Genomic DNA, 59,287 nt, shown 5'->3' with positions numbered 1-59,287 from the left:
TTTGAGTTCACATGTAAGAAGAGAAAGTACAGGTATTTGAGTTCAACATGTAAGAAGTAGAAAGTACAGGTTTGAGTTCAACATGTAAAAGTAGAAAGTACAGGTATTTGATTCAACATGTAAGAAGTAGAAAGTACAGGTATTTGGGTTCAACATGTGAGAAGTGAAAGTAAGGTATTTGAGTTCAACATGTGAGAAGAGAAAGTACAGGTATTTGAGTTCAACATGTGAGAAGTAGAGAAAGTACAGGCATTTGAGTACAACATGTGAGAAGTAGAAAGTTCAGGTATTGAGTCAACATGTAAGAAGTAGAAATCACACACACACATCGTCAAACACTGAGGTCACACACACAGTCAAACACTGAGGACACACACACACAGTCAAACACTGAGGACACACACACACCGTTAGGCCCAAAGACAAAGCACTGAGGACACACACACACCGTTAGGCCCAAAGACAAAGCACTGAGGACACACACACCCGTTAGGCCCAAAGACAAAGCCACTGAGGACACACACACACCGTTAGGCCCCAAGACAAAGCACTGAGGACCCCACACACACCGTTTAGGCCCAAAGACAAAGCACTGAGGGACACACACACACCGTTAGGCCCAAAGACCACAGCACTGAGACCCACACACACACCGTTAAGCCCAAGACAAAGCACTGAGGACACACACACACCACGTAGGCCCAAAGACAAAGCACTGAGGACACCACACACACGTTAGGCCCAAAGACAAAGCACTGAGGGACACACACACACACGTTAGCCCAAAGACAAAGCACTGAGGACACACACACCGTTAGGCCCAAAGACAAAGCACTGAGGACACACACACACCGTTAGGCCCAAAGACAAAGCACTGAGGACACACACACACCGTTAGGCCCAAAGACAAAGCACTGAGGACACACACACACCGTTAGGCCCAAAGACAAAGCACTGAGGACACACACACACCGTTAAGCCCAAAGACAAAGCACTGAGGACACACACACACCGTTAGGCCCAAAGACAAAGCACTGAGGCACACACACACCGTTAGGCCCAAAGACAAAGCACTGAGGACACACACACCGTTAGGCCCAAAGACAAAGCACTGAGGACACACACACACCGTTAGGCCCAAAGACAAAGCACTGAGGACACACACACCGTTAGGCCCAAAGACAAAGCACTGAGGACACACACACACCGTTAGGCCCAAAGACAAAGCACTGAGGACACAGGAACAGAAAGGGAACTCACGTCGTCGTTCCTGAGGAAAGCCGGGCGCTGGAAGCACTTCAGCAGCAGATCCATCATCTGCTTGTTGTCTTCTGACGTGTAGTCCAGACCCAGGAGAACCTCCCGGAGACTCCACACTCTCTGGATCTCTGTGCCCTGAACACACAAGCATTTCAGATTCAAACTAGAACGCTCCCCCTTTCCCACAGCTTCAGCCTGGATCTAAACGAGTGTAGTGTCTTCCACAAAGCCTTTTAATAATGTCTAATGTAGTCGATAAGCTCTACGACCGACTGTGTGATCTTACAGTGACGTGTTCCCATGCTTTAATGTTCAAAAAGGTGCCGTAATACTGACCGGTTTCTTCAGGTCGAAGCTCTTCGTCAGAGCGATGATCATAGCGCTGCGACCGAACGTTTCCTTCTCCTTCAGATCTTTCTTCCACCAGGCGTCACACAGTCTGAGGATCTGGAGCTGCAGCGGAGCCTCGGAGACCGGCTGCAGCTCCAACAGATCTGAGAGAAACACACAGTAATATGAACTGCTGTGAACATCCTGGATGTCCTCCTCCAACATGAGAGTCACATGATGACAGAGGTATCAACTGTAGCTGTGAACATGACAGGATGTGTGATTACCTAGAAGAGCATCAGGACTGTTTGAGGCAGATGATAGCTATGTGATTAACATGAGGATTCAGCCTCTATGGAGAGAGACATCAAGCATGCTCATTTCTGACGTGGAGCTAATCTGAAGTAAACATTGAATACTGCTTTCTATTCCTCCATCTTGTGACTGTGTAACTCCCTCTCTTGATATCAGCATGTGAAGGACACTGTTCAGGAACTAGTCTCTGTATGTGATGACTACTTCCATTCTGGAGAGGATCACAGACACATGGATCCTGAGATGAAGCTCAAGCCGGGGACCAGGGAGAGTTAACATTTAAGTTTTCAGAAAAAGTGAGATTTTTGCAAAAAAAATGCAACATTTTGTAAAAAAGTCAAAACATTTGTAAAATAGTCAGAATTTAGAAATTAGTCAGATTTTTTAGGAAAAAGTCAGAATCTTTAGAATTTTGATATTTTGAGGAAAAAGTGAGAATTTTGAGGAAAACTGAATTTTAAGATTTTGAGATTTTTTTTGTTGAAAAAAGTCAGGATTTCCAGAAAAAAGCCAACAAATGCTCTGTATGTGATGACTGTAAAGGAAACTTCTGTGTAGCATGCAGTGGAGTCACCGACTCAGGAAGGAGACACGGGAAGAGTCGGAGCTTTGATGTCAAACCACTGTGATTTATTTGGAGTTGGTACCAGAGTATTCACATCACAAGTCCAAGAGTCAGAGGTTCTGACTCCACGGTAGAGTTGCCACGTCAATTCTGGAGAGCCTCTCTCTTGCCAGCCCATCTAACTGGTTTCGCAGAGAGTAAACAACATATTTGAGGAGATAGCCTAAACAGTGTGGGAACACTGAGCTACTTGCGTCGGACACTTATGACCTCGAAGATTTCACCTTGGAGTCCACAAATACAGAGAAGGAAGTGTCCCAGTGTACCCACAACACAGACCATCTGTGACCCAGTATGGACCGGTCACAGAATGGGAACAATAACATTATTGGCTAAGCAGCCTGTGTCCTTAAAGAAGGTAAACAGACATCGAGGTTTGTCCTGTATGTTACAAATTGGCGTCTATGATAATTATTTCCATAACAATGACTACTTCCATTGTTGAGAGGATAGTGAGTACATGGACCCTGAGGTTGAAGCTCAAGACTTCGAACATAAACCACAAAACAACAATCCACCTGAAGACAGGAGAGGATTAGAGAGGACTCTTACCATGCAGCCTGTGGATGATTTCCAGAAGAGAACTGTAGGTTTCTCCGTCCTGCAGGACCTTTAGGGACTCAGCAGCCACCAGAGTCACACCGTCCACTACAGACCTCACGTGACTCTGCAAGAACAGGGGAGAAAACTGGATGTTAACCAAGTTTCTAGGAACCAAAACGCTGCGAGAACAGAACTACAGTGAACTCACAGGGTCTGCAGCTGCCTCCACCTCCATGGCCTCCTCTCTCCTTTCCTCACTCCCTTCCTCTCTCCTTTCCTCCTGCAGGACGTCCTGGAGGAGAGAGGACAGTTTCCCCCACAGCGTCTGCCTCTGGTCTCTGTTCATCTCCTGCAGAACTTCCTCCACATCGAAGGGCTCCGTCTTGTTCCTCTGCTCAGAAAAACAGAATCAATAGAATTACTTTAATTATCTCCGAGGGAAAGTGGCTTTTATGACAGTTATTCAATTGTATTAAATATAATAGCGACACTCAGATGAACGAGACACTAAACACTAGATCTGTGACTAGAATAGGGCTTTTTATTCCTAGTAGTAGATAGCTTAAAACAATACATTTGATCCACTTTTGAAAAACTATGTATTGAGTAAAATACACATTGAAATAGCTGCTAGATTGTATGTGCTTTATTTACTTATTTGGGTTCTTTTGATCACTTAACTAACTAAAGCTAACTTCGGGCTCTATATATGTGATGTTAACGTATAATATACATTAGACAATGAAAAAACAACAATATTTACAGAAACTCTTCACAACTTGCATTTAGTTTCCAGTTTAGATGCAGTGATGCAGTCCTGCAGGTTATACGTTAGCCAAACAGTAAAAACCTTTTACTGAGTATTTCTGTCATTTGAGGCTTTAGTTAATTGTGCTATTTTCTAAATAGTTAGCATGATATGTGGATTTTACCATATCAGCATGTCATGTCTATTTATAGTAACTGTGAGTGTTAAAATAAATGCAGTGGATTAAAAAGTACGACATTCACATCTGAAATGTAGTGGAGTAGAAGTACTAAGTAGCATTAAATGTAATTAATCAAGTACAGTTCAGTACTTGAGTAAATAAACTTACTATTATACAAGTATGACATTAACATCCGGGACCTTTCTGATGTAGTTGATATGGAGGTTATATGAAGTTACTCACATGAAGCTGAATAAAGCGGAGGAAATCGTCCACATTCTCCGTACAGCAGGACTTTAGAAAAGCCTCTCGCTTCGACATGTTTGTGGTTCTCCAAAAGACGTGAAACAACACCAATATTCCTGCAATAAACACACAGAAGAGCAGCTAAATGCTAACGAAACTAGCATCACAACACCAGCGACAGAATCAAAACAAACGGCTCAGTTAGAATTCAGCGTTAAAATACTTATTTTCACACGGCTTTATAAGACTCTAATCGTTGCTACTTATGTTAAAGTGTATTGCGATTATTAAAAAGTATGACATACGATCCAAAAGCGTCTACAATTACCTTTGTATTAATAATTCTGTGATCCGACAGCCGCTGAACGACAGCCTGCCATAAGAGCCCGCGCAAATTCGGATAAAACGCGTCATGACTTTTACGTAAACGTTGACGCTGTGACGCTGACGTAAATTGTAGTTCTACGTCTTCTTCTGTAGTTCTTGTTCTTTTGATGGTTTTTAGAGGCGTTGCATGGCCGCCTCCTCCTGGATAAATAATTAACTACCTTTTCCAACAAAAACTATTATAACTAAGGGTAAATACTAATGAAGGGAAATTCATTAAACATAATTAAGCTAAACTATTTTACAACTATTATCCTGAACGAGTATACTAGGCTGCAGTCGAATAGTCCAAAAAACAGCCCCTAGTCAATTCCTTGACCTCTGTGTGAAACGTCACGGGGTTAAGGAATAGTGGGTAGGAGAATTGTATTTATGATGCGCCAGAAACGGACTACTATAAGCGCATCATTAATAAGCGCTGTTATTGTGTTGTTTTATGCTTTATGGACGTGTGCAACAGCGAAACATATGTTGTTCATTAAGGTTGAAATTAAAACAAATAAGTAAAGTGAAAGAAAATCACATTGATAATTGTTGCTCACACTCAGGGACGATCCTAGTCGGTGGGGGCCCTATAGGCAAACATTCACTGGGGGCCCCTCGAACCAGCTTTTCATCACCACGCACAGCCGACAGCACCCACGGTTTAGGTGTGGAGGACGCTGATGTCCACCCCCCCCCACCCCCACCCCCACATCAGCGTCCTCCACACCTAAATGATTGTTTCCTTTTATAGTAAGTATATGAATGGCTTTCTTACATCATTCATTGTTTTTAATATGCAATCATTCCCCATAAATACATGTTAGTAATGCACGTTATTGTGTCTCTTGCGGTGCAGGTTGCTGGATTGTTGCTACTCCTGCTGCAGCAGCATGTTCCAGTTTGAAGCAACTCCTTAAGCTCCATCTTTTTCATTTATGTTCACCCCCTGTTGTGTTGTATTTTGCTCATGTTTATTTGTACACACGACACCTATTGCACGCCTGTCCGTCCTGGGAGAGAGACCCCTGCTCTGCTGCTCTCCCTGAGGTTTCTTCCCCCCGTTAAAAGTTTTATTTTTTTGGAGAGTTGTTCCTCATTGGCTGCAAGGGTCTAAGGACAGAGGGTGTCGTACACTGTACACATTATAAAGCCCCCTGAGGCAAGGTTTCGGTTCTTAAATAAACATTTGGCTGATATATTTCACTGGAGTGGGTCTGTCATTTTGCATTCAGCGTTTGTCATTACACAACACTCATTATTTGGCATTTACAGCAGACATATTGTAAGAATTGAGAAGCCTCTAATGTGTCCTGTTTTTATGACAGAGCAAGGATGCACATGGAGGCACTGACCGACTCATTATTCCAATTAACATGTGACAGGAATTCATTCTGTAATAGCAAACGTCTCATTACCAACAAGCCAATGTGGAAGTTATTAGCTCACAATGCTAACATGCTAAAGCTACTGTCCCACAACTCTATGCCCCCCCCCCCTCAGAGCTACAGGTCTCAGGTTGAGGGACCCTCCTTTCCCAACTTCAGCAAGGAAGACCCCATGACTATGGTTGGAGTCGGGAGGCCTGTTAATTTATTCCGGCAATAACTCAGACCTACTAATTGACCTACCAGAAGCTATTGATTCTAAGTTTCCTGCTCGACTCAGATCCACCAACGTCAGCAAGGTCTCACCTCTATTAACTCCTGAAGAACCAGGTTCAATTAACTGCTGTTTCAGTTCAGAAGACTCTCTAAATCTGTGTAAGCGATCCCGAAGGATTTTGGTATCAGTAATGCGGGTGTGGTCCTGCCTAAGTGTGTAGGGTGCAATCTTACCTTTAAGCAGGAGAGGACAGCGCAGATTTATTTAAAGTTCTCCCAATCCAAAAAGGTGGGATGATTTTATTTGAAGAAAATGGTCCACACTTAAACAGGTTTTTACCTTCTCTCGTTACAATATGACAATCATACAAAACATATCATGCTGTGGTACTTTTCTAATATAAAACCTCAATTCAGTTTCACATTTCTTACACTAAATTCTAACTTCAGCTGCCCTCTTCAGTTGAAACATTAAAAGTGTAATCTGACAGAATCCAGAGGACCTCCTCATGAATGGTCGGTGCTAAAAACACATTCAAGCTTTCATTCAACAATTCACCAATCAATCTGAGAGATCTTACCAAGTTGAGAGAACCTTCCAAGGAGAAGCCCCACTCTGGAGCTTTCTCCTTTAAGAAGGGCCTAAAAACCTTTCTTTTAAAAAAAATCCTTTTATTAAACTTGTGTTTCTTTAAAAAATAAAAGTATATGATGCCCCTTGTAGCACTTTGAGATGACTTTTAGCAATGAAAGGTGCTTTACCAATCAAATGCATTATTCTTATTATGATCATTAGGTTGGACACTCCCTATGCAGGAGCCATCGGATGCCCCCCAGAGTCTCTTCACCCCAACTGGACCCCCCGATGCCGAACTCAGTCGTCAGGTGGACAAACTCTGGCATATAGGTGTCCTCTTTCAGGAAGAGCAAAGCATCACCAGATCCAAGAGCCCCTCCAGTCCAGTGGACCCCCTTCCAGTAGCTCATTGGCCGGGTCCTGCGTCCCACTCTCAGTATGCAGATATCCGGATGACCTCATCGTTCAGAGTGAGATGTTGGGGCAGGTAAAGGCGGGGCTCCAAGCTGACCTGAAGGAGAGTGAGTTGGGGTATCTGGGGTCGATGGAGTCTCCTCTTTGGTGCCGGGGTGGGTGGGAGGTGGTGGGAGGCAGCAGCAGGTGTATGAGCAACACATCTTTAAGAAAAGCTTTAAGTACAATGGATTGTTGTTGTTCATTTCATATTGAGGAGAGCTAACAGGAAGTCTCTCATCAGCTGCAGTCTTCTTCTGTATTTTCCAAAATGCCTCCACGCTCCTCTGGACGTCTCGAACTCGCCCCGTGATGAATAAACTGAGAACAAATCAAACCTGAGCTGCAGACTTGTCTGGAACACCAGAAACACACTGAGCAATAACTACATTTTAATTAAGTGGTAAAACCTCAGTAAATAAGCTTCACTTGGTACGACCTCTCACCTTTCTGTGTGTCTTCACTTCCTGTCACCTGAGAGGAGAAGGAGAGAGAGAGAGAGAGAGGATGATGATGATGAAACAAAGAGAAACAGCCAGAATGATGAAGAGTGTTGTTTTCCTCTGAGCTCATGCTCCATGAAAGAGTTTAGTATCTGGATGAATGGAGGACATGGTTTCAGTACTCACAGGTCTTCTGGATCGTGGCTCTGATCGGCTCTCCACATCTGATCCTGTAGAGATGAACACAACCCAACAGCTTGAGATCCAGTTTAAATAAGTGTTGGTTCTTTGAGTCAGCTTCAGAGTCCTGATCTCATGCTCTACATCCCATCATATCCTCTCTGCAAACACTACGACTGCCTGCCACAGCTCTCAGCTGACAGGAAGTAACCAGTCATTGGTGGAGAACAGGGGGGTCCAAACTCTTTCCCCCGAGGGCCTCATACAGAAAGAGATATGAAGGTCTGGGCCGCTCTCTAGAGGTATGTTGCCTCATGAGTTCAGTTATAAGTCAGAAACCTCAGATGAAGGTAAAGGATGCTTGTTACTTGAAGATGCTTTCAGAAACAAACGGCTCTCAGCTCTCCAGAGGGTTCACTTTATTCTGTCAGCAGCTCATTCCTTAAAGCAGGAGCTTCACATTGATTATAATCACAGGAAACATGAAGGCTCTATTTCACGCTTGTTATAAAAATAAGTTATTGGGCTTTTTTCTTATCAAGTTAGATTTGTTAGAACATGTTCTCAGCTTTAATTGAGTGAATTTATTTTAAAGGTGGGATTATGAACACATGAATACTACTGTGTAATATACAACCCAGTCTCACGGCATTTCGTGTTCACCAACACGATTTGTAATCTATTGATTCGTGTTCACCAACACGATTTGCCCCTTTTTTTCGTGTTGCACAGCACGATTTTAAAAGCAATGTATTTCTACTGCCTGCAGCACGTCTTTTTCTCCGGTCGGCTCGTGGGAGACCGGAAGCTGTGTGGTTCATAAAAACATGTTCTTACTCAATATCAAGCCACAGTTATTGCTTTTATTTGAAATCGTATAATTTTGGACTTTTGTTCCCGTCTGTGAGGAAAATAAATGGCTCAGAGCCTCAGGATACTGAAATCTGTATTTTTTAAATCTTTGTTTCCTTCTAATTTGTTATTATTTTCAAAATAACACACTGTTATTTACTCACCAATAACACACAATTATCTTTGCTTTTATTTATTGGTTTAATTCCATAATCTCGGGCTTTTTTGGCGTCCGCCAGGAACTGAATTTCAAAATAAAAATAACCGGAAACAGACATAGGCATTTCGAGCGATTACCCAAGATCCTCAGCTACGCTGATTGGATGTTTTAGCCGCAATGCATGCTGGGATTTGGTGTTTATATGATATGAAATCCGGAAAACATTTTAAAAGAATAAAAGAATACTTAATTCCGAGCGCTCTTGCTTTTCTCTTTGAAAGTCATCACATAACGGCATTGTAATACACGGTTCGGCTGCATTACATATTACAGATCTGCCGTAGTTCTTTATTGATAGACCCCTGATCAGAAGACCTTTGGAAAAACTGAGAAAATGCCGCCGAAACTGAATACTTGACGTGGATCATAAATATATTCAACAATTAAACAACATCTTCAATTTCTCTTCACACAATACGTCTCCTTGCAGTATCAACACTAATTCGGCTGACTTTTATATTTGATCTAATTCACAGATAGGTTATATTTACACCATAACGGTGCACAGCTGATATAAAAGGACTGTAGTTTTTAAAGATATTACTGATTTTCTTTGAATGTAAGAATGTAAATACTGAGTCTGAAATAGTATAGCAATATGCTGTACAATTATGTGAAAGCATGCATAAAACTACACATCTTCAGTGTGTACATTTATAATACAAAGTTATTATGGCTGTGTGTACCTTGTGTTTACCTCCTAGTGGTTAAAGCACGTTATTGAATTATTTTTATATTTGATTAAAAAAATATTAAGAGTACATACATAGGGGGAAAGTATAAATATAGAATGTAAAAAATCAAGAAGATACTATAAAGTGATCTCTACAATAAAACAGTTTAGTGCAGAATGTACAAAGATATTAATAGGAGGAGGTGCAAAACAGAAAAACGAATGAACCTTTATTTAAACATTAAATAACAGATTAAGGTCTTCTTTTAAATAAGAAAAAAGCTTTGGGGGTATCTATCTACAGATAAATATTAAGCCTGACAAAGTACTTAACGTCTAATATATTGCTTTCCTGCAATGTTAACTATGTTGAAGCACTTATTTTAACTGATATTATACATATGAATTATACTCGTATGTAGATAGAATAAGAAATGTGCAGAATATGACAGTTTGATGGTGGAGGTACACACATAGTGATAGATGTCTTGTTGAGGAACCTGTGACCCAAGTGTTTCATTCATTGCATAACTACACCGTAGTTGTGTATATGATATGTCAATAACCCTTTGAAAATCTTGAAAGGGATGTGCAAAATAGCCATAATATACAGTCGTTAATTATTAGTAGAGAATAACGAGTAATGAATATACTTTATTACTCGTTTCCATTCATGTCAATTGCAGATACATGTTTAGTCTTCTCAAGCACCAACTATCAAATATCTCTCCTGATTGTTGGCACTTGACAATCACCTTCCCTGAATTTTACTCAGGTGTAACTAAAGTCTGATTTAAGGGTTGTTTATATTTCACATCATTAATCAGAATCTGCAAAGTAACTCAAATAAATGCAGTGGAGTAAAAATACCAGGTTAACCTCTGAATTGTAGTGGAGTAGAATTACAAAGTAACAATGAGCTGTCATGTGGGTATTAATGCTGCGCATTATGGACACAAGCGATTTTCACCCATTTATTAATGATATGTTTTACATTTGATAACACCAATGTGTTTAATACTGGCAGCTTCTAATTGTGGGGAAAACGAAAACGTTCAGTAGAGACGTCCCATAGAACATTTTGCAAAACACAATAGTGTAGTGTATAGTTCTGGGGGGGCGTTCGATTCCAGTTTTGGATAGTCTGGCGTGGTTTCGTTCCATTTCACACAGCTGTTTGACGCTCTGCGTAACCTTACGGGACTGTAGTCCTAAACGATAGCTGGGGATTATGGGTAGTGTAGTGTCTTCGGCCATCCTAAACTCAGAAATGTTGACAATCGCAATGATGCTCGAAATGTCCCTTATAGGCCTACGTCTGTTTCCGGTTATTTTTATTTTGAAATTCAGTTCCTGACGGACGCCAAAAAAGCCAGGGATTATGGAATTAAACCAATAAATAAAAGCAAGGATAATTGTGTTATTGGTGAGTAAATAACAGTGTGTTATTTTGAAAAGAATAACGAATTAGAAGGAAAAAAAGATTTAAAAAATACAGATTTCAGTATCCTGAGGCTCTGAGCCATTTATTTTCCTCACAGACGGCAACAAAAGTCCGAAATTATACGATTTCAAATAAAAGCAATAACTGTGGCTTGATATTGAGTAAGAACATGTTTTTATGAACCACACAGCTTCCGGTCTCCCACGACCCGACCGGAGAAAAAGGCGTGCTGCAGGCAGTAGAAATACATTGCTTTTAAAATCGTGCTGTGCAACACGAAAAAAAGGGGCAAATCGTGTTGGTGAACACGAATCAATAGATTAAAAATCGTGTTGGTGAACACGAAATGCCGTGAGACTGGGTTGTAATATATGTGTACATATATATTTAAGAAGTACAATATAAGACAAGTTTCATTTGTGGGTCATATTTCATTAGCCTTTCAGAATGAGCTGAGGGCCGCATTTGGCCCCCGGGCCACAGTTTGGACACCCCTGGTCTAGAGACTAAAAACATCCCATAAGAACAGACCCCCTTTCTCACTCGTCTGTAAAACCCCGTCTGTCTGTTAGAGAGCTGATACTAAAGTGTGGCTTTGCAGGTTCAGCTGTTCTTCTGCAGCTGATGGAAGAATGGAAGAGCCTGCAGTCAGTGGGAAACATCACTGATCTGTTTCCCCAGAGAGAGAAACACCTCCCTGAGTTTCATACCATACTGCTGAACCAGCAGAGACCCCTCACTGACCTGAGGGTCTCCAGTCTGCAGTCTGGACTCTCCAGAAGATCTCTCAGCAGCTTCACATCTGAATCCTTCAGATCGTTGTTACTCAGGTCCAGATCTCTCAGATGGAGGTTGGACTTCAGAGCTGAGGCCAGAGCAGAACAGCTGATCTCTGACAAACTGCAGCCCCACAGACTGAATACAGAAAACATGATGAGGATAAAATCAGTTTATAAATCAGATGTTTCTCAACATTTAAATGAATGGGAACAAAAACATGTCTTCTTCAGAAAGTGAACTTTGTTAAAGTCAAACTAATATCACTTCAGATGAACTTTATTCAGACGCTATCGTTTACTAAATATTAAAAACATAGATTTACTTTTTACAAATAACATCTATTACAGTTCCTTCAAGAGTCAGACGACATTTCAGTCTGCAGTTCTTACTTTAGTAGCTACAAATGAAAGTATGAATAAAACAGCATTTTCAACTGAATGGATGTTAGTTAATGACGTAGAAGAATCAGGATGAAGATCTGATGAAACCTGAGATCTCCAGCAGGAACAGAGAGTCAGTGAACTGACCTGAGGGTCTGCAGTCTGCAGTCTGGACCCTCCAGAAGATCTCTCAGCAGCTCCACTCCTGAATCCTTCAGAGCGTTGTGACTCAGGTCCAGATCTCTCAGATGGAGGTTGGACTTCAGAGCTGAGGCCAGAGCAGAACAGCTGATCTCTGACAACCTGCAGCTCCTCAGTCTGAATAAAGAAAACATGATGTAAGTTTAGAAAACAAAGTTCCTGTTTGAAATAACTCCAGGTTTAATAATCTGCTCAGAGTCAAACAGGGTTTCAAAGGTCTCCTATCAGGCTATCTTTAGCAGATATTCTGGGTCTCAGATTTATAACAATATATAAAAACATCTCTATGAAGTGTTTTGCTCCAAATACCAAACAGATCATGCATTTCAGAAATCCCTCACATCCCTCTGTTCCAGCTGTTAGAGAAGAGCAGGTTCGGGTCCTTAGCTTAAAGAGAGGAGGGGGAGCTAATGCCTGATCAGAATTACCCGGCAGACTCAGCTAAACGCTGCCGTGATTAAACGCCATCATGTTCCAAACCACATCAAGGATCCTCTCTGAAACAGGATGGAGCTCAAACTCTTTCTCTCTCTCAGGTTTACCACAAGGTGACTTCCTTTTGACTTCCTGCTTCTTCACACACACTCTCTCCAGCACAGGTTAGCTCTGAGTGTTAGCATGCTAATGTAAACACAGACCAGATTACTTCCAGAACACGTCTCATTGTTTCTGACAGCAACGTTTCTGATTGGCCCGTGGGGGAAAAGCCCGCCCACATTTTAGTAATGTGGTCATGACGCAGCAAATCTGGATCAGCTCCGTTGTTCCCCGTTTTTAGAGATGAGGGTACGGAGGAGAAGAGAGAGGGGTTTGTTCCTGATACTTTGAGAGTCTCCTGACTCACCGGGGGGACACGGGGACACACAGAGGACACACCGGGGACACACGGGGGACAGAGGACACACGGGGGACACACGGGGGACACCGGGGACACACCGGGGGGACACCGGGGGGACACCGGCGGGGACACACCGTGGACACACCGGCGGGGACACCGGGGATACACGGTGATGTAGAGAGGACATCAGAAAGTGCATTCTTCATGATAGGTCCTCTTTAATGTCAGAGCTGATGCAGAAACAATCCACTGATGATCTGGAACTCTAACTTTGATCAGATGTTCATCAACTCCTTCCTCTCCCTCACAGATCCTCAGCACTGACAGCATCTCCACTGACTCCTGGAGCTCAGGGTGAGTCTGTGGAAGCTCAGACTCTCTCCCTCACACATTCACCTTCTCTCTGTTACTCTGATCAATATGCAGTCATTAGCAAAGAGGAACAAATAGTTTAAATGTATTTGTTCAAATTCAGAAAATCATAAACACAAGCAGATGAAGTTCAGTCAGTGAACTGACCTGAGAGCCTCCAGTCTGCAGTTTGGACTCTTCAGTCCAGAACTCAGACGCTCCACTCCTGGATCCTTCAGAGCGTAGTTCTGACTCAGGTCCAGATCTCTCAGGTGGGAGGAGTCAGACTTCAGAGCTGAGGCCACGACTTCACATTCAGCCTCTGAGAGTCCACAGCCAGCAAGTCTATAATAACACATATATTACAACATGTGTTAAAAAGAGGAAACATATTGACCTCAAGCATTTGATGAAAACATATTTGACATGTTCTGATTGAGATTTGCTGTTTGTCCATTTTATAAATAATAATATATAATAACAGTGTAATGTGTTGTCAGTGTGATCTGATCACATGTCTGTCACTGACTGTTACCTAAGAAACAGAAGTTAAATAAATCACTTGATGATATTAGAGAAGTAGATATTTAAATGTTAATTCATATCTGGATGTGAATGATGGATGTTTTGTCTTCTCTGAGCATCTGGAAATGAACTGCGCACACAAACACAATTAACCAATAAAGTTTCAATATTTCAAACTGAATACCATCAGATGTTCTCACTGTATGAGCATTAAGACATAACTCTGATATAGATCTGATTTTAAACTCTAACACATTGTGATAACATCGTGTGTGTTTAAAGGTGGGGTAGGAAGGTCTGAGAAACCGGCTCGAGATACACTTGTTGTTATATTCCATGGAATGCTCTTAACATCCGATAGCAATGAATATCTGAAGTGCTTTGAAGCCGTGGCGCTGTAGAAAAGCACGACCAATCATCTGAGCCGGCTAAAGTAACTGGATGGCCTACCTGCCTGTCAGCCTCCCATCGGGGCACAAACTGATCTCGTGCCCTCATTGGTCATGTGCGCGTTCGTGTGTGTTGGAGGAGGGGCTCTGTGAGGAAGTGGCAGATTTTCTCCGGTCGTGTATTTTCAAATTCTAGCGCACTCGAGCTGCTTTCTCCAAACTTACCTACCCCACCTTTAATGATAAAGAAACTACTAGAAAGTGATAATAACTGATAACTGTAAGTCCTGCTGTGAGGTGTGATCAATCGCCTCTCAGTATTTAAACAGCAGAAATGTTATCGTGTTTATTTGAATAATTAAACTCCTGATTCACTTTAGTTTATAAAGTGAATCACATCTGGACTCACTTGGCCTTCCTGCAGTTCCTCACAGCTGGAATCAGTCTCTGTTTCCCCTCCTTTGATGTTTTGTACTGACTCAGGTCCAACTCATCCAGAACCTCCTCTGACATCTGCAGCATGTAGGCCAGAGCAGAGCAGTGGATCACAGAGAGTTCCTTTGATCTGTTCCCTGACTTCAGGAACTCTGTGATCTCCTGATGTACTGAGAGGTCCTTCATCTCTGTCAGACAGTGGAAGATGTTGATGCTCCTGTCAGGAGAGATTTTTGTTCTCTTCTCCTTCAGGTTGCTGATGGCTCTCTGGATGGTTTCTGGACGGTTGTCTGTGCGACCCAGCAGGCCTCCTAACAGTCTCTGGTTGGACTCCAGAGAGAGGCCGTGGAGGAAGCGGACAAACAGGTCCAGGTGGCCATTTCTACTTCTGAGGGATTTCTCCATGGCTCCTTTTAGGAAGACATCCAGGGATGGGTACTCCTGATCTCTGCTGTTACTGTTCTTATAGGGCCAGTCTCTCTTCAGGAAGTCCTTCAGTACCGCTGTGTCTCTGTTGGTGTAACAGTGGAACAAGTAGACTGCAGCCAGGAACTCCTGAATGCTCAGATGAACAAAGCAGTAGACTGTTTTCTGGAAGATCACACTCTCTCTTTTGAAGATCTCTGTGCAAACTCCTGAGTGCACCAAGGCCTCGGTGACACCAAGACCACAGCGCTGCAGGTCTTCTTGGTAGAACATGATGTGTCCTTTCTCCAGATGTTCAAACGCCAGCCTCCCCAGCTTCAGGAGAAGCTCCCTGTCAGCCTCCGTCAGCTGCTGTGGACTCGTCTCATGTCCCTCTTCATACTTCTGCTTCTTCCTCTTGGTCTGGACCAGCAGGAAGTGAGAGTACATGTCAGTGAGGGTCTGGGGCAGCTCTCCTCTCTGGTCTGTAGTCAACATGTGGTCCAGAACTGCAGCAGTGATCCAGCAGAAGACTGGGATCACACACATGATGTGGAGGCTCCTGGAGCTCTTGATGTGAGAGATGATTCTGCTGGACAGGTCTTCATCACTCGATCTCCTCCTGAAGTACTCCTCCTTCTGGGCGTCAGTGAAGCCTCGTACTTCTGTTACCCTGTCCACACACTCAGGAGGGATCTGATTGGCCGCTGCAGGTCTGGAAGTTATCCAGACGAGAGCCGAGGGAAGCAGCTTCCCCCTGATGAGGTTTGTCAGCAGCACGTTGACTGAGGACTGCTGTGAGACATCAGACACAACCTCATTGTTTCTGAAGTCCAGAGAAAGTCTGCTTTCATCCAGGCCGTCAAAGATGAGCAGCACTTTGCAGACAGCCAGCTGCTCTGCTGTGACCTTCTGTAAGGTTGGATGGAAAACATGGAGCAGCCTGAGAAGACTGTACTGCTCTCCTTTGATCAGGTTCAGCTCCCTGAAGGAGAGCGGGATCACCAGACTGACATCTTGGTTCCCCAAACCCTCGGCCCAGTCCAGAGTGAACTTCTGCACTGAGAAGCTTTTTCCTACTCCAGCGACTCCGTTGGTCAGGACCGCTCTGATGAGAGTCTGCTGGTCAGGTAAGGCTTTAAAGATGTCCTGGCACTTGATTGGAGTGTCATGGAGGGGCTTCTTCTTGGAAGCTGTCTCCAGCTGCCTCACCTCATGTTGGGTATTAACCTCTTCACTCAGGCCTTGTGTGATGTAGAGCTCAGTGAAGATGCTGTTGAGGAGGGTTTCACTTTGATCAGTTCCTTCAGCCACACGTTCACATCTCCTCCTCAGACTGAGCCGATGTTCATCTAGAACCTCCTGCAGACCACGTTCTGCTGGAAGAGAAGCAAACAGGAGAGAATCAGGAACATGCTTTTGAGAATCTAACAATAAAACTAATTTAATAAAAAGTTTAAATGTTTTATAAACATTTTAATGTCTTTGCTCTTCAACAGAATAGCTAATAAAAAAACAAATGAACCAGGAAGAGGAATAAGACGCTGCATGAGTTCGGCCTCTTACCTCGTACAGAGCTGGTCTGACTGGCTGTCTGCAGGCCAGCTCTGGTTCTGGGTCTTTCTCCACACTGGGGACAGGAGGGGTCTCCTGATGGAGGTCTCTGCTCCCAGTATGAGGCGATGCACTGTTTGCAGAACCAGTGTCCACAGCTGGTAGAGACTGGATCCTTCAGGACGTCCTGACACAGAGCACAGCTGGACAGCGTCTCCTCCACAGGAACACCACTCTTCCTCTTCCCTCTGTGGAGAGGACACATCCTTTACAGCACTTTACTTTAGGGGAGCTGATTCTCATAGTTTAGAGCAGTGGTTCTCAACTGGTCAGACCTCGGGACCCACTTTTTACTTGGTCAATACATTGCGACCCAACATTTTTGAAGCACTCAAATCTATTCAACAAAAAAACGTGCTGTAATATATACGCTTTTCAGCATACAATATTAATTCAAGTGAAGTACAGTGCATATATCCCTGATATCTCTTAACAGAACTAAAGTATGCTTTTAAAAAAGGTTTAATGAGATGATGGAATCAAAGCTGAACTATATAAAAAGGCCCACATGCTGGAAACCCAACCCCAGCAAGGGGTCTGGGGGGATTCTCCCCCAGGAGATTTTTTGAAATACTAACATATAAACTACCCATTCTGGTACTCTCTGAGAAGAAAATAAATAAATCTATTACTACCCGACATATTAATAATATTTGATGCCATTGTTTGTGTTTCACTTTGTTCTGACATCTTGATGCTCCTCACAGAGAGAAGAGCAAAGAGGAGAGAGTCTGTGACTGACTTTGTGGGTAAGGGTAGATAGCCCCCATTGTTCTGTGACCTGTCAGTCATCAAACCGGGGGTCATATTTCATTATCTGTTCATTTCTATCTGAAGTTGTACCCATGGATGTATAAAAAAGAGTTCTACCGCAAAGTTATTCTCCGTGGGGACTTCCGGCAACACTCTTGATTCTGATTGGCCAGAAGACTCGAAAAAACATCAGCAAAGATGTTTTATTGAGAAGATGACCACTACGTGACAGAAGCTTTCAAAACCGTTCATGGTCTCCGGTACTTCCAGTCCAACGCCGACTGCATGCACATCGTTAGAAAATCGGGCCTTCAAAATAAAAGTTTGACTTTTCCCCCCCTCCCTTTTCTTCACTCAGACTTTTGGGTCTCGACCCATCAGTTGAGAACCACTGCTTTAAAGCACTTTACATTAGTGGAGCTGATTCTCACCAAAGGTACAACAAGGGGACAAATTCTAGTTTGATATTTTAAAAAAGGTCAATATAACATACCCTTGTGATCAGGTAGATAGCTTACAATTCACATGATCATAAAACCAGAGAGCCTCCTGTCTGGATTCATGACCCAGAGGAGCACATGTTCCCTGCATCTACACTCAGCTGTATTCACCTGGTGCTTTATAAACCCAACATAGAATCTGCTGTGAATCAATAGCAGTAAACATCTGGAAAGGATGCCTAAATAACAACAGAATGATACTGAAGTGTGAAAAGTCTGAGATAATGCTTTGTCAGGTCTGTCTCCAACACAATGAGATTAAGCCTCTTAAGCCCTGAGCCTGTTTTTCAGGTTTCAGGCTCGAAAATGCCACCAACACAACAAAGACTATATCTTCACTTCTAAAAGGGGTAAATTAATAATCTTTTCTCTCAAAGCAAGGTTACATCTGTGAGTTGGATGTAGAAGTGTCAGAATCAATATAGATGTTTTTATTTTAAAGTAAATTCAGATGGAACATAGTAAAAACATGTAAATTCTAATGTCCGCCTAAAAAAAACAACATTACTTATAGTGAAAACCACTCTTGAATGATGGGTTAGTAGACTAAAAGCTTTAGGAATCCAAACTATAACATATAATAAGTACCCTGTATCAAGATTGATGCAAAATAAGTGAAATTTGACCTTTTTAGAGAGGTTTAGAAAAATAAAGTCCAGGCGGACTCACCTCTGGGTAATTTGGGAAGTTCCATTTGAACTTTTTCACTGTAAAAATCATTTTATTACTTTGAATTATCACTATAGGTATTCATTCCATCCAAATACAACTGTTGTGAAAAAAATTAAAATAAAAAACATACTCTGTTATCCTCTTAGGCCCTACGGACCCGAAATCGCGTCATTTGCAGGAAACAACGTCTAAGGAACCTTAATATTTAATAAACTATGAATATTTTATATCCATATAACGGGAAAAAACTCATTTAACTGATCTTTTTCATAAAAAAAAAAAAAGAAGAAACACACACATTGCTAACAGTGAGCCTCTGAATTAGCCCCGAGCGAAAAATGCTAACCAATTACTGCACCGAAAATCACTCCTAGCTCCCTTATTACTTATCCTAGCTGCACATCCAACACATCGTTTATGATCGTAAAGACACAGAATCTAACGGTGCCCACCTCAACACTGAAAGATACAAACTCGCGACGTTATCAACAAAAACGTACATCAAAACAAATGGCGCTAGGTACTAACATGCGCAAGGCTAACATGGCTTACCTTCCTCTTTGCCTGGTCTTCAATGGCATTAAAACGATAAAAACGATGATGTAGTTAATCCATAGGTTAATATCCAATGTGGCTGTGTCCCCTTTGAAATGTTCTGATAATCTATAAGCAATAAAACTGCAATTCCGTTATCTGCTGTCCGCTCTGTGCTCCGTGCGCTCTGGGTCCTGCTGCATTTCCTGCTTCCTTACGTAGTAAACAATAAGTAAAGTCTGCTGCGTAAGGTGCTTATGCTGGATGGCATTCTTTATACTTTACGCAGGACCATATCTCTGGAACCCATTGGTCGATTTGGGTAATTTACACCTCATTACATCCAATAGAATCGATGGGCAGTTCCCAAATCCACGTAAATATTACCATTGCGGAAGTAATAGAGAAGCAAACGAAGCATATCTGAAAGTACAAGCCTGGACGACAAAACTTTATACCCAGTCCCAGTATATTGCCATAAATATGATGATGGATTATCAGTAAACATTTCTACGTGACACAAAGACATTGGATTAACCTTGAGCGGCGTTTTTATTCCGTTGAACACAACTTTTGATCACAAATCAAAAAAGGTAAGACGTAATTATTGTAATATTTTTGAAACCGGATGTTGTTTACTTTCTCTTTTCTGGCTGATAGCTCCAGGAATTCGGGGTCCTACAGTGATGACATTACATGTGTGGAATCTGTGGAGTCTCAGCTTTAATCGGATATCTTGTTTGTGCAGTTAAGATAGTAATAAGGGCATTTCTACCGTGAGTGCTGTGCAAAAGTCCGTTAGCATTAGTTAGCATGTTTTCGCTCCATGCTAATTCAAAGGCTTGGTATTACTCTTGTGTTTCTTTTAGCTAAAAATTGTTCATATTGTCAGTAAGCTGAGTTTCTTACCGTTAAAAGGGTATGGAACATTAATAGTTTCATAAATGTTAAGAAGCCCTGAGAAAAAACGGTGGGAGGGGTCCACTGGGGGGACCCTCGGGCTTAAGAGGTTAAAGCTATGCTAACGTTAGCTGCTCCATCCTCACTCAGAGTGACTTCATGAAGTCATAAGTACAGCAGTGTCTTATTGTTAGCAACACAGACAGTCTCTGGTTTAAACAGGAACATGAATAACCCTGATTGAATATGAGCTGCTGTGGAGCTCTCCTCTCTGATCCCCCTCAGACCGTCAGAGACCACAGGAGCACAATCTCAACTCTGACAGGTTTCTGAAACAGAGCGTCACTAACTTTAAGCTCAAGTTGAAATGTTTCACGCTGCACGAATACGCAGGTGATATGAATTTAACATCTTCACTTCCTTCCTGTTGCCAGGCACGGATCTGGGTCTTTGCATTGACTCTACATGTGATCTCTTAAACTCTGTTGTACCTGCTAATGCTAAACACAACCAGCTCACCAGGTTATCACTATTATTAATAACATCTTAAAAAGACACATCATAAACATGCCCAAGTAGTTAAATCATGTTTTGGACGATATATTTCGATTTTTTAAATCAGAATCTATCAACATGTTTGCTATTTAAAACCATTTTATACACAGATACAATGATAATATAATTGCATATTGAAATATCCTCAGATAATGTCAGCTTGCTCTGCTGCGTTTTCCCTTCACAAACTGCTCACATGATTTCATTAAAGATCAGTTTCATATATTAGATTACATCAAAACAGAATCCTCTTCAGGTCAGGTTACAGGAGAAACTCTTACCTTGTGTCTGAGGGTCCAGGTTCATTACTGAAGTTTAGAGGTCTCCACATAGACCCGTCACTCTTCAGAGACAGACAGCTGGGGACTGGAGACCCTGCTCTCTGTCTGTGGAAACAACATGTTTTAAACATCATCAGTTCATCTAAAGAGCAGCTTTTGATCTACTGTTCACCTGATTAAAGATTTTAGAGTTGTTGAGTTGTGATCGTGGGTTTCTGTTGTTAAAATTCATTCAAGTCCAACATGTAGAGTGAGGATGATTTCACTAGTAGATTATTTACTATCTCTGATGAAGACAAGAAGCAAGAGTTCAATTACTCTTTGTTAATGCACTCTACTGGGTTTCATTAAACAGGTTAGATCAGGGGTTCCCAACTTTTTTCCCAAGAGCCCCCCCGAATGACTCCTGTTGGAAGTGGCGCGCAACAGCGGTAATTAAAGTTTTAAAGTCTCAAAATGCAACAACTACCGTCACAAACTGGATGAATGTGAAGTATGTTGTGAAAGGAGGATGAAAGCGTAATCAAGGAGCACTATTGGAGCGACTTTGATGGTTATTGGACTCAGGATTAATTCATTTGGATTCCCGCTGTATGAAGAAATGAAAGGACGGCGGAAGTGGAAACAATTCACAAAGGGATTAAACTGTTTAAAACACATGCTCAAAGGAAGCCGGATTTTGCCGATGTGTTTATGTGGATTCAAAAGTCGTAAATAATCTACAAAATGGAGGAGACCGATCTGATCGGAGCAACTGTGACAAATAATCCAACTGAAACCGGCATGGACAATGACTGTGTTTTAAACATGCACCCCCCCTGCGATCTTTGGTGCCCCCCAGGTTGGGAACCACTGGTTTAGATGATCAGAAACCATGGCTGGGAAGTAGGGGTGCTGAGGGTGCTGCAGCACCCCCTGATGGAGGACAGGGAATCTGCACGTCCACAAGATTAAATGGAAATATAATACAAAAAACCGAATTTTCAGCCTTGATGTAACAACATTCATAATTAGTTAAAGATAACACCCTTTTCCCCCCGGTTACATTTTCCATTTGCCCTGTACGATGGGCGCTGTAATTGATGAAAGTGGGGGATGTTGGCTTATCAGGCGCCCGCAGCTCACAGCCAAAGTGAAAGAGAGGGCGCACCGGTACCGGCGGGGATTGTTGTTAGCTTCTGCTGCGCTAACGGATATAAGAAGCTGTTTCTACAACAAGCTGGAGGGAGAGCTCTCCTGTCAGACTGAGGCTCAGTGAGGTAAAGGACTCTGAGTGTTAGATAGTTCACTTTAGTCTAAGTTATCTCAGTGGCTCTCAAACGGTTTGATCACAATTTATGTAAACAAATATTTCCAAGGCACTCCTTTATAATTATTGGGATAAATAAAAACAGGTTTGAAATCATTCCAGTGTAAACTATAGGACAGTAAACCAGACATATCGTTTAAAACTGGAGAGATTAAAAAATATGCATAAATAAATGTTAACTAGGTCAAATAAGATATGAATGAACAACACAAATAAAATAAGTTACATGTATTTGTTATTGGCTATGGTAGGTTGTTGGTTATGTTCAGATACTTATTTGATTATTAAAATGTAAACCTATCTTTTTCATATGGGTGTTTGAAAGTTGTACCCCCTAGATCAGGTCTCTAGTGATTGGGCTCAAAGTGCACCAGATTGAAGCATTTTACTTTGAAATGTTTTTTAAAATCTTCCCCCGGACCCCCCTGGATGTGACGTCCACCCCCCAATTAAAACATGTTCATACAATACTAAGTACATTTGAAGCCTTTTTATATCAGCTGTCCACCGTGTCAACAGGTTTCTGTTTGTAGTGTGTTGGTCTTTTGTAACGGTTTTTCATTGCCAGCTCAAATCTTGCCTCGGGCAGCAAACTGGTCAGAACCGGCCCTGGTGTCATCCCCACAGCACCCCCATTTCAAACATGTTCCCACGGCTATGGTAGAGACACTACATACAGAATCCTCTTCAGGTCAGGTTACAGGAGAAACTCTTACTTTGTGTCTGAGGGTCCAGGTTCATCACTGAAGTTTAGAGGGTCCCACATAGACCAGTCACTCTTCAGAGACAGACAGCTGGGGACTGGAGATGTGTCCTCTTCGTCATCTTTTAAATCGCTCATCTTCTCCAGTCTGAGAACACACACACACACACACACACACACACACACACACACACACACACACACACACACACACACACACACACACACACACACACACACACACACACACACACACACACCACACACACACACACACACACACACACACACACACACACACACACACACACACACACACACACACACACACACACACACACACACACACACACACACACACACACACACACACACACACACACACACACACACACACACACACACACACACACACACACACACACACACACACACACACACGATATACTTTATTGTCCCCGTAAGGACATTTGTTCTGGACTGTCCTGCAGTTCCGCGTACGATACACAAACATAATAACCATCAAATCCATTCACATATCATCCGCCATGCACCGGTTGAACAAACACAGACCCACATACTGACAGTGGAGACCTGTTGCCCTCATGGCCAACATTTAAAAGAACAGCATGTGAGCGTTGAGAAGCTTAATGGACAGAGGCAGGAATGAGTGCTGAGAGCGGATCAGCTGGTGGGAACCCTGGATCTTATCTGTGAGCTGCACGTAAAGAAGTGAAGCACTCGGTTGCAACAAGTCGCTTCTCCCCGACATGTTTCTGAGCCAAGACAAACAGCCACCCTCAAACTCCTCGTGCTTTGTCTCGAGGAGTTTGATACTCTCTGACTTTAGGAGTTTGTATACGTTGTAAAGCATATTCTCCTCCTCTTCTGCTCCCCATTATGAAAGCAGGCTCTCACTGTGCAGGAGGTGGAACTAAATGAAGGTTTTATTTGTAGTTCCCGCTCAAACAGAAGAGACTAAATGAGGAAGACGTCTCTGTGCTTGTAAAGATGGCGGCTGGTTGTTTTGAGGAAGTTGAAATCTAAACGAGCTGTTTATCTCACAGAAACATGTGAAGAGATGAACTGATGCCAAACAGGGTGGTTTACATACTTTAGAGGTTAACACACACACACACACACACACCTTAATAATGAACTTGGTTAAAATACATGAAATCAGTCAGACTGCAGGCCGCTCTCCATTCTGACTGCGTCACATGTTATGTTACTCTGATGAATGAGGACACAGGAAATAATACAAGTTTACAACACTTGCAGAAGTCTCAATGGACTCTAGGACGCTGAACCAAGAAGTTCTTTTCTGACATCCAGTAAATAATGAATGTGTTAGGAAGCAGATCCTGGCGTTCACACTCACCCTGTTGTTCTCCTGCTCCGAGCTGTAAAATGGAGCCTGGCAGTCTGACAAGTCTGACTTCATACTTTCACTTTCACCTTCCCTCCCCTGACTGCAGCTCCTCCTCTGTTTCATATCCAGCCTCCTCAGCTGAACCAGTTCACATGTTCTTATATCTTATCTTACTTTGTTCAGTGAGATCAAATAAAAGACATGCAGCTAAAAACAAGCTCAACAAAGTTATCAGAAGACGACACAACATCCACACATCAGCGCCCATAGGATATCATTCAATCTGCTTCATATCAAAAACTATGAACAGCGACTTAAATAAAAACACAAAGCTACATTTAACTAATTTACAAGATGTGCCAAAATCAGGAATGAACTAGAGGGCTATGAGGCAGGTAGGCATTCTGCAGAGGTGGGACCAAGTCATTGTTTTGCAAGTCACAAGTAAGTCTCAAGTCTTTGCGCTCAAGTCTGAGTCAAGTCTCAAGTCAGGATGGGCAAGTTCAAGTCAAGTCCTAAACTTTGACAAACGAGTCTTAAACAAGTCCTTATGAGCTTTTCACCAAATGTAATGACACCAACAGAATAATACTTAATAATCAAAGTGCTCTTTATTAGTCACATTAATAATGTAATAATCCATCTTCTCTCTGCTGGTGAAGTCACGTGTGTTTTTCTATTTGAAGAGGGATCAGTAAGGTAAGGCTACCGTGACGGTTTATTGGATGAGTTGGATGTAGAAAAGTCAGAATCAAAATAGATGTTTTTATTTAAGTTTCAAGCCTTTTCAAGGATTTCCAGCACCCGTACGAACCCTGCTGTCTATAGGAGTGTCTGGCAATAGAGAGGTGCAAGAATGAGTCCTAAAACCCCGGACAAGACTTTCACCACTTCCTGTCTGGAAGTCAATGGTTCTCTGAATGTGTTTTGGTTGTAAGCCTCATATGGTTCTATGGTTAACACAAGCTGAACAGATTTGAATTCTACGTCTGTAAAAACCCCACTAAAGGAAATAAGAGTCAAATCCGGCACATATTTCTTCTCTTGTTGAGGTACATGTATTCTATGCTCGGTCCTTGTTGGATAAAACTAATATCTTTCAACATTTCGTCCCACCAGCTCAGCCCTATTTCTTTTCCTTCCTCTTCTGCCTCACAGCTTCTGAATCCTGAAGAAACCCTCGTGGTTCAATTCTCCTTCGTGAGAGAAACAACGGTCGCTTTAAGTACAAGACGAACTCCTCACTGACGTCCCGGAGGCTAGTGAGCGACGATGCAGCCATTTGTCAAACAGTTCATTGAATCAATCTATTATTATTATTATTATTATTATAAAACAGAAAACTTTGGAGCTTTTGCAGCTTATTTTGTAACATCTCCTGATTCTGGTGAAATATAGTTCACAATGAGTTCTCCTGATAATCACAAGATGTGATTGATCTAAATATCACGTCTTATTTCTAGACGTCTCACCGAGCTGATGTTCACTTGATCTATTGGCAGATCTTTTGACTCATTACAGGCGAAAACTCCTCGTTTTCATTATTCTTTAACTTGATGTTGGAGCAGTGTGCCAACGACACATCATAGGAAGTTATACTTTAAGGCTAAACCATCAATTAACTTTCAAGTGTTCAGTGCTCATTTAAAAGGAAGTACTTTCAGGGACGATTAAGACGTTAACTTGGTTGTTTGGGAACAAAACCACTGTTCCTATGGTAACACACATATGAAGGATTGTTTTTGGGTGTCTAATGTCTATACCCCCAGACACCATTACCGTTATAACATCAATGCAACTTGGAAGCAGGAAGCCCGCACCTGAACATCAGCAGGAGAGGACTCTTTAAAGTAGAGACACTACACACTGATATACACCTGAACATCAGCAGGAGAGGACTCTTTAAAGTAGAGACACTACATACTGATATACACCTGAACATCAGCAGGAGAGGACTCTTTAAAGTAGAGACACTACATACTGATATACACCTGGACATCAGCAGGAGAGGACTCTTTAAAGTAGAGACACTACATACTGATATACACCTGAACATCATCAGGAGAGGGACTCTTTAAAGTAGAGACAACTACATACTGATATACACCTGAACATCAGCAGGAGAGGACTCTTTAAAGTAGAGACACTACATACTGATATACACCTGAACATCAGCAGGAGAGGACTCTTTAAAGTAGAGACACTACATACTGATATACACCTGAACATCTGCAGGAGAGGACTCTTTAAAATAGAGACGCTACATACTGATATACACCTGAACATCAGCAGGAGAGGACTCTTTAAAGTAGAGACACTACATACTGATATACACCTGAACATCAGCAGGAGAGGACTCTTTAAAGTAGAGACACTACTGATATACACCTGAACATCAGCAGGAGAGGACTCTTTAAAGTAGAGACACTACATACTGATATACACCTGAACATCTGCAGGAGAGGACTCTTTAAAATAGAGACGCTACATACTGATATACACCTGAACATCAGCAGGAGAGGACTCTTTAAAGTAGAGACACTACATACTGATATACACCTGAACATCAGCAGGAGAGGACTCTTTAAAGTAGAGACACTACATACTGATATACACCTGAACATCAGCAGGAGAGGACTCTTTAAAGTAGAGACACTACACACTGATATACACCTGAACATCAGCAGGAGAGGACTCTTTAAATTAGAGACACTACATACTGATATACACCTGAACATCAGCAGGAGAGGACTCTTTAAAGTAGAGACACTACATACTGATATACACCTGGACATCAGCAGGAGAGGACTCTTTAAAGTAGAGACACTACATACTGATATACACCTGAACATCAGCAGGAGAGGACTCTTTAAAGTAGAGACACTACATACTGATATACACCTGAATATCATCAGGAGAGGACTGTTTAAAGTAGAGACACTACTGATATACACCTGAACATCAGCAGGAGAGGACTCTTTAAAGTAGAGACACTACATACTGATATACACCTGAACATCAGCAGGAGAGGACTCTTTAAAGTAGAGACACTACATACTGATATACACCTGAACATCTGCAGGAGAGGACTCTTTAAAATAAAGACGCTACATACTGATATACACCTGAACATCAGCAGGAGAGGACTCTTTAAAGTAGAGACACTACATACTGATATACACCTGAACATCAGCAGGAGAGGACTCTTTAAAGTAGAGACACTACATACTGATATACACCTGAACATCTGCAGGAGAGGACTCTTTAAAGTAGAGACACTACATACTGATATACACCTGAACATCAGCAGGAGAGGACTCTTTAAAGTAGAGACACTACATACTGATATACACCTGAACATCAGCAGGAGAGGACTCTTTAAAGTAGAGACACTACATACTGATATACACCTGAACACCAGCAGGAGAGGACTCTTTAAAGTAGAGACACTACATACTGATGTACACCTGCACATCAGCAGGAGAGGACTCTTTAAAGTAGAGACACTACATACTGATATACACCTGAACATCAGCAGGAGAGGACTCTTTAAAGTAGAGACATACATACTGATATACACCCTGAACATCATCAGGAGAGGACTCTTTAAAGTAGAGACACTACATACTGATATACACCTGAACATCATCAGGAGAGGACTCTTTAAAGTAGAGACACTACATACTGATATACACCTGAACATCAGCAGGAGAGGACTCTTTAAAGTAGAGACACTACATACTGATATACACCTGAACATCAGCAGGAGAGGACTCTTTAAAGTAGAGACACTACATACTGATATACACCTGAACATCAGCAGGAGAGGACTCTTTAAAGTAGAGACACTACATACTGATATACACCTGAACATCAGCAGGAGAGGACTCTTTAAAGTAGAGACACTACATACTGATATACACCTGAACATCAGCAGGAGAGGACTCTTTAAAGTAGAGACACTACATACTGATATACACCTGAACATCTGCAGGAGAGGACTCTTTAAAGTAGAGACACTACATACTGATATACACCTGAACATCAGCAGGAGAGCACTCTTTAAAGTAGAGACACTACATACTGATATACACCTGAACATCAGCAGGAGAGGACTCTTTAAAGTAGAGACACTACATACTGATATACACCTGAACATCAGCAGGAGAGGACTCTTTAAAGTAGAGACACTACCTACTGATATACACCTGAACATCTGCAGGAGAGGACTCTTTAAAGTAGAGACACTACATACTGATATACACCTGAACATCAGCAGGAGAGGACTCTTTAAAGTAGAGACACTACCTACTGATATACACCTGAACATCAGCAGGAGAGGACTCTTTAAAGTAGAGACACTACACACTGATATACACCTGAACATCAGCAGGAGAGGACTCTTTAAATTAGAGACACTACATACTGATATACACCTGAACATCAGCAGGAGAGGACTCTTTAAAGTAGAGACACTACATACTGATATACACCTGGACATCAGCAGGAGAGGACTCTTTAAAGTAGAGACACTACATACTGATATACACCTGAACATCAGCAGGAGAGGACTCTTTAAAGTAGAGACACTACATACTGATATACACCTGAATATCATCAGGAGAGGACTGTTTTAAAGTAGAGACACTACTGATATACACCTGAACATCAGCAGGAGAGGACTCTTTAAAGTAGAGACACTACATACTGATATACACCTGAACATCAGCAGGAGAGGACTCTTTAAAGTAGAGACCACTACATACTGATATACACCTGAACATCTGCAGGAGAGGACTCTTTAAAATAAAGACGCTACATACTGATATACACCTGAACATCAGCAGGAGAGGACTCTTTAAAGTAGAGACACTACATACTGATATACACCTGAACATCAGCAGGAGAGGACTCTTTAAAGTAGAGACACTACATACTGATATACACCTGAACATCTGCAGGAGAGGACTCTTTAAAGTAGAGACACTACATACTGATATACACCTGAACATCAGCAGGAGAGGACTCTTTAAAGTAGAGACACTACATACTGATATACACCTGAACATCAGCAGGAGAGGACTCTTTAAAGTAGAGACACTACATACTGATATACACCTGAACACCAGCAGGAGAGGACTCTTTAAAGTAGAGACACTACATACTGATGTACACCTGCACATCAGCAGGAGAGGACTCTTTAAAGTAGAGACACTACATACTGATATACACCTGAACATCAGCAGGAGAGGACTCTTTAAAGTAGAGACATTACATACTGATATACACCTGAACATCATCAGGAGAGGACTCTTTAAAGTAGAGACACTACATACTGATATACACCTGAACATCATCAGGAGAGGACTCTTTAAAGTAGAGACACTACATACTGATATACACCTGAACATCAGCAGGAGAGGACTCTTTAAAGTAGAGACACTACATACTGATATACACCTGAACATCAGCAGGAGAGGACTCTTTAAAGTAGAGACACTACATACTGATATACACCTGAACATCAGCAGGAGAGGACTCTTTAAAGTAGAGACACTACATACTGATATACACCTGAACATCAGCAGGAGAGGACTCTTTAAAGTAGAGACACTACATACTGATATACACCTGAACATCAGCAGGAGAGGACTCTTTAAAGTAGAGACACTACATACTGATATACACCTGAACATCTGCAGGAGAGGACTCTTTTAAAGTAGAGACACTACATACTGATATACACCTGAACATCAGCAGGAGAGCACTCTTTAAAGTAGAGACACTACATACTGATATACACCTGAACATCAGCAGGAGAGGACTCTTTAAAGTAGAGACACTACATACTGATATACACCTGAACATCAGCAGGAGAGGACTCTTTAAAGTAGAGACACTACCTACTGATATACACCTGAACATCTGCAGGAGAGGACTCTTTAAAGTAGAGACACTACATACTGATATACACCTGAACATCAGCAGGAGAGGACTCTTTAAAGTAGAGACACTACCTACTGATATACACCTGAACATCAGCAGGAGAGGACTCTTTAAAGTAGAGACACTACCTACTGAAATACACCTGAACATCAGCAGGAGAGGACTCTTTAAAGTAAAGACACTACATACTGATATACACCTGAACATCAGCAGGAGAGGACTCTTTAAAGTAGAGACACTACATACTGATATACACCTGAACATCAGCAGGAGAGGACTCTTTAAAGTAGAGACACTACATACTGATATACACCTGCACATCAGCAGGAGAGGACTCTTTAAAGTAGAGACACTACATACTGATATACACCTGAACATATGACCTAATCACTCAAAATCAGTGCTGGGTCAAAGAACTACACTGGCTGCATAGGACACACCTCTTTTTATTGTATTTTAATACTCCAAATATGTTTATATTAATAATTGTATGTGAAAATTAGCTTATTTCTTCAATAACTAATGACTCAAAATCACTTTATGAATTGAATACAAGTCTGTACACAATAGAAACAGCTCTTTATATCGGATAATATTACATCCTCTATTTAATATTAATATTTCTATAAAAAAATGCAGGTTTTTTTCTAGAGCTTCCCTGTCATGTGACCCAGTGATTAATGATCAGAAAGTAATACAAACAAGCTACACAGGACACATGTTTTACTAATCGTCATCATTGAGCACATTTCAAGTATTACTTGCACAAAGGACAATTCCAATATCCTGTCTCTGCCTTTTTAAAGTCTCTGTTGTCCATTGCAGGCACTGGCACATTATAGAAGACATCCACCCTTGACTAGAATGCCTCCCAAAACCTTTGAGTATTGATATAGACCGGTCCTATTATTGGAATTTTGAGATATGTTTTGTCAATTAAACTTTCTGTGTTCAAGTGAATACTACATTAGTGTTAAATAACTGTTAATTTAAGTTCAGCAATGTTGTGTCATAATCCAATTGTTGTCAGTTGTGAAAAATACAATAAACAACAACATGATATCGGCAATATACTGTATATCGTCCATTGGCCAACCTGCCTGCTAAATATGATGGGGATCAGCATCGGCCTTTAAAAAACCTTTATCGGTCAACAACTACTTTTGACAGCTTTTTTAATCCGCCCTTGCATTAAACTGTCTTTCACATTAAAAACTCTGCTTGTTAACTGGATGAAAACAGAATCTCTTCAGCTCACCTTCACAACAACGACACCACAGCTACATCCATCCGTTTGAAGTGGGTGGCCCATAACGCCTCCCTTCCACTTAACATCCACCCAGTCTGTTATGCTGTGGCGTGTCCTCCTCATCCTGAAGTGCTCCCTGAGAAAGGATCATGTTAACACACTTTACATTTCTAATGATGTGGCTCCTAAAGATAATGTAACAGAAATTCATACTGTTTGTATTCACCATATGACCATTTATTTATATAAGGGGCAGCCACAGGTCAGCTATAGATATCACTGTCTGAACACAGACTGTATCAGACTGTTTAAAATGCGTTCAATGCTGTGTGTGAGTATCAATGTAACTAAATGTGACACATTTTTTACATTTAAATATAGTTTTTACTTGAATTTTCAAATATCTATTGAATTTTGATTTACTGTATTCTTTTGGCAGCATGTTCGGAGTCATCAAGCTCTTTGATGCTTTGAGCTGGATCCACCAGGAATACGGTGCTGGTTTTGGCATGAATGTACTGTGAGAGAACAAAACAAGTAAAAGCACTTTTCATCAAAAAAGATGTTTGGCTTCACTCTGTAAGTCTTGTGCTTTAACAGAAATAATACAATGACAAAATAATTACAAACCAGCAACTTCCAGTGGTTGTTGTTGACAAGTACAAAGGACAGGACAGCTTCATAGTTGTCAAAGTTGACCTATAATGGCATCAAATAAAGGATTAAAACAAACTTGAAGGCTAAGGTAAAAATAACAACAACATTAGTCTGACAATGATGTTCTTGTGCCATTCATTTGTTGTGCTTAAAACAAGTGTTGGTATGGGAATTCAATAGTAAGTAGATTTATCAGGTGATTTAACTAATGAGTATAGTTTCAGAGAGGATAAAGTAAAATAATCTCAGCTAATTTCCTATTTAAGACCTCAGCCAATGCTTCACTCCATGTAGGCCTACCTAATGTGTGAGTGTGAGCCCACAAATCAAATCCACACCTACTTCCCCCTACAGCATCACCATGCACAAACACAACACACCACACACATAAACATACACAGACCACACACATTACCTTCGGTAAACTGTGAGATGTTAGCTGAGTTCTGTCCCCGAACAAAATGACCCAAACTTCTCCTTTCGAAAGGATTGGAGATTAGCTCTTGAACGGAATTGGGCGGGGACCGAGGTCCGGCGACTCCACCTGCACACGAAGCCATTCTCATCCAACTCATCCAACACCTTGGTCACTCACGAGTCTAAAAAACAACTCACGTCAACGCACGTAAGCAACGTGGGCGCCAACGTGAGCGCCCTCGTGACCAAAATATTTGACGGCGCTGATTGGCTGAAATTATGTTTCGGCGGCACAGTTTACTATTGAGACTTTTGCAACGTGCTGGTTGCTGCTGTTTGGCTCGGGGGCTCCTTGCACGGCGCCCGGTAATGATAAACTAATGCCACGGGCAAGGCCAGGCAGGAAACATGTGACTTATCAGTAACTTTAGACATCGTAACACCATTTTAAACGAGATTTTATTGTAATTATACATTTTACTGATACCAATTGTATGATATTTACCTTGTTCATTAAAAAAAAAAAATATATATATATATATATTTAAAAAAAAAAAAAAAATTATATATTTTTTTGTATGTGGGAAGAGGTGGGGCGGCGCCCCTAGCGCCCCTATGGGCCGGCCGCCACTGCTCCTGCTTGTTGCCAGAGGTCTAAAGCTTTCTTTGTCTTGCCTTTTTTGAAGCGCACCATTTTTAGATCAAACAATGTGATCTGGTTTCTAAAATGTCTTCTTCTTCTTCTTCTTCTTCTTCTTCTTCTTCTTCTTCTTCTTCTTCTTCTTCTTCTTCTTCTTCTTCTTCTTCTTCTTCTTCTTCTTCTTCTTCTTCTTCTTCTTCTTCTTCTTCTTCTTCTTCTTCTTCTTCTTCTTCTTCTTCTCTCGATTTTTGGCGTATTGCAAACAACTTTAAAGGTGCATACCGCCACCTGTACATGAGTGTGAATCACCATATCATCCATGTCTTAAGTCATGGACGTATCTATGATCCAATAACAAAAAAACATGAAATAAATAAAACAAAATAAAAAACCTATGATCTTTCCTGACCTAATGTTAAATTATTTGTCCTACCCCAGTTTCCCTCAGGAAGGTAAACAGTGCCTTTCTGGAGCTCTCTCTCCTTTTGTTCCCAAACACCAACCACACTCCATTCCCTCTCTGCCTCTAAAACGTTATCCTTTTGTTTTTCTCTTTCCGCTTTATGTCACGATGTAATAAGATATGTTCTATGTTCTTTAACTCCACAGCTCCCACACTTGTCGCTGTCACTTTTCCCCATGATATACAGAGAACCATTCAAAGCTGTGTGATTTAGTCTGAGTCTAGCTATCATGATGTCCTCCCTTCTGTTTCTTTCTTTATAAATATTAATTGTAATTGTCTTTTGAACTTTATGACACTCTTTGCCTTTCTGGTCTTTCTCCCACCTTTTCTGCCAGATCTCCATCCCTTTCTTCTTAATGACTGCTTTTCCTTCTCCAACTTGAACTGGTAATGTTATTTCCTTAGTGCACTTTTTGCTAATTTGTCAGCACACTCGTTCCCTTTCCCCCCCAGGCACCCAGCAGACCTGCAGATCTATCCCGCCTCTGTGCAGTCTTAACAGGCTATGATTAAGTTCTATGAGAATGTCTTCTCTGGCAGTTGTTGTTGTTGACTGTATGCTTTTTAATATGGACAATGAATCTGTGCATATCACCACCTTATCAGGTCTGACCTCTTCAACCCACTGTAATCCTATTATTACAGCCAGCATTTCTGCTGTACTGATAATTGATCAGACGCTCTTTTTGAGATCGATATTTTAACGTCTGGGATGTATATATACCAACTCCAACACACTCTTCTTTGTTCTTAGATGCATCTGTGTACATTTGTAGGTAATTGTAGTACTTTTCGTTCAGATACATACTTGTTTTAATTCCCACTTCATTTATTTGCCACTCTTTTTTCCTTTCTACAATACTCTATCTATTTTAGCTTCTGGGAAAAGCCATGGAGGAACACTACTAAATGGGGTTGCTTTTGCAAACGTGATGGTCTCCACTCCATATGCCCTCGTTCTTTCCTCAGCCAAACACACATCCATGGGCTTCTATGTCACATGACAGAGAAGCTGTTAAAACAAAATTGAGTGTGACATTCGGTCACATGACAGAGAAGCTATTGAAAAAATAAACAGAATTTTCCATGGAAAAATTAATTAATATTAACCCTTGTATAATGTTTCATTGTTTATCTAAAGAACAATGATATGATACATTATTTGTTCAACCTCACACTCAATGGCGTTGGCTCATTTTCTGTGAAGAACATATATCAGAACACATTTTCAATGACCACCCACTGTACACCCCCCCTACACATTTATATTACAAACAGGATGTTCGGGGCTAACACAAGTGTGGAAATTGTATGTGTGTGTGTGTGTGTGTGTCTTATCACAACTGATCAAGATGGCCAAATGATTCTCTGCTCAGAGGGCCTTGCAAATGATTTTGGAAGAGAGAGAACCATGTGATGATGTAGTAGAGGAAGGTGTATCAGAATGTGAGGGTCACATTTCTGAGAATTCTGAGTCTGACAGTGACTTTGAGGAACAGGATTAGATTGAGCATCAGCTAGTTAGCAAAAAAAAGACGAGCCACAGGACCAGCCGGTCAGCAGCAAAACAACAAGTAGCACTTTAATTCATTAATCAAGGTTCAAGGTTTTTATTTGTCATACGAACATAGCTACAGTGTAGTTATGACAATGAACATTTTAGGTCACTGGCTCCTCCATTAAAGCAATATGCTCATTTTCGCATACAAATATTAAAATGCAATAAAAAGAGGTGTGTCCTATGCAGCCAGTGTAGTTCTTTGACCCAGCATTGATTTTTAGTGATTAAGTCACATGACCTGGAAGGTATTGAAGAAATAAGCAAATGTTTCCATCAAAAATATTAATAAAACGTATTTAAAGTATTAAAATGCAATAAAAAGAGGTGTGTTCAATAAATGTATGCTCTAGAGTGAATTTGCTTCACATTCACACGATCGAGAAGCTGTTGATTTATTAAAAAGAACATTTTTCTTGTCTAATTGTAAAAGTCATTTGTTGATGGTCCCTAAGTGAAAGCCTCGTTTCGCGGAGAAGATCTCCCCGTTAAACTGACGCTGCTGGCGGGTCCGTTAAACTGACGCTGCTGGCGGGTCCGTTAAACTGACGCTGCTGGCGGGTCCGTTAAACTGACGCTGCTGGCAGGTCCGTTAAACTGACGCTGCTGGCGGGTCCGTTAAACTGACGCTGCTGGCGGGTCCGTTAAACTGACGCTGCTGGCGGGTCCGTTTAAACTGACGCTGCTGGCGGGTCCGTTAAACTGACGCTGCTGGCGGGTCCGTTAAACTGACGCTGCTGGCGGGTCCGTTAAACTGACGCTGCTGGCGGGTCCGTTAAACTGACGCTGCTGGCGGGTCCGTTAAACTGACGCTGCTGGCGGGTCCGTTAAACTGACGCTGCTGGCGGGTCCGGGAAACTGACGCTGCTGGCGGGTCCGTTAAACTGACGCTGCTGGCGGGTCCGTTAAACTGACGCTGCTGGCGGGTCCGGGAAACTGACGCTGCTGGCGGGTCCGTTAAACTGACGCTGCTGGCGGGTCCGTTAAACTGACGCTGCTGGCGGGTCCGTTAAACTGACGCTGCTGGCGGGTCTGCGAATGTCCGTTGAATATCCAACCTAAAACTAAATTCACCGCGGTAGTTAGTTTACCTTATTTATTCTCTCCAAAAGAACCGATAAAAGTAATGTTAAAGGACAAGATAAGACATAGACATACTTTATTGTCATTTCAACCAGACAGAGTGTACTATTAAAACGAAATGTCGTTGTACTGGCTTACAGGAACAGGATAATATAACAACTTGCTAAAATTGTACATATAAATAAATAATAGTGACGTGGTGCTGATAAAATTAAAGATAAAGTGTGCGTTTAAAATATAAAGACTTACTATACATATAAATAAAATAGACATACTATATAACAAGTGCTCTTTACACAGCGTAATGTAATCTTTGTGTTACTGGTCTACTTGCTGTTCAGCAGTCTGATGGCTTGGGGGAAAAGCTATTGCAGAATCTGGCTGTTCTGCTCTTAATGCTGCGGAACCTCTTGCTGGAGGGCAGCAGGGAGAACAGAGCATGGTGAGGATGAGGGGGGTCTTTCAACATGTTCTGGGCTTTTGTCAGGGAGCGTTTCTGAGTCTCTGATGGGAGGGAGAGACACTCAGATGATCTTCTCTGCTGTCCTGACCACTCTCTGCAGAGACTTCCAGTCTTTGGCGTTGCAGTCTCTCGACCAGATGGAGATGTCAGCACGCTCTCTATGGTTCCTCTGTAGAACGTGGTGAGGATGGGAGGGGGGAGCTGTGCAGGAAGTGTAGGCGCTGCTGTGCCTTCTTAAATAGTGATGTCGTGTGAGTGGACCAGGTCAGACTGCTTGTGATATGCACCCCCAGGAACTTGGTGCTGTCTGTAGTCTTCACTGCTGTGCCGTTGATGTGGAGAGGTGGGTGACAGTGCTTTTTGTTCCTGAAGTCGACAATGATCTCTTTTGTTTTATCGACATTCAGGATCAGGTTGTTGGTGTTACACCAGTCTGTCAGATGTTTCACCTCCTCCCTGTAGGCCTGTTCGTTGTTGTCCCTGATGAGTCCCACCACTGTTGTATCGTCCGCATACTTTATGATGTGGTTGGTACTGAACCTGGAGCATAAGCATAAGCGCTATCGATAAAAGTAGTAGTACCGTTAAAGCCTTAACGATACCCATCCCTATGTGGATGTCAGTTTTACACACATTCTGAGGCCGCCGTGCCTATGTTTTTTGTTTTCACTGCTAATTTATGCTTATGTTCTATTAGTGCATTAAAAAAATCATTAAAATCATTAATGAAGATTCAGCTCAGACCCCACGCTTAATATGTCTCCCCCTGGCCCACCTACATTTCTCCAGGCCCACCCACACAATCATTCCTGGCTACGCCACTGGGTGGAGGTCACGGACTCCTCCTCACTGCTGAGGGACACTTGGGAAGGCCCTTCTCCAGCAGAGGTGGAGGCCTCAGCAGCAGTCTGGCCATGGCTTGGCGACGGGCATGAGGCAACTAGGGTGGGAGGCTGGATTGATGGCCTTCCCCCAATTGCCTCATGCATGGCCTCAAACCATGGCCAGGTAGAGGCCTCTCCCCGGTCTGTTCCTGTCCCAGTTGGGGGATCCTTTAACTCCTATTGACACCACAGAGAACAGACTGTTAGTTAAAGGGCAGTGGAGGCTAAATGCACAGCTAAAGACAAATTAAACTAATTCTAAATGTGTAATTGCTTACGCCTTAAATGTTAAAGTGTAAACAACTAAGCAAATTCACACTTTAATATAGGAGGCTGGGGTCGCCAGTTGAAGTCTGTATCATAATATCTACAAACACTAACCCCCCACAGCGCGCAGCCACGTGATTTGCCTTACCTTGTATTCTGTGATCAGGTTGTCCCATTTGTTTGATGCCTGTGGACCAGTCACCTGGCCCTCCAGACCCATCTCTTTAACAACCTGCCTTTAGTTACAAATGATCTTAATCCACCGGCATGCACATTTATTAAAACATTTTAACAGACAAATATAGCTGTACTACTTACTCCCAGCCTGATTTGGCAGCATTTCGTTTGCCACTGAACAGGTGCTCCATCTTAACCCTTGCGTTAATTAGGGCAAGGGTTTCAGCATCTGTGACTGAGATAAATACATCAGATTAGGCTTGCATGGAACAACGCTGGAAACTAAAGCATTTAGACAAGTTATGGCTTAAGAATGTAAAAGCTTAAGAAAGCAGCGGTAATTTACATGATCTTCGTGTGTCTGTCATAATGACGATCGTGTTTTCCGTGAACGACCGAATATTCCCTCGCTTTAAAGGCTGCGGCCGCGAGGCATTGTGGGGCAGCATTTTCCAGTGTTTCCTAAACTAAAGGAGGTGATAGGAAGTTTGAAGCCTCCTTTCCTATCATATTCTAGAGAATCCGAACGGCTCTTATCTTGGCTGCCACTGAGGTACTTCTGGGTCATTTCACTCCGTTAGGAAGGTTCAAAAAGCTTTATTAGAATGACCATAATGACACAGTTGTAGTTCTCATATTCGACCACATGATGGCGACAAATCACTGCGTATATTTCCCAGTGTGGCGTCTTCACCAGATTTAAACGTCTATATTTATTCTGCAGGAAATGTACCTTGTTATGTTTTGACTTTACCTACTTTGCTGTATTCCTCTACACCACCTAATGTTAGAGATACTATGCTTATAGCCTTTTTTATTACACTATAATTATTGGATTAATTTTGTTATAGTGTTTTTTTAGGTTATTGATCAAAAACAAACGATATATATATATTATATATATCAATGAATTAAGTTGCCCAGCAGAATAAAAACCATCATAATTTAACTTAAATTGCAATTTATATATCTATCCTTATTTTGATAGCAGCTCTCTTACAAAAAAGGTGCTTCACAAAACAAGAATAAAAACAATACAAGTAAATATATTAAGGATTAAATAAGAACTCAATAAAAAAAATATGAAATTCTAGTAAATAATATAATAATAATAGCTTGGATTTATATAGCGCCTTTGAAGGGACCCAAGGTCGCATATGTAATTAAAACCCATATGTTAGTACTTTAACTAAATATTGATGCTTATATGAACTTAAGTACCATTTTAAATGCTTATAAAATCGTATTTATTGCCTGTTTTATTGCTATTTTACCTCATTAACATCTGCATATTCCCCACCACAGATAGCATGTATTTAAAGTGGAAATAACTCATAAAGATATCGGGGAGAAAGACAGAAAACCAAGCGAGACATTTTCCACAAGAGAAAACATTTATTCCTCAAAACCCCCGAGGCGTCATTTCATTCAAAATAATAATAACATAAAGAAGGCAAACATTACACCGCGGGTTTATTTAAGGCACAGGATCGATAACAGGTATTTAAAACGTCCAACGGTACAAACCTCACAACTGAACTCAAGTCCTCTTCAAACGGCTGCTCACATTATTCACGATTGGTTCGAACGCCAATCAAAACACTTCTTCAAGTATCCTTCATTTCACACTTTAGCACTTGTTCATAGCCCTAAAATGCCCCTTCACTTACATCCTCGTCAAATATACAGTGCAATCATTGTACTCTTTGCATATGTGCATTCCTTGTGTATAATCAAGCATAAATAACAACAATACGGAGGGCCACCGTACAATTAGAGGTAAACAATCAAATAACACTGCATGACAAAAGAAATGTCGCTACGTTTGTGTTTGTTTCCGTTCCTTTGGTACGAGTTCTCAAACAGAATTGAACAAATGGGACAGACGGTAATAACCAGGTTGACATATTTCAATATAATGCCACAAAGCCCCTGCAAATCATTATATTATCATCTTCTTATTTACATAAAACACCGGAGACAAGGCAGTTAGTGAGTTCAAACGCATCGCAATCTGTACCAGGATGAGGATGAGATGGGAGATGTTGTTGCATGCTGACATGAGTCCTGGGATGACTTGAAAAATGTACATAAATAAATGTGCCCTTATAATATCAAGATGTCTCTATTACAGCAGAAACGGGAGAGTCCATTATGAGAGGAGGGGGTCGTGAATACTTCTTAAGCTTTGAGACGACACGCCGTCATCACTCAGATCATACCTGCAAGAGAAAACGTATATTTAATAATAAGTTGTTTATTAGCTGAATAATTCACTCAAGGCTGCAGATTAAGTGAATTACCATTGCGTCCATCCTTTAGAGATATCCTCCCCACTTAAATCCACAAGTACCTGCAATTTAGAGCAAAAGATGTGAAGTTTTAAGAGTGTTTAAGAGTCGTTTTAATTCAGGAGAAGAACATTTAATAAGAGTTACCTTTCCCAGAAAGCCTTTGTGTTTGGACAGGATGCTTCCTCCGTTCTTCACGGCTACGTCAAGAGTCCTCCTGTGGAGCTCCACCATAGAAACACTGAACTCAAACCTGCAAAGCAAGATCAATATTATCAACCTTTCAAGCTCTTTAAAGAGTCCTTGATGTTCAGGTGTATATCAGTACGTAGTGTCTCTACTTTAAAGAGTCCTTGATGTTCAGGTGTATATCAGTACGTAGTGTCTCTACTTTAAAGAGTCCTCTCCTGCTGATGTTCAGGTGTATATCAGTGTGTAGCGTCTCTACTTTAAAGAGTCCTCTCCTGCTGATGTTCAGGTGTATATCAGTATGGAGTGTCTCTCTACTTTTAAAGAGTCCTCTCCTGCTGATGTTCAGTGTATATCAGTATGTAGTGTCTCTACTTTAAGAGTCCTCTCCTGCTGATGTTCGGTGTATATCAGTATGTAGTGTCTCTACTTTAAAGAGTCCTCTCCTGCTGATGTTCAGGTGTATATCAGTATGTAGTGTCTCTACTTTAAAGAGTCCTCTCCTGCTGATGTTCAGGTGTATATCAGTATGTAGTGTCTCTACTTTAAAGAGTCCTCTCCTGCTGATGTCAGGTGTATATCAGTATGTAGTGTCTCTACTTTAAAGAGTCCTCTCCTGCTGATGTTCAGGTGTATATCAGTATGTAGCGTCTCTACTTTAAAGAGTCCTCTCCTGCTGATGTTCAGGTGTATATCAGTATGTAGTGTCTCTACTTTAAAGAGTCCTCTCCTGCTGATGTTCAGGTGTATATCAGTATGTAGTGTCTCTACTTTAAAGAGTCCTCTCCTGCTGATGTTCAGGTGTATATCAGTATGTAGTGTCTCTACTTTAAAGAGTCCTCTCCTGCTGATGTTCAGGTGTATATTAGTACGTAGTGTCTCTACTTTAAAGAGTCCTCTCCTGCTGATGTTCAGGTGTATATCAGTATGTAGTGTCTCTACTTTAAAGAGTCCTCTCCTCCTGATGTTCAGGTGTATATCAGTATGTAGTGTCCTCTCACTTTTAAAGAGTCCTCTCCTGCTGATGTTCAGGTGTATATTAGTATGTATTGTCTCTACTTTAAAGAGTCCTCTCATGCTGATGTCCAGGTGTATATCAGTATGTAGTGTCTCTACTTTAAAGAGTCCTCTCCTGCTGATGTTCAGGTGTATATCAGTATATAGTGTCTCTACTTTAAAGAGTCCTCTCCTGCTGATGTTCAGGGTGTATATCAGTATGTATTGTCTCTACTTTAAAGAGTCCTCTCCTGCTGATGTTCAGGTGTATATCAGTATGTAGTGTCTCTACTTTAAAGAGTCCTCTCCTGCTGATGTTCAGGTGTATATCAGTATGTAGTGTCTCTACTTTAAAGAGTCCTCTCCTGCTGATGTTCAGGTGTATATCAGTATATAGTGTCTCTACTTTAAAGAGTCCTCTCCTGCTGATGTTCAGGTTGTCTATCAGTATGTAGTGTCTCTACTTTAAAGAGTCCTCTCCTGCTGATGTTCAGGTGTATATCAGTATGTAGTGTCTCTACTTTAAAGAGTCCTCTCCTGCTGATGTTCAGGTGTATATCAGTATGTAGTGTCTCTACTTTAAAGAGTCCTCTCCTGCTGATGTTCAGGTGTATATCAGTATGTAGTGTCTCTACTTTAAAGAGTCCTCTCCTGCTGATGTTCAGGTGTATATCAGTATGTAGTGTCTCTACTTTTAAAGAGTCCTCTCCTGCTGATGTTCAGGTGTATATCAGTATGTAGTGTCTCTACTTTAAAGAGTCCTCTCATGCTGATGTTCAGGTGTATATCAGTATGTAGTGTCTCTACTTTAAAGAGTCCTCTCCTGCTGATGTTCAGGTGTATATCAGTATGTAGGTCTCTACTTTAAAGAGTCCTCTCCTGCTGATGTCAGGTGTATATCAGTATGTGTGTCTCTACTTTAAGAGTCCTCTCCTGCTGATGTTCAGGTGTATATCAGTATGTATTGTCTCTACTTTAAGAGTCCTCTCCTGCTGATGTTCAGGTGTATATCAGTATGTAGTGTCTCTACTTTAAAGAGTCCTCTCCTGCTGATGTTCAGGTGTATATCAGTATGTAGTGTCTCTACTTTAAAGAGTCCTCTCCTGCTGATGTTCAGGTGTATATCAGTATGTAGTGTCTCTACTTTAAAGAGTCCTCTCCTGCTGATGTTCAGGTGTATATCAGTATGTAGTGTCTCTACTTTAAAGAGTCCTCTCCTGCTGATGTTCAGGTGTATATCAGTATGTAGTGTCTCTACTTTAAAGAGTCCTCTCCTGCTGATGTTCAGGTGTATATCAGTATGTAGTGTCTCTACTTTAAAGAGTCCTCTCCTGCTGATGTTCAGGTGTATATCAGTATGTAGTGTCTCTACTTTAAAGAGTCCTCTCCTGCTGATGTTCAGGTGTATATCAGTATGTAGTGTCTCTACTTTAAAGAGTCCTCTCCTGCTGATGTTCAGGTGTATATCAGTATGTAGTGTCTCTACTTTAAAGAGTCCTCTCCTGCTGATGTTCAGGTGTATATCAGTATTTAGTGTCTCTACTTTAAAGAGTCTCTCCTGCTGATGTTCAGGTGTATATCAGTATGTAGTGTCTCTACTTTAAAGAGTCCTCTCCTGCTGATGTTCAGGTGTATATCAGTATGTAGTGTCTCTACTTTAAAGAGTCCTCTCCTGCTGATGTTCAGGTGTATATCAGTATGTAGTGTCTCTACTTTAAAGAGTCCTCTCCTGCTGATGTTCAGGTGTATATCAGTATATAGTGTCTCTACTTTAAAGAGTCCTCTCCTGCTGATGTTCAGGTGTATATCAGTATGTAGTGTCTCTACTTTAAAGAGTCCTCTCCTGCTGATGTTCAGTGTATATTAGTATGTAGTGTCTCTACTTTAAAGAGTCCTCTCCTGCTGATGTTCAGTGTATATTAGTATGTAGTGTCTCTACTTTAAAGAGTCCTCTCCTGCTGATGTTCAGGTGTATATCAGTATGTAGTGTCTCTACTTTAAAGAGTCCATCTCCTGCTGATGTTCAGGTGTATATCAGTATGTAGTGTCTCTACTTTAAAGAGTCCTCTCCTGCTGAGTTCAGGTGTATATCAGTATGTAGTGTCTCTACTTTAAAGAGGTCCTCTCCTGATGATGTTCAGGTGTATATCAGTATGTAGTGCCTCTACTTTAAAGAGTCTCTCCTGCTGATGTCAGGTGTATCAGTATGTAGTGTCTCTACTGTTAAGATTCCTCTCCTGCTGATGTCAGGTGTATATCAGATGTAGGTCTCTACTTTAAAGAGTCCTCTCCTGCTGATGTTCAGGTGTATATCAGTATGTAGTGTCTCTACTTTAAAGAGTCCTCTCCTGCTGATGTTCAGGTGTAATATCAGTATGTAGTGTCTCTAACTTTAAAGAGTCCTCTCCTGCTGATGTTCAGGTGTATATCAGTATGTAGTGTCTCTACTTTAAAGAGTCCTCTCCTGCTGATGTTCAGGTGTATATCAGTATGTAGTGTCTCTACTTTAAGAGTCCTCTCCTGCTGATGTTCAGGTGTATATCAGTATGTAGTGTCTCTACTTTAAAGAGTCCTCTCCTGCTGATGTTCCACACCCCCGCTGTTATATCAGTATGTAGTGTCTCTACTTTAAAGAGTTCTCTCCTGCTGATGTTCAGGTGTATATCAGTATGTAGTGTATCTACTTTAAAGAGTCCTCTCCTGCTGATGTTCAGGTGTATATCAGTATGTAGTGTCTCTACTTTAAAGAGTCCTCTCCTGCTGATGTTCAGCTGTATATCAGTATGTAGTGTCTCTACTTTAAAGAGTCCTCTCCTGCTGATGTTCAGGTGTATATCAGTATGTAGTGTCTCTACTTTAAAGAGTCCTCTCCTGCTGATGTTCAGGTGTATATCAGTATGTAGTGTCTCTACTTTAAAGAGTCCTCTCCTGCTGATGTTCAGGTGTGTATCAGTATGTAGTGTCTCTACTTTAAAGAGTCTCACGTTTGATCGTAAACAGGATTGAGGGTCCTCTTCATCGTGCTCGTCTTCCTCCTGCCTGTTCGACTCTTGTCCGGCAGCAGATAGAGGCGGATGAAGGGATCAGATCCATCTTTAGTGAAGGCGATCAGGTTACTGAGGACACACGGGACAGAACTGTTTATATATCATGTCACATGGGATATGACATCATCTACCTACCTATCCATCTACTCCTCTCTGTACAAAACGGAAACTGTTTTAAAACTGATTTCTCGTAACACTCCAGTAAATATGAACTGGATCTTTTGGTGAACTAGCCTCATCATTGTAAACATGTGGCAACCGTCCCTGATGTTGGATGTATAGTGTTCACATCATCTTTGAGTGGTATGGGTAGTTAAACAACTATCCCCAAGTCTCCCCTAACGCTCCCATCCCTGCTTAATGGTGTTTGTTATAGCTCAAGACGTCGTCCATCCTGAAGAACATCTCCTCACAAATCACTATGAACGACAGAAACTTGGGCCAAAAAAGAAATTAGAAAGAATCCTTGAGAACACCTTCAAAACAAGTCTACAATAAATCTCAGTGAAATCAGATGTGAAGGGGGGGGGGGGGGGGGGGGGGGGCTCATTTGCACCCTTTAAGTTGATTTATTAATTGTTTTTTTTCTTTATTATTCCTTGTTGGCTGTTGTGTTCGTCTTCTATGTTGAAAAAGGGAAGCGTAATTTCCACCCAAAGAAGTCTGTACTGCTGCTGACACTCGTAACGTAAACGTAATGAGATGTGAGAGCAGAGTGTCTCACCGGCAGGCGTGCAGCACCACGATGAGTTTGTTCCTCTGGGAGCTGTGTCTGACCGTCAGCTGGACCTCACCCAGAAGGAACTGACCGGGCGCCGAGCCACTGGGGGGGGGGAGAGAGAGAGAGAGAGAGAGAGAGAGGGGGGGGGGAGAGAGAGAGAGAGGGGGGGGGGGGAGAGAGAAAGGATCAATTATACAGTAGGGACGGGTAAAATATTCATAGAAATACATTGAAAGGAAGCATGCTACCTGATGCTACCTGATGCTACCTGAGGCTACCTGATGCAACCTGAGGCTACCTGATGCAACCTGATGCTACCTGATGCTACCTGAGGCTACCTGATGCTACCTGATGCTACCTGATGCTACCTGATGCAACCTGATGCTACCTGATGCAACCTGATGCTACCTGATGCTACCTGATGCAACCTGATGCTACCTGATGCTACCTGAGGCTACCTGATGCTACCTGATGCTACCTGATGCTACCTGATGCAACCTGATGCTACCTGAGGCTACCTGATGCTACCTGATGCTACCTGATGCTATCTGATGCTACCTGAGGCTACCTGATGCTACCTGAGGCTACCTGATGCTACCTGATGCTACCTGAGGCTACCTGATGCAACCTGAGGCTACCTGATGCAACCTGATGCTACCTGATGCTACCTGAGGCTACCTGATGCTACCTGAGGCTACCTGATGCTACCTGATGCTACCTGAGGCTACCTGATGCTACCTGATGCTACCTGATGCTACCTGAGGCTACCTGATGCTACCTGAGGCTACCTGATGCTACCTGATGCTACCTGAGGCTACCTGATGCTACCTGATGCTACCTGAGGCTACCTGAGGCTACCTGATGCTACCTGATGCTACCTGAGGCTACCTGAGGCTACCTGATGCTACCTGAGGCTACCTGATGCTACCTGAGGCTACCTGATGCAACCTGAGGCTACCTGAGGCTACCTGATGCAACCTGATGCTACCTGATGCTACCTGAGGCTACCTGATGCTACCTGAGGCTACCTGAGGCTACCTGATGCTACCTGAGGCTACCTGATGCTACCTGAGGCTACCTGAGGCTACCTGATGCTACCTGATGCTACCTGATGCTACCTGAGGCTACCTGATGCTACCTGATGCTACCTGATGCTACCTGATGCTATCTGATGCTACCTGAGGCTACCTGATGCTACCTGAGGCTACCTGAGGCTACCTGATGCTACCTGAGGCTACCTGATGCTACCTGATGCAACCTGATGCTACCTGATGCTACCTGATGCAACCTGATGCTACCTGATGCTACCTGATGCTATCTGATGCTACCTGAGGCTACCTGATGCTACCTGATGCTACCTGATGCTACCTGAGGCTACCTGATGCTAACTGATGCTACCTGATGCTACCTGATGCTACCTGATGCTATCTGATGCTACCTGAGGCTACCTGATGCTACCTGATGCTACCTGAGGCTACATGAGGCTACCTGAGGCTACCTGAGGCTACCTGATGCTACCTGAGGCTACCTGATGCTACCTGAGGCTACCTGAGGCTACCTGATGCTACCTGAGGCTACCTGATGCTACCTGAGGCTACCTGAGGCTACCTGAGGCTACCTGATGCTACCTGATGCTACCTGAGGCTACCTGATGCTACCTGAGGCTACCTGAGGCTACCTGAGGCTACCTGAGGCTACCTGATGCTACCTGAGGCTACCTGAGGCTACCGGCTACCTGAGGCTACCTGAGGATCCTGCAGAAAACCTTTTCCTGGGATTGTTCACATGCGAGCTCATGTTTGTAATAACTCTCACTGTCAGTAGGAGTGGATAAAGTTCCAACTGTTTAAAACCTTGAGACCAACATGTAAATTAGAATTAATATGTAACCCCGATGGTGAGACTCAGTGTGGATCTGTGTTTACATTCAGGCAGTGAGTCATTCTTAAAACAGCTCCAAACATCGCTGTCAATTCCCAAATATGCCTGATCACAAGTGTCTTTACTCTTTACTTAATAACAGTTAATTCAAAGCTTAAACGCAGGTTATTTGGCAATTCAAGGTTGCCATTAAGCTCCAACCAGAAGCACCAACACATACTAAGACAATGCGAAAGTGCCCTAGAGCAGCAGAGCCTAAAGGGAATTCAAATATCCAAATTAAGAGCAATACTTAGTAAACATTATTCTGGTTCTGCTGCAGAGGCGCCGAGGCTTTCAAACGCTAAGTACCGTCTCTCCTTGATACTGAACAAATCCGACTGATCATTTGAATCATGTTTTTAACGATGATGGGAATAGTATTCCTGTAATATTGCAAATCATATTACCTTTGCAATATCAGGTAATTGAAATGAGTTCATTAGATCACGGCCCCTGGTAGATCACACACACACACACACACACACACACACATGCACGCACGCACGCGCACACACACAGCAATGAAAGGTGCTTTACAAATACAATTTATTATTATTGTTGTTGTTGTTTACTTCTGCAGCTGTCGGAGCCTCTGCTGGAGCTCCAGGGTGGCGAAGGGCAGCGAGATGTCGGAGGCGAGGCTGGCCGTAGAGTCTTTGTGAGAGAGAGGTTTCTGATTGTTGTTGTTGCTCCTCAGAGGACTCGAGGAGTACGGCTCTCCATCACGATGTTGCAGCGTCAGGGAGGAGATACTGAGGAGGAGGAGGAGGAGGAGGAGGAGGAGGAGGAGGAGGAGGAGGAGGAGGAGGAGGAGGAGGAGGAGGAAGAAGAGGAAGAGGAGACACATCCTTTACTCAAGGGGAAGTACAGATACTTAAAAATACTCTGGTGAAAGTAGAAGTATGTGTTCAACATGTAAGAAGTAGAAAGTAGAAAGTAATCAGAAAAATAAGTAGTAGAGTAAAGTACTGATACCAGAAACATGTACTTGAGTACAATAACGCAGTATTTGTACTTCATGACTTCTCACCTCTGTATAGGAGGAGGAGTTGGGGGAGTGGGAGGAGATAACTGGGAATGTGAGGCGGAGCGTCTTGGAGATGGCGTTGCTTTGGAGGTTTTGGGCTGAGGAACGCTGGACTTCCTGACCTGGACGGAGGACGGCAGGTCGGAGGAAACCTGCTTCTCCAGAGAGAGGATCTGCAACCAGGAGGAGACACAGAGAGCTATTCAAACAAATATATGTGTCCCCTCTTCTTCATGTCTCTTCTACATCAACATGTGTCCCCTCTTCTCCATGTCTCTTCTACATCAACATGTGTCCCCTCTTCTTCATGTCTCTTCTACATCAACATGTGTCCCCTCTTCTTCATGTCTCTCTACATCAACATGTGTCCCCTCTTCTTCATGTCTCTTCTACATCAACATGTGTCCCCTCTTCTCATGTCTCTTCTACATCAACATGTGTCCCCTCTTCTTCATGTCTCTTCTACATCAACAACGTGTCCCCTCTTCTTCATGTCTCTTCTACATCAACATGTGTCCCCTCTTCTTCATGTCTCTTCTTCATCAACATGTGTCCCCTCTTCTTCATGTCTCTTCTACATCAACATGTGTCCCCTCTTCTTCATGTCTCTTCTACATCAACACGTGTCCCTCTTCTTCATGTCTCTTCTACATCAACATGTGTCCCCTCTTCTTCATGTCTCTTCTACATCAACATGTGTCCCCTCTTCTTCATCTCTTCTACATCAAACCATGTGTCCCCTTCTTCTTCATGTCTCTTCTACATCACCATGTGTCCCCTCTTCTTCATGTCATCTTCTACACTCAACATGTGTCCCCTCTTCTTCATGTCTCTTCTACATCACACATGTGTCCCCTCTTCTCCCATGTCTCTTCTACATCAACATGTGTCCCCTCTTCTTCATGTCTCTTCTACATCAACATGTGTCCCCTCTTCTTCATGTCTCTTCTACATCAACATGTGTCCCCTCTTCTTCCATGTCTCTTCTACATCAACATGTGTCCCCTCTTCTCATGTCTCTTCTACATCAACATGTGTCCCCTCTTCTTCATGTCTCTTCTACATCAACACGTTGTCCCCTCTTCTTCATGTCTCTTCTACCTCAACATGTGTCCCCTCTTCTTCATGTCTCTTCTTCATTCAACATGATGTACCCTCTTCTTCATGTCTCTTCTACATCAACATGTGTCCCCTCTTCTTCATGTCTCTTCTACATCAACACGTGTCCCCTCTTCTTCATGTCTCTTCTACATCAACATGTGTCCCCTCTTCTTCATGTCTCTTCTACATCAACATGTGTCCCCTCTTCTTCATTTCTCTTCTACATCAACATGTGTCCCCTCTTCTTCATGTCTCTTCTTCATCAACATGTGTCCCCTCTTCTTCATGTCTCTTCTACATCACCATGTGTCCCCTCTTCTTCATGTCTCTACATCAACATGTGTACCTTCTTCTTCATGTCTCTTCTACATCAACATGTGTCCCCTCTTCTTCATGTCTCTTCTACATCAACATGTGTCCCCTCTTCTCCATGTCTCTTCTACATCAACATGTGTCCCCTCTTCTTCATGTCTCTTCTACATCAACATGTGTCCCCTCTTCTTCATGTCTCTTCTACATCAAACATGTGTCCCCTCTTCTTCATGTCTCTTCTACATCAACATGTGTCCCCTCTTCTCCAAGTCTCTTCTACATCAACATGTGTCCCCTCTTCTTCATGTCTCTTCTACATCAACATGTGTCCCCTCTTCTTCATGTCTCTTCTACATCAACATGTGTCCCCTCTTCTCCATGTCTCTTCTACATCAACACGTGTCCCCTCTTCTTCATGTCTCTTCTTCATCAACATGTGTCCCCTCTTCTTCATGTCTCTTCTACATCAACATGTGTCCCCTCTTCTTCATGTCTCTTCTACATCAACATGTGTCCCCTCTTCTTCATGTCTCTTCTACATCAACATGTGTCCCCTCTTCTTCATGTCTCTTCTACATCAACATGTGTCCCCTCTTCTTCATGTCTCTTCTACATCAACATGTGTCCCCTCTTCTCCAAGTCTCTTCTACATCAACATGTGTCCCCTCTTCTTCATGTCTCTTCTACATCACATGTGTCCCCTCTTCTTCATGTCTCTTCTACATCAACATGTGTCCCCTCTTCTTCATGTCTCTTCTACATCAACATGTGTCCCCTCTTCTTCATGTCTCTTCTACATCAACATGTGTCCCCTCTTCTCCAAGTCTCTTCTACATCAACATGTGTCCCCTCTTCTTCATGTCTCTTCTACATCAACATGTGTCCCCTCTTCTTCATCAACATGTGTCCCCTCTTCTTCATGTCTCTTCTACATCAACATGTGTCCCCTCTTCTTCATGTCTCTTCTACATCAACATGTGTCCCCTCTTCTTCATGTCTCTTCTACATCAACATGTGTCCCCTCTTCTTCATGTCTCTTCTACATCAACATGTGTCCCCTCTTCTTCATGTCTCTTCTACATCAACATGTGTCCCCTCTTCTTCATGTCTCTTCTACATCAACACGTGTCCCCTCTTCTTCATGTCTCTTCTACATCAACATGTGTCCCCTCTTCTTCATGTCTCTTCTACATCAACATGTGTCCCCTCTTCTTCATGTCTCTTCTACATCAACATGTGTCCCCCTCTTCTTCATGTTTCTTCTACATCAACATGTGTCCCCTCTTCTTCATGTCTCTTCTACATCAACATGTGTCCCCTCTCTTCATGTCTCTTCTACATCAACACGTGTCCCCTCTTCTTCATGTCTCTTCTACATCAACATGTGTCCCCTCTTCTTCATGTCTCTTCTACATCAACATGTGTCCCCTCTTCTTCATGTCTCTTCTACATCAACATGTGTCCCCTCTTCTTCATGTCTCTTCTACATCAACATGTGTCCCCTCTTCTTCATGTCTCTTCTACATCAACATGTGTCCCCTCTTCTTCATGTCTCTTCTACATCAACATGTGTCCCCTCTTCTTCATGTCTCTTCTACATCAACATGTGTCACCTCTTCTTCATGTCTCTTCTACATCAACATGTGTCCCCTCTTCTTCATGTCTCTTCTACATCAACATGTGTCCCCTGTTCTTCATGTCTCTTCTACATCAACATGTGTCCCCTCTTCTTCATGTCTCTTCTACATCAACATGTGTCCCTCTTCTTCATGTCTCTTCTACATCAACATGTGTCCCCTCTTCCTCATGTCTCTTCTACATCAACATGTGTCCCCTCTTCTTCATGTCTCTTCTACATCAACATTTGTCCCCTCTTCTTCATGTCTCTTCTACATCAACATGTGTTCCCTCTTCTTCATGTCTCTTCTACATCAACATGTGTCCCCTCTTCTTCATGTCTCTTCTACATCAACATGTGTCCCCTCTTCTTCATGTCTCTACATCAACATGTGTCCCCTCTTCTTCATGTCTCTTCTACATCAACATGTGTCCCCTCTTCTTCATGTCTCTTCTACATCAACATGTGTCCCCTCTTCTTCATGTCTCTACATCAACATGTGCCCCCTCTTCTTCATGTCTCTTCTTCATCAACATGTGTCCCCTCTTCTCCATGTCTCTTCTACATCAACATGTGTCCCCTCTTCTTCATGTCTCTTCTTCATCAACATGTGTCCCCTCTTCTTCATGTCTCTTCTACATCAACATGTGTCCCCTCTTCTTCATGTCTCTACATCAACATGTGTCCCCTCTTCTTCATGTCTCTTCTTCATCAACATGTGTCCCCTCTTCTCCATGTCTCTTCTACATCAACATGTGTCCCCTCTTCTTCATGTCTCTTCTACATCAACATGTGTCCCCTCTTCTCCATGTCTCTTCTACATCAACATGTGTCCCCTCTTCTTCATGTCTCTTCTACATCAACATGTGTCCCCTCTTCTTCATGTCTCTTCTACATCAACATGTGTCCCCTCTTCTCCATGTCTCTTCTACATCAACATGTGTCCCCTCTTCTCCATGTCTCTTCTACATCAACATGTGTCCCCTCTTCTTCATGTCTCTCCTACATCAACATGTGTCCCCTCTTCTTCATGTCTCTTCTACATCAACATGTGTCCCCTCTTCTTCATGTCTCTTCTACATCAACATGTGTCCCCTCTTCTTCATGTCTCTTCTACATCAACATGTGTCCCCTCTTCTTCATGTCTCTCCTACATCAACATGTGTTCCCTCTTCTTCATGTCTCTTCTACATCAACATGTGTCCCCTCTTCTTCATGTCTCTTCTACATCAACATGTGTCCCCTCTGTGGAAAGAGACTCTGAAAGTTTCAGGAACAAAGATTCTCTCTCTTTTTGATCCATTTCTATAAAAACCTGTCTGAAAATGAGCTGATCAGATTATGGCCACGTTATGATGTCATAACGATGTGTTGTCTTGTGTAACCATTAGCCAATCAGCAACCAAGGTAACCCCCCCCCCCCCCCCTTATCACCTGAATCTCCTCTAGAGCTCCATTGAGTTCTTTGTAACCAAATGTCTCTCAGAGGGGCGTGGGGAGGGGCTCCTTATTTTCATCTAAAGTAACAGACAGAGAATCAGCACTTTGGAAACAGGGCTGAAACAGAGGGGATTATGGGTAATGCTGCAATGATCTGTTTGGTGTTTCAGCCAATCAGAGACAGGCTCTGGATATATCTGAGACCTGTGATATATTGATGAACAAGAGGATACTAGGAGACCTTTAAAGTCACTTTTCCTTGAGGTTTCGTTAATATTATTATTTGACAATAAAAATGATTTTCGACTCCGATTGTTCACGTTTATTTTTAGATTTTTGTGAAGTAAAGTAAAAAATTATACCTGAATATTGTATGATAATTAAATGTTACATTATATTAAATATATTTGTAATCAATCTTATAAAGTGGTCCTAAATTTGCTGATCCAGCCGAACATGTCGGGGTATTTTGAGGACGTTGGTACAGCCTTTAAGGAGCCACCCGTCTGTCTTCTGCTTCTCCAGCGCTCAGTAACTGTCAAGCCATTTGGAAACCCGTTATCAATCCTGATGCGCTGGTTGTGATCCAATACAGCAGGAAAGCCATTTGAGTGTAGGTCAATGTTTCGATACGGCAGCATTCGCTTCCTTATCTGATCAGAGGATGATTTAATACAGGAGGATGTTCAGTGTCAGAAAGAGCAATGCAATCAGGAGGTAACTGGAATGATTTAAGGTTGAACAGACGGTCATATTAATCTGATCGGCTTCCTATAACGCCAAGAGTGGTAAAGGGATAGCTTTAAAATAAAATAGGATGTACGAGGTGCTCATCTTTACTTCATTGTGAAACACAGCTCTCTTCCTGAGATGCTGCACATATATTCTTTAAATAACCATTTCTATTTAATGTATGCAGCACACACACCAAAGCAAATGTGTTTTATGTGTGAACCTACTTATTAGTTTAGCATAAGGTGACCAGATTTTCAAAATGAAAACCAGGGACATTTTGAGTTTGGTCAATGTCTCATTAACATCCAATTTTCTTCACTGTTAAAGAAAAAAGGGGGACAATTCTGGTTCAATGTAATTCGTACATTTGAACTGTTGGATTCAAACAGAAGGACGGTAGCTCATATATGAGACTTCAAAGGTCTTTTATTTTGAAACTGTACATCAGATTGTCCTGATTCTCTCTGAGTGACTAGATGGGGTCTCCTGCTATCACCCTGGAGTGAAATAAGTATTTGATTGACTTCGAGTGACTCTTTGATTATGGACGGTTTCCATTAAATAATAATCAAAATATAGATGGACAATAGATCTCATTTGAGATTTTAAACAGCATACATTTTAAATTGTGCTTCAGAAAGTAATGTTATTTTAGGAGTGTTGTGAGATGGTGTCAACATCAATTGAAATGAGTCACCCAGTGGAAATGTCAGATGTCTTCATAACTGTATCCTTACATTTTACATTCACTCAGTTATAATGTGGTGGTTATACGTAGTTTGTTTTAAATTATTATTGATCACATTATATAGTACATATTTCTTAATTTAAGCTCTAGTATATATGAATATGTGTGGTGTGGTTTTAAGGTATATGTATTATTGACCGAGTAAATGCTTTTATTTTGAAGGCAGTTTTTACAGGCCTCTACCGTAATGCATAGGATATTTGCGCACCGCAACACAACGTGCGGGCTGGCTTGACCGCAGTCTGTTTACCCAGTGTTTCCTGACATGAAACGTTTTATTTCACCTTGCTATGTGTTTTTAGCGTATATTAAAAAACGGGGACATTTCCGGGGAAAGTTTCAACCGGGGACAGGCCAATTCAAACGGGGACTGTCCCCGGAAAACGGGGACGTCTGGTCACCCTGGTTTAGCATAGCATAGCATAACAACGTGTCTCATAGTGTAGAATAGCATAGCTTAGTTTAGCATAGCATAGGATAGCTTAGAATAACATAGCGTAGGATAGCTTAGTTTAGCATAGCGTAGGATAGCTTAGTTTAGCATAGGATAGCTTAGTTTAGCATAGCATAGGATAGCTTAGTTTAGCATAGCGTAGGATAGCTTAGTTTAGCATAGCGTAGGATAGGATAGCTTAGTTTAGCATAGCGTAGGATAGCTTAATTTACCATAGCATAGCGTAGGATAGCTTAGTTTAGTATAGCATAGTATATCATGTTATAGCATAGCATATTAGAATAGTATTCTTTTTTATTTAGTGATGATTTAAAAAATAAATAGAAAATTCCTTGGATGTTTAAACTCTTTCTGACTCTGATCTACAGAAGTACAGCATCGTGGCTAAAACCCTTTATTATAGAGATGGAAATAACAGCCTTGCTTATTTTAACCCTCGTCTGAAATCAAGAATTCCTCATTTCAAGTTTTACGAAGGACTTTAAGAGTTCAATCTTCCTTGTTATCGCTGAGCAGAAACCTTGACATCATGGCGTAGGAACGGAGCATCAGGATGAGATCATAATCTGTTACGAGTTTAATAAATCAGTTCCAGTTTACTGCAGAACATTGTGATGAATCAGCAGATCATGAACATCTGTCCAGGATTCCTCTGACTGAACATCACTAAAGCAAGGCAGCGAGAGCAGGCTTAGGGAGAGTATTACAGTGTTAGCAAAACAACGAGATATACTAATTATTACTCTTTTGATGTGATATTTCTACCCTTCATTAGCTCTGATTTGTTAGCTGTGATTGGTCAACCACTTAGAGATGTCCCGCCCCTCGTACAATGACAGCCAATAGGAGCGTGAGTGTCCTGTAGTGATGTCTCTATGTTCCATAACACAGGGATTTGAGCCTTTTCCCCTATATGAACCCCAATATGTTTACAGTTAAGATAAGTACTTTATTGATGCTAATTTGGGAAATGTTTGCGTCGCAGCAGCATAAAAAGACAGCGTACATTAAAGACTAGAAATAACCAATCCAAAATGTAAACATCTCAAATAGAAATAAAATAGCATTAAAAAAGTAGAAAATATACAAGTGGAAATGAGTTAGTGCTGCAGTGATGTCTCTATGTTCCATAACACAGGGATTTGAGCCTTTGCAGACCGTTTACATGCACACACAAACTCCCCACAGGAGAGGGAAACTCCAAATATTTTATATTACTACACCCCAATATTTGTTCAGTTAGTGCTGCAGTGTGTGTGTTTACCCTCAGAGCCATCCTCAGTTTGATGGTGGAGCTGGGTCCGGAGTTTTTGAGAGGAAAGCTCTGAGTCAGCGTCATGTTTTCCTCCGTCAGCAGGCTGCTCAGAGGCACCGTCAGATTACCCAGGGTGCACTTGTGCTTGTCATCTTTCACCTGTGCATTAAGAGCAATGGTGTGAGCAGAGATGTGAAAGTACACACATCCTTTACTCAAGTAGAAGTACAGATACTCGTGTTTAAAAATACTCTGGTGAAAGTAGAAGTACTGACTAAACTTCTTTACTCAAGTGAAAGTAAAGAGGCTTTGAAATGTACTTCAGTAAAAAGTACCCATAACTAGCAGCTGTTTTAAAGAGTACAGGTATTTGGGTTCAACATGTAAGAAGTAGAAAGTACAGGTATTTGGGTTCAAAGTGTAAGAAGTCAAAGTGGTCAGAAAAATAAGAAGTGGAGATGTACTGAACGAAGTATTTGTACTCCAATACTCCCCACCTCTGTGTGTGACGATTATATATATAACATTTGTTTGTGTACCTCCAGCTCCAGCTCCTGCCTCTTCGGGTTGTGGACGAAAAAGGAGAAGCAATCCTCCCAAAGAGGCTCCTTGGTCTTATAGCGGATCTTTAGAGCAGACAGGAAGTCGTTCGTTAGTTAATCACGAGAGAGAAAAGGCTAATTAACAACAGGATCTATTGATGGCAGCTTTAACGATACACATGGGTATTTTCATTGGTTAAGTGCAGCTGAGTACATTTACTCCATGCTATGTTTAACAATATCAATGAGGGATATTTTGTAAAAACACAGAAGGGTTGTGGTCGCTTTGAGGCCTGATTCATGGTAGAGAAAAAGTGCATAAATACACATTGATTAAATAAAAATAGCTATATTCTATATGTACCAGATTCTTCCACATAGTAAGCATGGCATGGACTTCAGATTAAAAAATCATGACTACAAATTATTATTATCTTATAAATTAGATTAGGGAAAACATATTCAAGTATAAATGCCTAAATAAATATAAGAATGATTTAATAAATACAAAAGTTAATAAATAAATAAAATAATTAATTAATTGATTAAGAAAAAAAGAAAACAATGTAATTAATTAATTAAAAATCATAACTTAATAATTAAATACACAAAGAAATGTAGTGTGTTGCCAAGCATGGAGGGCAACACAATTAAGCATAAATGCATGAAAAAATAAATAACTATATTCATAAATAAATAATCAATAAACGAATGAAAGATAAATAAAATAATGAATTAAGTGAGTGCAAAATTTTTTCGAGTATAAATGAATAAATGCATGAAATAAGAAACTAATAAATACAGAATTAACTTGTTCTTGTTTGATGTAAACCGCCACCCACGAGAAATGACTTATTGATGCAGCACAGAATCTCTCAAAGTGTCACTGCCAAAAAATGTTCTATTATTTCTTTTATGAATCTTTGCAGTGAAACTCAAGCATCAACAATGTACCGGTCACCCAAAGTGCTCCTTCCTCTGAAAACGTCAATATCAGACTTTTTCCATGAGAAATATTTGGTAAACTCTCAGCGTCAGTGTAGAAGCTCTAATGCCAACCCTTTATGTTATGTTGGAGGTCATAACACTCATTTTCTTGTAAGAATACTTCAATTCACCGTCTTCAAATACCACAGACGAAAAGTGTTATCATAGAAATCTGGAGGGAAGGACGGTTATAGAATAAGATGTGCTGCACTTCAATAAGTCTTTGCAACATGTATTCCTGCGAATAAACAGCTGTATTCAATCTTTAATACTTGATATTGAAGCCTTACCTTGCTCTCCAGGGTTTTGTGTCCCACAGTGAATTGGACAAAAGGACTGGGCTCACTGCTACTCTTCTTTGCAGACTGTGAGAGAATCAGAGGAGGAACTATGAGACATAACGCACATCATATCTACAGCCAAACATGAGCTTAGCAGTTAGCACACAGTGGTTTCATCGAGCAGGGCTGCAGGCAGACAAGGAGACTGCAGAGCTTTCTAAATATAGCATGCTGGGTTTTGTTCTGACTGCTTGCAGAATAACAATATCTGCCAGACAGGAGCTTAACCTCGCTCTTTTACTTTCATTTGACGTCCTTCCCAGCAGTATTACATTTAAGCTCCACATTGTACACTCAGGCAGATTAACACAAGTCCTCTCTATGATATGCTACCACTAAAGACCAGAAAACCCATTGTAAATGCAGTTGTACGGTGGCCAACAGAACGCCCTAAAACGTCCCAAAAAACCACAGGTTATACGTGAAAATGTGCGTAAAAATACTGTGTTTATATATATATATATTTGTACTTCCAGAATCCGTCTAAGTTAACGCTCTCTTAAACAAACATGTGAGCCTATTTGACTAATTACTTCCATGTATTGCCCTTGTGCTGGCGTGTCTGTAACCAGTGATGACACCTCATTTACATATCTTCTTTTAATTGGTGGAAGCAGACAAGCTGCACAATTTATTTATTTGTTGGTTGGTTGGCTTTTGGAAAGGCTAACACTGGTGTGCATCCAAATGTCAAAATTAGAGACGTCAACAACTGCAATATACGCAAATATTGTCTGAATCTTTGCTCTGAAAGACCTATTTAAGGAAGGATTACAGCCCGTCCACACACAGGCATGAACAAATCTTTCAAAGCTTCGCCCATTCACTTGAATGGGGTGACGTAGAAGATTTTGAATCTTCGCCGAACTGCATTGTGGGGAGCGGAGCATGGCTTTGCAAGCATCGTGAGCATCAAAAGTTCAACTTTTGATGCTCACGATGCTTTCGAAGCTGGCATCAGCCAATCAAATCCCGTTTATGCAAATCCCGCCAGTACAAGCGCTAGCCAATCAAACCGCGTGCAAGCTGGGAGAGCCAGACCGCAGTTCATTTCCTCATATTCCAAACGAGAAATTACGGTAGCAAATCACCCGGTTCTTTCCGACCAGAACTATTTACCGGGATACAAACCGGAGGAACCAGGCATGGAGGGAGGTGGCAGAGACAGTGGATGAAACTGGTAGGTTTTCGCC

At 41.7% G+C, this 59,287-nt stretch overlaps 3 protein-coding genes across 8 annotated transcripts; all 3 read right to left on the bottom strand.

The window, feature by feature from the left end:
• Window positions 1-1,102: 1,102 nt before the first annotated feature.
• LOC117561804 (condensin-2 complex subunit G2-like) lies at window positions 1,103-4,708 on the bottom strand. Its single transcript, XM_034239399.1, has 6 exons — window positions 4,577-4,708; window positions 4,246-4,364; window positions 3,282-3,464; window positions 3,083-3,197; window positions 1,597-1,754; window positions 1,103-1,395 (listed from the first exon to the last, which is right to left on the bottom strand). Exons 2-6 carry the CDS (start codon window positions 4,321-4,323, stop codon window positions 1,210-1,212), a joined length of 720 nt encoding a protein of 239 aa, XP_034095290.1. The 5' UTR covers window positions 4,324-4,364; window positions 4,577-4,708; the 3' UTR covers window positions 1,103-1,209.
• Window positions 4,709-7,449: 2,741 nt separating this feature from the next.
• Window positions 7,450-32,961, bottom strand: LOC117561803 (protein NLRC3-like). 6 transcript variants are annotated; one of them, XM_034239393.1, is made up of 14 exons: window positions 32,828-32,961; window positions 32,386-32,454; window positions 32,179-32,273; window positions 31,765-31,891; window positions 23,202-23,336; window positions 21,177-21,281; window positions 16,934-17,169; window positions 14,937-16,746; window positions 13,782-13,958; window positions 12,371-12,541; window positions 11,808-11,978; window positions 7,881-7,924; window positions 7,698-7,725; window positions 7,450-7,572 (listed from the first exon to the last, which is right to left on the bottom strand). In XM_034239393.1, exons 5-13 carry the CDS (start codon window positions 23,324-23,326, stop codon window positions 7,712-7,714), a joined length of 2,853 nt encoding a protein of 950 aa, XP_034095284.1. In that variant the 5' UTR covers window positions 23,327-23,336; window positions 31,765-31,891; window positions 32,179-32,273; window positions 32,386-32,454; window positions 32,828-32,961; the 3' UTR covers window positions 7,450-7,572; window positions 7,698-7,711. The 6 variants fall into 6 exon arrangements, with proteins under 6 accessions (XP_034095284.1, XP_034095287.1, XP_034095288.1 ...); XM_034239396.1 differs by having other exon boundaries at window positions 14,937-16,743; window positions 32,828-32,959; XM_034239397.1 differs by lacking the exon at window positions 21,177-21,281.
• Window positions 32,962-39,742: 6,781 nt separating this feature from the next.
• On the bottom strand, window positions 39,743-58,118 carry LOC117561802 (extended synaptotagmin-2-like; the record flags this gene model as incomplete). Its single annotated transcript, XM_034239392.1, is given in 10 exon segments — window positions 39,743-40,589; window positions 40,671-40,720; window positions 40,806-40,911; window positions 44,828-44,959; window positions 45,615-45,713; window positions 48,107-48,286; window positions 48,565-48,734; window positions 56,234-56,383; window positions 56,764-56,850; window positions 58,044-58,118. Coding segments are annotated over 10 exon segments (1,119 nt in total), but the record flags the coding sequence as incomplete, so codon positions are not given.
• Between the last annotated feature and the right edge of the window lie 1,169 nt (window positions 58,119-59,287).

This window comes from Gymnodraco acuticeps, unplaced genomic scaffold, assembly GCF_902827175.1.
Source record: "Gymnodraco acuticeps unplaced genomic scaffold, fGymAcu1.1, whole genome shotgun sequence".
Classification (NCBI taxonomy): domain Eukaryota; kingdom Metazoa; phylum Chordata; class Actinopteri; order Perciformes; family Bathydraconidae; genus Gymnodraco; species Gymnodraco acuticeps.
Note: the sequence above shows the minus strand (reverse complement) of the source record. Positions and strands in the feature narration are given on the sequence as shown.

Excerpts from the sequence above, each read along its gene's own strand:
- LOC117561804 (XM_034239399.1), bottom strand. The coding sequence starts at position 4,323 with ATGTCGAAGCGAGAGGCTTTTCTAAAGTCCTGCTGTACGGAGAATGTG. Across the intron at positions 1,755-3,082 it reads AATCATCCACAGGCTGCATG|ATCTGTTGGAGCTGCAGCCG; the intron begins GTAAGAGTCCTC and ends TGTTTCTCTCAG. Across the intron at positions 1,396-1,596 it reads GCTTCGACCTGAAGAAACCG|GGCACAGAGATCCAGAGAGT; the intron begins GTCAGTATTACG and ends TTGTGTGTTCAG.
- LOC117561803 (XM_034239393.1), bottom strand. The coding sequence starts at position 23,326 with ATGAGCGATTTAAAAGATGACGAAGAGGACACATCTCCAGTCCCCAGC. Across the intron at positions 17,170-21,176 it reads CCTGGACCCTCAGACACAAG|AGGGAAGAGGAAGAGTGGTG; the intron begins GTAAGAGTTTCT and ends TCCTCTCCACAG. Across the intron at positions 13,959-14,936 it reads AGGAACTGCAGGAAGGCCAA|ACTTGCTGGCTGTGGACTCT; the intron begins GTGAGTCCAGAT and ends GTGTTATTATAG.